This window comes from Electrona antarctica (assembly GCF_951216825.1).
Source record: "Electrona antarctica genome assembly, chromosome: 7".
Taxonomy (NCBI): Eukaryota; Metazoa; Chordata; class Actinopteri; order Myctophiformes; family Myctophidae; genus Electrona; species Electrona antarctica.
The window spans coordinates 17,022,968-17,095,056 of record NC_136812.1 but is presented as its reverse complement, the minus strand read 5'-3'; the positions used below and the strand labels follow the sequence as shown (position 1 = coordinate 17,095,056).

Below are 72,089 nucleotides of genomic sequence, written 5' to 3'. Positions count from 1 at the left end.
CATTGGTTAATTTTTTTAACCAACACACAGATGTAAACGGTGTTCAATAGCACTAATTTATGGGAAAAAAATCAAAAACATAAAAAAATATAAAGTTAGGTAGTTCCAACTACTTCACCCAAGCAAATAGAGCAACAAATTGGGTGTAGTGCTAGGGTGTCATATGGAGAATATACTGTAGGTCTACTGTAACCAAAAGAAAAAAGGGAAGAAAAAGAAAAACATAACCATAATGGTAACAGTTTTTACGCAAAACTGCATTTCCTCATTTCGTCAAGTTGAGGTTAGAGCAGAGAGAAAATATCTGCCCTCAGATAACCAGACACTACTTTTCCGGTACATGCTTTCAAACTCTGCATTTCAAACCTTGACAGAACAAGACACAGAAGGACAGGGAAGGCACAAAGAAACACAGACAGAGTTGAGAAATTGAGAAAAGGGGAAACAGGGCTGTTTCTTTGGTGGTATCCAGTAAAGACAGCTTGACTGATACAGAGGGACAGGGTGAGTGGACGGTGGTGTACTAGACTTGTTTGATGGAGCCAGGTGCTACAAGCAGAACGGATGCATCGACTGGCCCACCGGCACTGCCTGTCAAACAGCGCAGGTAAGATCACACTCGGTACAGAAGAATGTGTTTTTTAGTGGTGTAAACCACTCCTACGACTGGCTTTGTTAGTTTGTCTGTCTGTCTGTTCGTACCAAAAAATGAGCATGGTTGCTATGGTCACCCAGTTCACACGGGTGTGATTTCATTACGTCAGACATTACGTCAGACCACAGCTGATCAGTCTATATAAGACCTTACACCACTCAGTTCACACGGGTGTGATTTGTATTTAGTGTGTGTGTGTGTGTGTGTGTGTGTGTGTGTGTGTGTGTGTGTGTGTGTGTGTGTATGTGTGTGTGTGTGTGTAAAGCTAATGTATGTAAATAGTACTCTTATTACACTATTTAGATTACTTTGTTTAATATTAATAACATAATTTCAATGGACAAACTTACATGATAAAAAAACACAGGCCCTGCTTTGTTTACAGTTAAAATAAAGCACATGATCACTGTACTATGAGAACTTGTTTTTCAGTTGTCACAATGGATGTTTATCGCCCTTCATACTTCAATGGGTATTTCTTTTACAATACAGTAGTGCCCATTTGAAAGATAAACGGAAAGTCTATACTTGAGATGGTTATGCATTGATGAATCCTAGTGTATGTGGCCGTGCCGTGGTGAATATGACTATTTGTCTACACAGGAGTCAACACTCCAGGAGCTCCCGAAGCTCAAGTTTAGACCTGGGGTGTGATGGTGGTGTGTTGAGCCCTCTTGGTCCCCATCACCAAAACAATACGTGCAGTGGGGACTGCCATTCAGCCCAGTGCCCCATACACCAGCGCTATGGTAAGTTACACTTGTTTTCAACACTGGGGTGATCGAACAAAATGAAGTAAACTAAACCATATTCTGGCCATGGCTTACACATGCAACCTACGTAATGCTTGGTAACCTAGTTCTAAAAAGTAGGCCTACAAAACATAAACTGATATTTAATGTTAAGTGTTATGTAACTGTCATTGGTTGTCCATTCAATAGATTCCCATTTCTCATGAGAACTGAAAGTGAGGAAGTAACACCTGCTGAAACCAACTGTTTACTACCTCAGCCGACACAAATTGTGTTTCACAGTGGCTATGCTATTTAATGTGACAAGAGGAGTTTGTTCCAATGCCGTGATCATGTGGAAGTGTGAATGTAGATGCATTCTCTCTTCCTTATTCTAAACATTTTGTTCCCAACACCTTAGACATATTGTCAATATGATATTGTATATTGTTTATGTTCAGTGTTTTGTGAGTTAATGGTGTGAATCTATATTATCCAGACCCTCCTCACAGCCACCAGGAGAGATATTTCTCTGATGACACCCCACCGCCTGTCCCTAGGAAGAGGATGGCTCGGAGGCTTTCCCTCCCCTGTGGCAGCATAACCCCACCATCTCCTCGGCTTCCTATGTCTCCCCTGTCTCCCGTATTCTATGGTCACCCTCACAGCTTTGACAATCCCGTCTACATGCTTGCAGCCCTCCCTGGCCCTCATGTCCATGACAAGAGAGACCAATTAAAACCAGTCATAAACAGTCTGGTACCGGTACCGTTACTGTCCCTCTCCCAACTGTCCTTTGACACACCTGATGAACATTTTCCATACCTCTTCAGCGGTTTTGGTGATCCAGGGGTGGTCGCTCAGGGAATTCAGCATCGCCACCTACTCTTTCTTAGGAGTATGGTACAGAGATTGGAGGCAGGGATTCTCTTGCGGGGAGAGGCAAATGATATGGATGATGGCACATATCAACCCCAGGACTTCCTACTGTGTCAAGGTTACAAGCCCAAGCAGATAGGAGATTCACTTTACTATAGCCTGTGTAGCCCCAAGTTTCCAAAGAGGGTGCTTAGTGGAAGAGTAAGCTCATCTTCATATTATTATCCATTATTTTTCTACAGTATTGTACACAGTCAAATACAAACAGTCAAATCACACACATAGAAGCCAACCAGTGTGCAACATACAGTACATTGATTTAACTATGTGTGTACACTTTTGATTCAGTTTTTTTAATTTTGCATGTGTAGTTAATCTAGTTATGTGGTGGGGGTAAACTACTGTATGTAGGCCACCTGCCATCAAGTCTGTGTGCAGTGCACAGCCCTGGCCTGAATATAGCATAATATAGTGTGCATTCATAATGTAGGATAATGTATTCTGTTGTCATATAAAGCCTGCAGCTACTAGCAAGCAGAAGCAGCTGCTCATGTACTGATGCACACATAGGCAACAGAATCTGACAAGAGACTATCTTAAATTAACATCTCTTAGAAGCTCTCAGATTACCTCAAACCACCCAAACCAACTTCCCCCAAACTGCCATCAGGTGTTGCAATGACACTGCAACAGCAAGGCAGAAAACAATCTGATTAACTGATATACTGTCGATTACAATTTTGTTTTGGAAATCATTGAATGTGGCAGAGTAACAATGTTTACTGGATCATAAATGTATTATTTTTGTTTCATGAAGCACCAATTTAATCTCTCTTTCCAGGTGCACCGATGGACTAAATTGGATCTCATGGCACACAGCAGTCTGCTGTCACATGTCAATCTCCAGGAGGTCATTGTTCAATTCCCACCTGATGATAGTACCCTGAAGAACAAATCGAACACAATACAAAATCATGATCCAGTGGCGACCCTCCCTTCTCAGTCAGACTGCATTGATGCAAATCCACCATCTGGGGGCAGCATTAAGTGTAGCAAAAACCACCAGTGTGATTTGTCCACAGTTATGTCTTCACTCCAGCAGGGATACTCAGTGAGCATTGAAAGAGACTTGCCACAAGTCACCCTGGAAGACTTTATTCTGGAGAGCTGGATGCTGCAAAGATCCGAACCTTTGCTCTATGAAAGACAGCTGTGTCTTTTGTTGTTACAGCTCGTGATGGCACTGCAGCATCTGTGCAGCCATGCAGTCACTTATATTGAGCTCAGGCCCCAAGATATTTTTCTGGTGTGGCCAAAAAGAGAGATCAGGGAACAAACTGAACAAACTGAAGAAAAGGGCGCGAACGTAGAAAATTCAGAGTTCGGAATCAGCATGACTCAAGCAGAAAAGAGAGTACAAGAAGAAACAGAATGGGAGAAAAGAAAATGGGAAAAACAAAGCGTTCAGATGTGGTGGAGAACATGGGGTTGCCCTCGTGTAGTCTTTGACCATAAGCCTTCTGATCATTTTATATCTCACCTGCCATCTTCCATAAACACCCAGATCGGAGCCTTGCTTCAGCACTGTCTACAGCCCCAAGACAGCTTTACTTCTCTCACACAGGGCTCAGCTGTAACCTTTCCCAACTCTCCGTATAAAGCAGGATTGCTTGATCTAGTCTCTCGGCTCAAGGATGAGACCAGCGAGCTCCATATAGCAGATACTGTAGTTATCCTTCAGGCCCTTCTCTGGGGCCCCCGCACCGAGCTCTTCAAGTTAAACAGCTCCACAATCACCACTGTGCAAAACTGGCTGTTGATTAAACGGGCCTTACTGGTGATGAAACTGGCAGAGGGGGGTCTGGTACAGGATCAGCCACCTCCGCATTGGGAGGACAGCCTCTGCCTGCAATACCTAGCATTTTCTGACTCTGAAACACTGATGAAGGCAATTGGATGGATGGGGTTCAATCTCAAGATGGAATGAGACTATTCCCACTCTAAGTAGGCTACTCCTATTATTATCCATTGTAAATACTCCATTATGCTCGTTTGTGATGCCTCTAGCCCTGTCAGCACTGCCCAAACCGAATAAAAAAAACAAATAAGCCTACCTTAAGATTTCCTTATGTTTTGTACTTTTTCAGTAAGCCATCCAATACATCATTTGTCCACATCTCCAATAACACACTGCTAAACTTTCTTTTTTTTAAGGTGAGCACTTTTATTTAGCACAGTTACAACATGCAGATTTCTGTCAAGTGAATCAAAGCAACAAATCAAACTCCATGCACACATCAAAAAAGAAAAAGAAAAAAAATCAATGAACATGAAATCAACTGAAAATGATGATAGAAACACATCTAATTACATGAATAAGATGAATGTAAATTTCTTTGAATCATAAATATTACATCATAGAGATGATCATTGGGGTTTAAGGGAAGGGTGAATAGGAAATCAGCACTACGCATGGAAAGGAATACATTGGTGAGGATGCATTTGCCCAGATTTTATATGGGTGCTTACATAACATACCTGGCCTATAAAATCTGACACCAGTGCAAATATTGAAACACATAAAATGGTATGCAAAATTAAGCACAAGTAAAAGCAACAATGCTTGTGTAATTGCTCAGGGTAATTTAATCATCATCAGAGGAGTCTCGCTCGATGCTGTAAGCCATGAAGAAAGCATCGGGGCGGGTAGGGACAAGGGGATGTCCCGGTCTCACAATCTCAAAGCCCAGGAAACTGAACGTACGCAGTAGGGATGCTGAGGATGGAAAATATATGGATACATAAATATTAACTGCCTACACATACACCTTCATCTGTGTTCAATTTGATTCATGCTGACCTATGTAGCTGTCTTATTACCTTCCAACACCGCTTTAGGATCATCCTTTATTGCCAGTTTGACACCCCTACACTAGTGCATTGTGGCAGATGTTCCAGGAGGCACCCTGCCACCGTGTACAGCTGTCAAACTATGGTTCAGTTCGATATTTGCATGCTAATTGAATCATAAAGGATAAATCACATTTAATTGTGAAAAAATTACATTTGGCACTTTTAATGTTGAAAACATAGGTTGCTACATAAATGTATTTTTACTTTGTTGACACTGCCATCTATAATTCACAGCGGATTGAAAAGAAATAGCAGGGCAGGCCTATTCTTTCATGTTGCAATAATAGCAATAGCAAATTTCAGTGAAAGCTGACAATAAAGTTGTATCGTATAACGCAGAGATCAGAACCCAGCTCGACCACAGAGATTAAAATTAAGGAAATGAAAAAGCCTCATGAAGCTTGCCATCTTCAGGGAGAGGCCTGCACGAAGCAAAGGTGCAGTCTACAGCCCAAGTAGGTAACATTCAGACAATAATTAAACATTTAAATGCGATGTTGACAGCCCTACCACTGAGGAGAGCGATTTGAGTTGCATGCTGAAAAAACATAGACCAGGAGAGGGACAGAGCTGGGTTGTTTTGAAACAATAGATCTGGTATTGTGAGGGCTTAAATGCAGGACTAGGCTACTTTAGGAAAAGAAAATCATATTCTGATATTAACAGGAATGTTCTACTGAAAACATTCTCTTCTCGATTCAAAGCAGCTTGGTTCTGTATGCGTGACATCATGTACTGGATCATTGCATTACATCAAAAAGTGTTGATAACGAGGTCAAAACTGATTTTGTGTCGTAATGGTTTTGATTGAAGAACAAAACAAAAGAGCAAACCTCACCTCTATCGTCACGGTTCTTGTGGAAACAGATGAACACATGATCCACTTGCAGCTGCTCTTCGGCAAACTCCAATAGGAGAGCAAAACTGAAGACAAAGAAATAATAGAAGACCAGTAAACATTAACACAGGGCAGATTTACAAATTATCCACATACCTCGATGTTTGTTAGCCTGGGTTCCAGCCTGATTGGTTGCGTTCCACAGATCTGAAAATGTCACTGCGCTACTCAGTCTGGAAAGTCTCCTATTCTCCACAGGTAGGCAGGACATATGAAGGCTGAAATGGAGCCGAGGCTTCTGATTGGTCTGTGTTGCAGGTTGAGGAAAAACACCAGTTTGACGTATCAATGCGCACTGCGCAGCTACTGCCCTTGTCCTTCACTAAACTCACCCCACACAGCCGTCATTTTTGTACTACTGAATCATTTACTTTTTACAGTAGGTTTTTACTCTCAAGTCTTGAACGGCGCTATTTTTGTCAACAGTGAGAAGCATGGAAAGAGTGCCGCTGGCTGTTGTTGTATCAGCAACAACGTGGCTACGTAACAGGTGACGTTATGAAATGCGAGTCAAGCAGCCTCTGTCCGGCCTGGGCCATGGCTCAGTAGTCCAGGCACCTTGGCTGGTAATCCAGTCTGGCAGTGTGCCGCGGGTTCGACTCCTGATCCCAACGGCCTTTACTGCATGTCTTCCCCCCCCCCCCCCATCTCTCTCCCCAGTTCCTGTCAGCCTACTGTCTGTCCCTCCATAAAATATATAAAATAAAAAAGGCGAAAGCCACAAAAGATTTAAAAAAAAAAAACTCTCTGTCCAGACTGAGTAACGAAGTGACATTTTCAGATCCGCGGAACGCAGCGAATTAGGCTGGAACCCAGGCTAGATGTTAGTCCTGGGACAAATCAGAGGTTCAAGAAATACATGCTCGTTTACAAAACGGACAAAAGAAAAGTAGTTAGTTATCACTACCAACCAACCTGTCTTTGCTGCCCTCAGGCAAAGCCCCGGGAGGGATTTCAACATAAAGGTTCCCACCCTTCAGAGCTGCCCTCCAGACACAATGCTTGCCCTCCAATCGACGAGGCTCAAAGAGCAGGAAACGCACTCGGCCGTTGGGAGGCGGAGGCTCTTCTAGAACCAGTAAATGAGCATCCTACAGGACGGGAGAGTAAACAAACAGAAAAGTGTCATTTCAGTTTCAGACATTGCAAATATTATACCTGATCAAAGAAAGCATGCTAAGCATAGACTCTTCAGCACTGGTGGTCAGTTTGCAAGAAATTAAGAATAGATTAGAATATTTGAATGGCTGAACTTACAGAGTAGAATAGCTTAGCTGAAAGATTGCGATCCCGTTGATCATTCCCTCGCCCACCTGGGATCTTCAGGGGTGGGAGAGGGGCATCAGGAGCACCACAGAGGCCCCGAACCCGGGTTACTGCAGCGAAGAGAGGACCTCATGGGACTTGAGGTACTGGAGGGTGAAACAAACACACACACAAATGGAGCCATTGTTACAGAATGATTCAACTCAAACCTAGAGCACTGGAAAGGGTAAATTACAACCTTTCACGTCACACTTAAGAAGATGTTGATTGACTTGCATCTGAAATTAGTAAAATATTGGCCAATGCTGAGTGAGAATATTCTCTAAAGCCAAACAAACTCAAGGTTGAAGTCCAATAATCGGATTTGCTCATAAAACTACACAACACCTTGATTAATGATCAAAAGGAATGCTTGGCTTGGGCACAATGAGTAACTGTAATAGACGAGGCTGGGTGCTTTTTTGTTACACAACAAGAGAACACTAAGCGACGATGGCTATTGGCTTGTCAGCACTCTCACTAGAAAAGAAAAAAAGATGACCTTCATAATTCAGCACACCGTTTACACTTTTGACATAACCTATTCATCCCTCTGGAGTAGGTAACAAGAATGTGTATATCCAGTGTATAACCACAGACACAAACACCAGCTTACATTACACAATTCACCAAGCCTGCCCAGCCATTTTGATTCAGAGGCCACTGTGTGTTCTAATTTGCCTGGCTTTCGTGTGTTACTGCACAAGAACAGGCCTATTCTCAGAGCTCCTATTGGGAACAAATCCCATTAAAACACAGCACCGGAACACACTCTCACAGATGCAGACTTAGGCAAATCCACTGCTGTGCTATATGTGGAGCAAACATGTCAATGTCAACCTTATAGTATCTGTCCCCGGTCCCATGCGATGGTTGTTTATCGTTGTTTATTTTCATATATAAGTCAAATTAAGCTCCAATCAAGCCCTGAATGCGCGAGCGAGCGTGCACGGGAGGATTTCGTCCGGTTTTAGGTGGACGACATCGGCAGTTAGCAAAACATTATATTAGGGAATAAAACAATTACATCAATCCTGTCAACGGGAGGTCTGGATTAATTAATTCACTACGTCAAAACCGTCAACGGTAGTTCAAGGGTTAAGGGTAGCTGCCACGCTTAAAAGAAATCCTGCTCTTCCTCTTCCCATTTCACCTGCAAGGCATTCCAACTAACAGCTTTCAATACACTTCTCTATGCTGATCATAGCGTTCTTCAAATCCCCCATACGCACAGTAGGCAGTGATGCACATTCATGAGTGAGAGTGATCTTGGCTGAGACAGCTGCTCTTGTCACATGGGGCATGAGTCTAAAGCTCCTGCTTGCATAACAGCAGATTTCCCATGTGATTTTCCATAACATATAATGTGAAAATGATAAAAACACAACGGATATCAAAGACTAGGCTATATGCTAAGCCAAATGGAACATTAGTGGAGTGCTTGGGGTGGACTATGGGTCATATTATCCTATTCTGGTCTCTATGTAGTTGACAAGTTCAGTTCAGTACAAATACAGACAGTAATTGTATATAACCAGTTTTATGGAGGTGAAAAGGAGTGCTTTGGCTTAGTTGAGATTCAACAAACAACTGCAGCAGCCAATGATCCATAACATTAGCCCATTTTACACACACCATGTATGGGCTGCCAGTGCCAGCCTGTCTTTACAGATACAATACCATCTCACATCTGTCAATTAATTTATAACAACAAGCAAAGTGGGCACCTGGCTGAGAGACGTCTGTCTACCAAATAGGAAGACCTCAGGTGCCCACTCTTTGTTTATTTTAATACAAAGCTTCATTCAGCGTGTTCACTTCACGACCAATAAATATCAAAAGCAACAACTCACTGAAAAAGATCCTGTCGATTACACAAACAGGAACCTGTTCAAAATGGCTGTGCTGCAATAGAATTTTTCACACCACTACCTCTTTTGCAATCAGAATGGAAATTTCCAAAAACATATGTGCATGGTTGTGAAACTACACAATCTCGATCAATACAGTATTGTCTACAGACATAACCATGTCAAATGATTACAACAACGACAGACAAGGGCACGAAGGGGTTTGTCATTCGACCTACATTTCCTAGGCTGAAACGTTGCCGTTCTCATTAGAGGCTGAACAGCACGTACACAGTGGGACCTGGGCCAACAAGCTAACTGCCTGGTCATAATTTAACCAAGTAAAGTCCACTGGCTTACAAATGGACTCAGAATAGTTAATATAACACTAAGTCAGATCATGGATCAGCACAATCCGTAGATTATTTTTGTCATCCCACAGATCTCAGCGCTTCATTACCAATGTTACAAACCCAGTATGCAACTTTATCTATTTCACAACAAGGGTACAATGGAACTTGGCGCCCGAGTTAGCTGGCGCAATAAAATAAATCAAAACCATCAAGAGAACTATATTGAGCTTATAAATAGTGTACCCCTAGACCAGTCTAGCTTACCAAAATAAATGACAACCCCTACGTTTTTCTTGTAAATATAATTTTACTGCTCCTAGTCGTGATGATTTCTTGTATAGTATGTCTTTATAATTCATGATTTATTTCTCTTTTTGCATTATTGTATAAGTGTACATCTGTACTTTCTGCAAACTGTATCAACCAATAAGGCAGTTTAAGATCTCAGCAAAAATAATGTCAATAGTTTTGATGCTATGTTTTTCGGCTAATCCATCCATAGAGTTATAATAATCCATCATACATCTACGAAATCCAAGGTTTATGGCATACATAAGATCAGGATACGCCACTGATGTCACCGTTAATGCGGACAAGCTGCAATGGAGACCTTGAACTGCAAAACAAGCGCCACATGACTGACAGGACAGTACATGACGTAATTGGCTATCCTCGGAATCTTTGTCCTATATATTAGGTACATTGAAAAACAAGGGCTTAAAGGGCCTTGCTTTCAAGTGCCCACACAGAGCACAACGTAGATGGCTGACACTGCTGGCAGCACCATGATCCAACATGATCACAGAACCACAACGTCTAGATGGCTGCCTGGCAGCACCATGATCCAACATCACAGAACCACAACGTCTAGATGGCTGCCATGGCATGATCACATAACTAGGTTATGGCGTTGGGGCTAATTTACAGTTATTCATTCTTACGACCAAAAACTAAAATACGGAAAAAGGAAGAAAAAATAATCAACGCGACCATTTTCATTTGAAAATATGTACCGTATTTTTTATTTTATTTGTCGTGCAACGACGTACACAATTAAATCTATTCTGTAGTCGTAGTCGGTCCACCTTGGCTAGCGAGATTTGTGTTGTGCTAACGCTGTTAGCCTTAGCTATAATGTGGCTACGCTACATCCTTCACAACAGCAGTTGACTCAAGAAGAGAAGCGCTGCCGTCTAATTGCTGGACACTTAAAGCTCAATGGGGGAAATATAAAACATGATTTATTATGTCAATGAATTAGGATGGTCAAAAGATGTAATCTCTTGCTTTATAGCAAACGTAGTCATAAAAGCACTCGGGATTGTGTACAGGTAAATGCTATTATGTAAGCCAGACACTGTAAACAATGTAATATGGAAATTCTTGTACCAATCCAGGAAATATTCCGCATCGCGTATTTAGAGCTAACAAAAACAACTAGGCCGCTGCTTCGAAGAGATCGTCGCTTACGGCAATTTTACATGACGACGTACCTCTCACTTGCGGGGTTATTACTGGTTTGGTCAATTACTGGCATCTTGGATATTAAGTGTCTCTCTTTTTCTCTTACAAAACAATGGCTATTCAATATTGTTTGAAGGTTGGATTTAACCATCCGGCCAACGTCCACGCCCGCAGACCTTCTCTTGCCTCTCCGTCAAGTTTATGGCTCTGTGGAGCAGAGCGCAGACTAATGCTTTGACAGAGGGGCGTGTCCTAATTGCAGTGACGTGCATATGACGAACATGGTGGTGTCGTCATCGACCAATCAATTAATCAATTTACTATCGTCGCTATTATATCCATAAGTAGCCTACTACTCACATTTTGCAGTATCAATACTGCAATGTAGAAATATACTCTGTTCACTTACTTACACAACTTCGAGACCTGGGCCCTCATCAAACCCTGTACACTCAAGGCACTGCCCTCGCTGCCACCCATAGGGTGCATTCACACAGGCAGATGAAACGATGCAAAGACATGTTGCGAGTTGATTGGAGCAGCTACATGCATCGTTGTGCCTTTGCAACGTCATGTCGCTGTCTTTCATTGACAATGAATGGTTATGGTAGACTGCATCGTTTAATCTGCCCCATGTGAACGCAACATTAGATCTCCATATATGGAGCTGACCTGTTATGACATTCCATATGTTGATCTGACCTCATCAAACCCTGTACACTCAAGACACGCTCCATATATGGCCAGTAATGGCCAGTACAGAATTCATTCCATATGTTGATCTGACCCCCCATGCCAATTAAAGTGCCAGCCCAGCAGTCTGCCATCACCCAGGCGGATGCGCGTACGCGACCTCGCCCTTTGGGCGTATTACTGGTGCTGAATGTGAATGTCGTAAGACGCCAGAAGCTAGGGCGAGGTCACGTGCACGCATCCGCCTGGGTGACAGCAGACTGCTGGGCGAGTGCTGGCGCTTTGGAATGGGGGGTCAGATCAACATATCCGCGTGGGTGACAGCAGACTACTGGGCGAGCGCTGGCGCTTTGGCATGGGGGGTCAGATCGACATATAGAAGGAATTCTGTACTGGCCATATATGGAGGGTTTGATGAGGTCAGATCAACATGGAATGTCAGAACAGGTCAGCTCCATATATAGAGATCTAAGGGTGGCAGTGGGGGCAGTGTCTTGAGTGTACAGGGTTTAATGAGGGCCCAGGTAGGGCCGGGCATTCATTTTCAGGCCTGTTGAGAACTCTAGTTTTTGCCGGCTGCCGGGCGGGGCTGCACTAATAACTTTGGGGCAGGCCCGTCTAGAGTTTAAATGGACAGGTCAGTCAAAAGGGAGACATCAAAGAGGAAGGATGGATGGGGAAGGATCAACATATAGAATGTAAGAACAGGTCAGCTCCATACTGTATATCTAAGGGTTTGACGTCAGATGTAGAGTTGCTGGCCAATATTGATGACATCAGGGATCTCCATATATGGGCTTAATATTGATGACATCAGGGATCTCACTTTCCTTCCTACATTACTACTGTATATGCATTGTCACGGACCACATTCAATACCTTCACAGACCACCAGTGGTCCACGGACCACCTGTTGAAAACCCTTGTGTTAGTGCAGTGGTTCTCAACCTTTTCATATTTGAACTGAGGTGGGGACCCCCCCCCAAATAATCCTATTTGAATTGAGGACCCCCCACCCCAACAAGCACTTGGAATAGTAGGAGTTGAGGCATTCAATTTAGTTTGACTCGGTTCCACAGATAACAGATATTTTGAAAATAGCAGATCTACAAGCTCACAACGCTTGTAGATCGTCTATTTTCAAAATGTTTGCCTCTTTATTATTTGACAATTTGGCCAGTGGTTGACCATCTTTTATACTATTGTTTGTTTGTAAAACACAGGTTGAGAACCACTGTATTAAAAAGTGATATGAGTCGTTTTCTTTCTTGTTCCTTTCCCCATCTGTCCCTGTCAGTCAAGAAGCAAGGGGATATGAAGCAGTGTGTGTCTGTGTGTGAGACTCCCCCGTTCCCCAGACCGCTAGCACAGCCACAGCGGAACCCACCCTCAGCTCTACCGGAAAACACAACTGTGGACAGGACATTCAGTGCAGAAGAGAAATACAGAGATAAGAGTCTTGACTTCACACAGAGGAGTATGTATACTGTACTACTTTAGAATTTATTGTGAGAGCATTGATGTGTTTTCTAGCTCTGGAGGGGGGGGGGTGCAGATTCCTATTTTAAGCTACGTTATATTGGTCTATGAGTGTCTGACACACATTTTGACTGCACAACACTGGCATGTTGTGCAGTACTTGTTTACAGACTTCAAAGCAAAGCAAGCAACTGTGTTCATAAATGAAATAACGTAAAATAGGCTTTGTCTTAGTGTACAGTATGACCTGATTTTGGATTCTTCTTTAAATGTAGGGCTACATCCTAACCTATAGGAGTTAAAAAAGGAAAGTCTAGGCCTACACAACCTTCTGAAAGCAACACAAGTAAGTTTGTATATCCTGCATTGAATATTTGATTCAATTTGATTTATTTAGCACAATATAAAAACAATACAAAATAAAACAACACAAAATATCAAAGAAAAGTGCCAGGAGGAGGCAAAACCCCCAAAGGGCTTATACGAGGCATCTATGTATAACACAAACATTTAGATTCAATGTAATTACAATGTTGTGTCATTCGCCATGCAGCTAAGGATTCTCTGTCCCATTCTCAGTGTCTTATGAGCGGATTTTGTCCATTGAAAGTTTGAGTGAAGTCCCAAACCCATGGAAGGCGCTTACATTGAACCGTTGCATAGTACTGGCCATGGTCATAGTGCTTGTGAGCTCTGGAGTCAATGACTTTAACAGTGAGTATTGAAACCATCAACCGGACAGAGAAAACAGCTTTATTTATAACAAGCCTCCCTTCACTCATTTTCAATTTGTTTGTCAGCTGCCCTGGATTCTTTTGTAGACGAGACAGAAGTGGGTGTAAGGTCCTTCTTTGGAAGTATACAAGATGGTTCTACAGCACAGGTATCCGTTTTAATTTAATTTAATTTAAGTTTTGGCCTGGGCCGTGACTCAGCGGTCCAGGCACCTTGGCTGGTAATCCAATCTGGCAGTTCATTTCCTGTCTATCCCTCCATAAGAAAATATAAAATAAATGGTGAAAGCCACAAAAAAAATAAAAAAAAATACTAATAATAATTTAGTTTTAGTCATATTTGAGTTATTCCAGACTTTTACTTCTAATAACAGAGTACATTGCAGTATTGATACTTATGTAAAAAAAAAAAGTGAGTAATTCCAGCACCACTGCAAATGTTTTTGTAAACCTAGCCTGTGTGTTTTGTTCTTATCTGCCAACAGGGCTCAGCCTCAGTGTGGGATAGTGTTCTGAGTTGGTGGGGAACCGAAGAAGTTGGAGCCATAAGAAGAAGAAAAAGACCTATTGGAGGAGCTAAAGGAATCATGAGACCCAAAAGCAAAGCTTGATTGATTCTTTTTAATAGTGCTTGTAAGACAAAAGTGAACATTCAGCAGATGGAATTAATCATTCATAACCGACATCAATAACAACAGTGATCGTGTACAGTACAAACAATTGACTTTCCATTGTGCTTTTGTGTCTAATAGTATCAACACATGAAATCATAGATTTGAGAAATGATGTGTAGAGAATGAAGAATGTCTGTTTATTTTTACTTCACTGATCCTAAAGGAAATGTCTAATACAGAAGAATGAGAAGATAGAAGTAATATAGGCTCATATTTAAACACGCTGACATTGTATCAAAAATATATATTTCTCTGAATGAATAGTTTGTATCCCAATACATACACAAATGCAATCAAAGTATATCTGGTTTCACATATGTCTAGATGTACAGTATATGTATTAGAGCACAATTCTTTTATGGCAATTTCCAAAGAAGAGTTAGGACAAACCTCTTAACACATGGGATAATAGTACAATGACAATTAGCACAGAAGTCATAGCATAAAAATGGGGGAATTATTTCTAAAAGCTCAATATTGTGCTTAGCACATGAATTGTTTAGCATTGTTTACGTATTTGCAAGAAAAATAAATCAGCCTCTCTGAGTTAAAACGTGCATTTCTATCACCAGTGCCTGTGTTTCATGCCATCATCATACAGTAGAGACTTGTCTGCCACTAAACATGTTATAAATTAAAACATTTCAATTAACCACATAGGCAAACATTTGGCATAAATAGGCAAATATTCTGCAAAAGTCTATAGCTTCACTACAAGCTGTTAAGCTCACACCTACAAGCACCCTGTGAGATTGTCTATTTTCCTTTGATGTATGTGTAAGTTGTTAAGTGGTTAAAATGTATTTGTTGCTGAGAAGCACACGGCAAGGTGAAGAACAAAAAAGGACAATAATCAAAAATATAACCCCAGTACTTGAGTGAAATATAGCTAGTCCTCCAAATATAACTCGATTATAACTGAAAGCTGCAACAAAGAGGAAAAAATGGCACTCTTCTGGTGAAAAAAGTTAAAAAGCCTTTATTGATGTGGCTAGTTCAAAATAGAATTAGTTAAAAATGGGGATAACCCATGTGTAGGGGCCCGCATGGCCTTCTTCAGGGTATATGAAAGTTGTTCAGTCAATTTTGTACTAAAATACTTTTTTTTTCTCTCCGAATATAGTCGATCTACAAGCTCACAAGGACAACTTGTGAGCTTGTAGATCTGCTATTATCACATAATGTACTTTTTCCCTTCATAGAAAAGTCAAAAGCACAGTATGTTTTCTTTTGAATGTTAGTGGAATGTAAGGCATAAGCCTATCCAAAAAATACAAACACTCAAGTAAAGCACAGATACTCAAAAAGAAAAAAAAAGTACAGTAGCTACTCAAGTAGCCTACATGCTTTTTGTTAATGTCCACCACTACCCATTAGCGACATCCACACTCCTTCGCCACCATGTGAGGCTGAATGCGGATTTCAGAAACCCCCCCCTGGCGCGGGTCCAGGTCAAGAACAGAGAGTTCCTCGTACGCCACAGGGACACAGCACAGCGAGCGCCCCACATCTATTCCAGCGCCGATCTGGGAGTTGAGGAGGGCAGCGTGGTTGTTGGTGTTCGGCAGGGGGATGGCACAGACTCCGTGGCAGTTCTTTATGTCGTAGTTGTAAGGGGCAAGGACAAACTTCTCGAGGATCACGGTCAGGCTGTGCAGCCTGCACAGGTTGGATCTCCCCAGGTCACCTTGGCTCGACCTTGCGGCCCGCAGCCCTCTCTCTGCCTCACATAAGCGGACGGCTGTCTGCACGGCCTTCAGCAGAAGAAAAGCACGGTACTGGCTCTCTCCTGGAAGAGTTATCACAGTTAATTGTTAATTACAATCATGAATGGTTTTATTTCAGATCCCCCATTCTTCCTGTGGTCAAACAGTACAATTAAAGATTACAGTGCAAATTTAAGCAACAAGTGACTAATGCTCTCAAACAATTCTAGGGGAGTAAAAAGTACAATATTTGCCTCTGAAAGTTTTGAAAAATAGAAATACTCAAGTACGGTAAAAGTAAGCCGAAATTGTACAGTAAAGGTCCACTTCACCCATTTTGTTTTAATTGTACACAGCCCTCCTCTGAGACGCAGAGCTAGTAGACAGAAATATACCATCTTATAATGAGCATGAGGACCAATTCATTGAAAATGGATGAAGTCGTAGTAGGAGTAGTTCACCCAACAAATGACTTATTTTCTTTTGTTTTTGTCACATTCCAAAGCCAATAGTTCAATGACTCATTAGACATTTCGGCCATCAAATGATTCGCTTAGTAATGCGACAAAAACCAACTCCATGGATTCAAGGCTTCATGGGGTGTGTATAGAACTAGTGACAGAAACCCTGTAGCTCACCTGTTGCTGGTCCTTCTGCAGGAAAGCCACTCAGTGCCTTGAGCGTGTGCAGTTTCTGCATGACAACGGGACCCACGTCCTCCTCCTTCATCACCTGTGGCAGACAGTAAAGTACACACCAGGGAAGCATCTGTGTCATTTTAGCTGCTATTAAAAAGAAATAGAAGATATACAATACAAACTCATAGCACGACACAGCACTATGAGCTTATAGAACTGCTATTTTTTTTTAAATCGTGAAAATGTGTTCAAGTCTTTGAATACCCTGGTATATATATTTTTTTCCTTCTTTTTGTTTTTAAGCGATTTTTCTTAACTAAATTCTTTGCTTCTGGGGGGTCCCTGGAAGTTTAACCACTTTCATAGATAAACATGGGTTTTTCAGGACACTGTTTGATTTAGATTTACAATAAGGAGAATCCCGTACTTTACTTCAGTCTTTGTATTTTTGGATACACTGCACTACATTTCAGAAGACAAATATTGTATACTTATGACTGACTCCATTACATTTCTAGGAAGGGAAAAGGTACATTATGAATTAACCAGTTAAGCCCTATTTTAAAATAGGAAAAATGAGCACAAATTTGACTGAGTAACTTTCAGTGTTCGTCACCTGAGTTATTTGGTCCATGGCCTCTTTGAGTCGCTGCCTGAGCACCTCGACCAAGGCAGCAGACAGGGCCAGCTCCACGCGCTGCACCGTCGTGAGGTCAGAGCCCAGGGTGAAGGAGAACAGCATGGGGGCCGAGGAGTTGAGAAGCCCTGCGAGGAGTGTCACAATTGCATAATCGTCTAAATTGCAATCATTTGTGATAATCGCCATTATCTTTGTAGAATCATCATAATCGTTTTAATACTTTGTTGTAAAATGTTCATATACATTAACATTTTCCAAAAATAGCCAAACTACAAGGTCACAGATCGGCTATTGTTATTAATTTTTTAATTTAGAAAGTACAACATTATGTATTTCCCCTGTGCAAGTTTGGTTTACAAAGCCAAGGCAGACAAGTACCGTATGTAATCTTTACACATAGCCTATGTTCCTACAGTATGTTCAATAACCAAAATACAATCAAATTGTTAATCGCAATTCTTTGCACACAAATGAATGGTCAAGTGAAAACATGCCATGATGGCGACAGGCCCTACCTGTGAGGAGGGTCTCGCTGGAGGATAGCCCCAGTCTGAGGGGGGGCAGGGACTGTAAGGTGTCCAGCTTCACGGTGCTGACGTGTAGGGGGGTTCTAGCAGGCAGGGCGTCTGCCAGGAACCTATGCAGCTCACATAGGAAGGAGAACGTGTCTGACGTGGCAGGGGTGGACCCTGGAAGGTGGGAAAACCTGCAATAGACAATTAGAAAGCTTTAACCACTTGAACCAACATCCATATTCTGGCGAGGACCATTAGTCAAAGATAGCCGATCTACAAGCTCATACGTTGTGACAAGTTGTGAGCTTGTAGGATGGCTACTTTTGGTGTATAGAGAAAAAAAGCGGTACAGAGCCAACTCGGGTTCAGTGTAGAGGGTTTAAGTTAGCTGGCATGGGCAGACTTAATGTCACTGTGTGACTATTCCAGACTATTAGTCTGGAACTTTGGTTTGGTTTGTGGAAGATTCATTTCCAAGGGGTGTATACAAACAGATTCAAACGTCACAGCAAAAAATGTCCCACTTTGAATAGTGCAGGGCTCTGATTTGTCACCCACCAACTCTGCATGGGGTGAGCAAAGTGTAATTCAAACCGAGATGTGCCAGACCAATCTGACCAGGGAAATGTATTTTTAGCTGTGGCAAATTCGTCTTTCCAGTGGATATAAGTCTAATTTATAGGCTACTTTGCGCACAGAAAATAGCAGATCTACACGCTTACAACACATCAGACTGAGATACATTGTGAGCCTGTATGTCAGCTATTTTTGGTACACAACACTGGCACACAACTAAGTATTACTCAGGCATTACAACTTTTTGAGAATTGTATGTATTTAGGTATTTCAAGGGAATATGAGACTGAACTCAACCTGATGTCAGTTCCGATGACCGATGAGAAAAGCAGAAGTGGAGTCACAATGAAGTAATTTTCTGATCCTCCACTGGTAATGATCTCTTGCAGTTTCTGCCCTGAAAAGAGTGAACAAACACTTGGCACAAAATCCTTACAGGCTATTTGAACAAAAGATCTACAGAAATGGACACATACTTGCATCAGGAGATTGTGCATCAACAGTTATCCTCCATTTCTGAGGACCGGCACTCTCTGATGGCTTTCCTGTCAAAATGATGTAATGCGTTCCCTCTGAAAGGCACACGGTCTGCAAAACAAAACACATGCCTGTATGAAGGCCTAGTGCTGTGTGGGTTTGACTTTATGCTATGAATCTCTATTTAAGAGCTTGAGTCATGGTGTATTTCCCATTCAGAGTAGAACTGTTGTAACCTACACATTTGATTTTATTAATACAAAATCCACATAGTTGCTGGCTACCGTACCTGTGTAGGAGGGTCCAGCGACTCACTGCTGAAAGTGATTTCCAGGTCTGACGGGTCTGTGGGGGTGTGCTCCAAAATATCCAACAACAATATTGGCTTAAGCCTGAGCAGGGGCGACGGTGGGATGTTAAGGGTCAACACCAATCCTGCTTCTTCCTCTCTGTCTGCCAACGGCTCTGATGGAGTAGAAGACAAGACACAAACATGTCAAACAAAACATGTCTAGCATTTGAGGTTCATTACTGCAGTGTTTCTCAAAGTGGGGTCCCGGGACCGCCAGGGGTCCTTGAGGGCCGGGGTTCCGGGGGATCCCCAGCTAAATGATTGGTAGTTAGGATTAGGAACCATATGGACCGTTATAGGTCCGTAAATCTCTGTGGCCTTAACACATGCCAAACTCAGGGTCTTTGAAATGAAAGAGGTTGAGGAACACTATTATACAGATCTGTACAGCATTACTGTACAGATGAAATAAAACATGTACTAGATCTGAACAGAAATAGGTAACACTGATACATGTACCTTTGGTTGGGTGCAGAACATTCAATGCGTTTTGCTCTTTTGTCTTTGCTTCATTAGCGAGTTCTGATAAGATTGCCACCACCATTGAACCATCAGAAGCTGAGCAGAGTCCAAACCGGGGCAGAGAATGGTTCCCCAGCTCACTCTCTTGCACCGCCGCAAAGAGAGACTCCAGCGCCTCATAAGGTCCCCATGACCTTCCAAAACATGGCGTGTTGTCAGGGAGTTGAGGAGACACTAAGGAGGATGAGGAGGAGATATCTGCAGTCATTCCCAAACCGTCTCGAATCTCTGGAAATAATCACATAAGACTTTCTCTTAATTATCTCATGATCATGATTGCATTTTGAAAAAATAATACAAATGAAGTGAATATAATTAGAAGCAATATTCTGTGCACATATTAAGCCTGAAATTTGAATATAATCAGCTATCATATACTAAGTCTTGAACCAATCAACAAAACAAATAAATACAAACTGCACAAAAATAGAAATGCTATTTTAAGTCTGACCTGTCGTTGGCTGTTCTTGGACGAGCGTCAGTTCATGGTTGCTGTCCCTGTCTGCAGCCCACTGGGGCACACCCCCCACACTCCTATACAGCAACGATGCCCCCAAGTAGAAAACACACACAAGCAGCATTCTAACTGTTGTCTGTATTTCTGTTCAGTCTGCCTGTCTGGTTAGTTGTATTGGGTCAAGCAAGAGAGGATGGGATTTATAAAGACTCTCGCTGCTTAATTCTCACATCAGGAATAGGCTTGCCAAAATAGCAGTGAAATGTCGTGTCCTTGAAGTGCCAGAGCATGGCGCTACTGTGGAACAAGCAATAATTATGCTCTCTGGTGTGTAACTGTCTGCTAGACTGAGATAGGGAAAAGGACACAATACCTGTTTGTTAGTTTGGACACCCACCTTGCCTCTTTATCAGGCTCAGACGAATTATGGTGATAAAAGGCGTCCACTAAAGGGAGGATTCTTGGAGATGAGTTTCATGAGCCTCTCATTGTTGTCTGTAAAATGATGCAATTCTGGAAGATGACAGATTTGTTTTTGGGTTCTCATAAACCTCCCACTGTCTCCTGTAAAACTAAGCCATTATTCTCCGTGTTGAAGGCCAGGCTTCAGACGTGTCAACGTCTACTGTTAACAAGTAGCCTATTTCCAGTTTAACCACATGAACACTGGCATCCTTGTTCTGGGGGGCAAGCAGCTCTACAAGCTGCTTGCAGATTGACTATTTTCGAGGAAGATATTTACTTGTAGAGAGGGGGGGGGGGGGGGGCAGACCCCTGTAGACCCCCCATAGAGCCCTGTAAGACCCTGGTCAAGTAGCCTCCATAGAGTTTAAGTGGTCAAACTCAAACTGTGTGGAACAGTGGATGGACAGATTATGGACAAGGCCAAAGTGGCCAGTTCCCAGGGCAGGGGCCCTTGTCTGGGCTAAAAGGCTGATCAATTTACTCAAATGTATACACTGTAGGTTAACGACCAGATAGAGATCAGCATAGAGCATAGAGAATACAAGTCTCCTCATAGCCGTCTGAAGTATTTTTAAGGTTTTTTTACATGCAAAAATGTACTGTACATAATATATTGTAGGTTATATAGGTAAATCCTGTATGATGAAATGTCTACAGGTGCTTCCTTGACCCACACATGCCTTACGACTCGAGTATGGGTGTTTGCATGCCCAGAGAGTAAAGGTGTCCATGTGTGTATGCATTGCATACCATTGATCATCACATCAATCAAGGTAATCAAGGAGATCATCAGATCACATAAAAACAGTTGTACTACTTATAGAAATAAAACATAAAGTAGACCGCCTAGACAGCAAGTTGCAACGATACCCCCAAGTCACACACACAAGCATTTCTCCTGTTGTCTGGAAAGTATGTGGTTCATCATGTGCTACATGTAAAAATATACACACGGATCCTCCAAAATTCACTTTCAGGGTAACTGCAGCTATCAGCAAACTTAATACATTTTAATTAAGACCTTGTTTTTAAGACCCTTTCAAGACCTTGATGGAAACGGAATGGGGGAAATAAATGTCTTAAGGAGATATAATATTATAATTTAAAATGACTCATTGAATTTATTTATACTGTAGGTCAGTGGTTCCCAATTCTTTGTGGTCAAGAGATTAGACGTTTGTCCAGGGACACAAAATGGAATTTCAGCATGGAATTTCTTAGATTTATTTCTTTGTTTTTTCAAATGTTTTGATTAAAATAATAATAATCTTTTGAGCTCCAGACCCCCAGGAACCCGTCCAGGGGGCCCGGTCGGTTCCGGCGAGCCGCCCCGCGTCCGAAACGGTAGAGAAAGGACAGTTACCATGTGGGGGTCCCCGGGGGTGGGTGGGGGGGGCTCCAGACCCCCAGGAACATGCCCAGGGGGCCGGGCCGGTTCCAGCGTGCCGCCCAGCATCCGAAACGGTTGAGAAATGACAGAGTTAAACAACCATGCTGTTTTCGTGCTCATACATACCCAGCCAGCCAGCCAGCCAGCCAGCCAGCTACCCACACACATAAGTCCGTAAGGGAGTGGTTTGCACCACTCAAAAATGTGTACCAATAAAGACTTTGATTTGGCCAGGATGTCTGGCACCTAGGCTACTAGGGCTAATGCCTGACATAGGTTCAAATCCCACCCCCAACAAGTTGCGACAACCTTTGCTGTGGCATCAGGATTTTTTTTTTAAAGTGTAGTTTTTAAAGGCCTTATTAAAACTTATTAATACTTTTTAATGACCTGCAGACACCATGAATATGACAATTCCACTATATCAACAGCATCCTACATTCCTTTTTATAAACTTTTATACCACAGACGCCTGAAATGCCTCTCAGCCATGGTTTAATTAAATTGGGAAATCTCACAGCTGCAGTCTTGTTTTGCAGACAACCAAGGTCTCTCTTACTCAATGGCAGTGGGTGCCAAGAGATAACGTCAAGGTCCTTCCTTCCACAGAATCACAGATCCCTAGAATTACAAGAATGGCTGTCAGTTTTCTAATCAACAAGTTTAAATGACATCCTGATGATAGTCTTGATACATCATGACAGTGTCTTTTGTAGTATTATGTGAATTCTGTTAATGAGCAAATATAGGAGCCTATATTCACAAGATGTGTCAACTATGTTTGGACTAGTCTTGGAGTGGACATTATTGTGGCTGCTAGCCTTGTCTGACTCTAGTAATAATCAGAGAGCACATCAGAGACATTTTTGGTTTAGAGCACAACGATGCTCCAATATGGACAAAATGTGTTTGGATTGGAATTGCATCCACATTTTTCTCAGGTCAACATTCATAATGTCCAGACAGAAAAGACGGATCACAAATGTTATATGAAACTGTTTTTTAATTAAATAAAAAGCAGAACAAAACCCATCTCAATTCATTTATCACTAGAACATCTTAAGATAAAAGCACCAACACCAAACAGCAAGAATTTTTCCATGAAAATCCAGGGCCTTTTGTAAAGTAGGTTTGCTGTTATTGCACCTCAAACCTGCCCAGGCTTTAACGATCAGAGATCACTTTACTGTACATAGATCACATTAGTCTTTCCATTGAGTCACCCCCACTGAAGGGATCACACCAAAGGACATAGAACTTCCTTTTCATTGGGACCAAGCCTGGATGCTGAATGTTGTAACCACTCCACAGATTCTCCAGCAGGCTGACATACAGTATAAAGCTTTATAAAGCAAGATTTAGATGCCTGGAGAGGCCGCATGTACTGTATATGACAGTGAGAAATGGTGGAAGGAGACATAGATACATCACTAAGGCAATTAGTCAACTCAAAAAGCATAAAAGGAACAATTTTGAGGCTAGCTTAAAAAAGATTGCGTGGCTGACCTGGTCCTGAGCTGTAGGTAAGCAAGGGAAAAAATGACTTTTACCATGCCACTTGATGATAGATACGTTTGTGACATGCAGTAGTTAAAAATATTGTTAAATCATTTTAAGTGATGTTAAGAAGTTCCTGAGTAAGACCTTTGGCAGGATTAATTTCAGAGTAAACCACCTTGACTGCAAAACTCACACCTCACGAACCATGAGGGTGAATTTTGCAGCAAATGCAATTAAGGGCTTTTCATACAATTCATGCTTTATGCCAAAGAGTTTGAATATCGGTACCTCATCACTCTGACTAACTCCAAGTGGCTTCAATGAAACAATCAAGTTATAACATTTAACACTGGTATCAATATTCAGTTGCCAAACCCCGATTCTCAGATACATAAGATCATGCTGCCTCTCCAGTTATAGGAAGTTGTATCGATTTGCCATCAGAAAACCACGAGCCAGCTTGTGTTTTAGATTATGAAACCATGCCTCTCTATAGCAGATGAGAGGAAGCATTATTTTATCAATACATGTAGCTGCATTTATCCTTGTTTTAAGTGAAGGAGAGCACTGTACTGTCTGACTAGTAGTAGTAAAACTTTATCGGAATCTTAAGTGTCCATTTAAAGCATACTGTAATATATAACAACTGCAATTGTATCAAACAGCAAGAGTAAGAAAATCAAAACGGTGTTAACAATAACAATTACAAAAGACCCCTCAGTGCTGGTAACAAAAAGGACTATTGCCTCTCTGGTTAATTTCTAAAATGACAAAATTGTTCTTTCTTCACTTAAAGAGAAAACAAAGCTGTAGATGAAGAACACATAGTGTTTGCAGAGCTATTCGAGTGTACACGACAGCAATGTGACTATAAAGCTTTAATTAGTCTCATGTGAGACACAGTCATACGAAACAAACGCAGACAAAACAAGCTTAAGTGGAATCTGGCTACTTATGTTCTGTAATGACAAACTCAAGTGACAACGGGATACAAGCTTAGCCGATGTGATCGACCCCAATCAATGCTCACTACACTACACAGTACATTTCCGAGTGTTAATTTAGTGTGTAAACTTCAATTAACACTCAGTAGTTTACCATGTAGTATTCAAACTAAACTACTGGTTAAACATGATCAAAACATTTGCTGTTATGTTTATACAATATGCTCATACAAGGTGGAGCGATTCGATAGAACATATCCAATGAAAGGCAGTGTATACGACATGTTGAATTGTGTTACTGCATGCACCGAAGACAAATTAGTCTGTAAAACAAAACTCCTGTTATGTTGGGGAGGGGGAAGCACCATTTATTTCTGCTGTTATGTTGGGGAGGGGGAAGCACCATTTCTTTCTGCTGTTTGAGGTGGTAGAGAAATCTAAACACCAAAAACATCTGATGTTTTTTTTCCTTGTTGTAAATGCATACAGTATATGTTCTGAGTTCATTTCACTGTGAAGTGTGTTTTCACAGGTATATAGGCTTATTTGTATGGATACTAGACCAAACAATCTCCCTGCCCCCTTCTCCACGGCTTCAAGCCCCTTCTCCACGGCTTCAAGCCCCTTCTCCACGGCTTCAAGCCCCTTCTCCACGGCTTCAAGCCCATCCTGTCTAACAGGTTGGGTGCAAGGGTCACACAAATGTGAGCACCAAAACATGACCCCTGCAGTCCCAAAAAGAAGAAAATAACACAATCTAGATGTTTCAAATTCACATATACTGTAAGTGAAGCGCGCATATATATATATATATATATATATATATACACACACACACACAGACACACACACACACACACACCACACACACAAATATATATATATATATATACACACACACACACACACACACACACACACACACAGACCCTTTTCTTATTTTAAAAACATAAGTCATACAATGGAGGAAAACAAACAAAAACAAATATGTACAATAACAGTGTGTCGTGTTCTTAAAAACAGATCCTGCATTAGTAGCATGGTTTTCAGAGCTGAAGGTTTAAACAACTGATAGAGAAATGCACACATCCGAGAGGAGAGCATTGCACCGACTGCGCCAGTTGTTGCAGGACGCGGCTCTGTTCGAACTGTGTCTACAGTTGTACACAAACTGGCAAGAGTATCTTAAATATGAGTAATTGCCAGAAAACAAAATGGCATTAAAACTTGTCCCTGTGTACAAGCAGCACCATATATTCCATTTGGGTTTCATCATGATTATTCTTTTTTTGTAATCAATATAGAATAAATAAGATCAGGCACAGTTCTGAGTCAGACGGATTGTAGCACCATTGTTTTTCAGACTGTGAGTCAAGTACACACTATTGCATTCTACACTGTCAACACATTTAAGGATTAAAAAATAAAATAAAGGAAAGAATTACCAAAGACAAAAAGGAGACCGCTTAAATATAATAATCTAAAATTATACACAATTATACACTCAGACAATTCACAGTACAAACATTGTATACAAAAATGAACAAAATTACAAAATAAAAAAGCAAACTATAAAAAGGTATGACAACAGTCCAGTAGTTTGCTGTGGTTCTTGAGATTTTTGTATTCCCAGTGTGATATGTGTGTATGTGTGTGTGTATGTGCACGTGTTCAAGTGTGAGCATGTGTTGCACAGCTGCTGCATATAATATTTAGTCCAATATTTTAATTAACTTAATTTTCCAAATGAATGAAAAAAAACAACCAAAAACAAATTAGTTCAGCTTAAGAATGGTTTAAACTTTCTGCAAGTTTAAGAATGTTAGGAAACTCTGCTGCAGTCCCATGTCGTAGTGAGAACTATGACTCAGTTGACAGGCAGCCAATCGTCTACACCTGTAGTCTGCTCAACAAAAGCTTTGTTATGGAGCCTCCTAGACAACCATACTCACAGGCAGCACAGCCCTGCTATCGTTCACTATCACACTCGGATATGGAGCCTCCTAGACAACCATACTCACAGGAGGCAGCACAGCCCTGCTATCGTTCACTATCACACTCGGATAGCAATATCTATTTACTGTGGGTGCTGTTTGTTCATGCAACATAGAACATTATCTTATCTAATGCATTTCATTGGGGCTTTCTATTGGGTTATCTGAAAGGACACACATTCTGCTTGCCACTTGCCCTAAATATCCTAACACCGGGGCTCCACCGGGCGCGTCAGCGTCGCGTCTCCGTCACCGTTAGGGAATGTTCCCTTTTTAATCAATGAAGGGTGGCTCCACTGCCCGCGTTGCGTGACATTAACGCGTGCATTAAAATTGAACCGGTGCGTTTTTTGACACACGCGACGGAGACGCAACGCGTCCGGTGGAGCCCTGGTGTTAGCTGTCACAGCAGGGCATGCAGCTCTGCTCATAAATTCACCATATTATATTTTTTATTGAAAATAAATTAACAGCTACTCTCTGAGAGGAAAACGTGAAAAGACAAATTGTATTCAAGTTCATGAAAACAATTCATTTAGCTTTGCTTAGAGGGCAATGATATTTAATTTGGCCTTCAGTTGAATTAGTAATTTAAGTGTTTAAACAGCGGTCAATAAACCAGCCAGGATCTGTCATCCTGTCATGTTTAGCTACATATCTAACTCTGTCCAACAACATACTATCCAGTGCGAAGTTACGCTGCGACTTTACGTTCCTGATCTTGTTTGGTATACAAATGCATCTTTTAATCTCACTGAATGATGACAAACAAGTGGGAACATGAGCATGCAGAGAGCCATGGCTGCATGGCATCCAAACAGAGTTCAGTGGACTGATCTTTGCGCATGTGCAGGTATGTATGGGCATGTGTGATGATGACATCTTAAATAAACAGCACTTGGTACACCCGTGCAGCTCAAATAGGTGGCCTGTCTGTGCTTATACATTACATTACAGCACACATTTATATTCTTTTTTTTAAGCACTAGATGCTATAATGGCCACTGGTATGTTCAGTGACTCTTATAGCTTTATGCCTTCACATAATCACACGTAAGCACGACCAACACCTATGAATTCTGCTCAGGGGTACCATAGTGGTATGGTGTGTGTGTGTGTGTGTGTGTGTGTGTTACAGAGTAATCCCAGTACAGAAACCAGTCTTGGACACGGTTGGGTTGTGCAGACGTTTTGAAGCACCAGTCAGTGAGTAGAGCGACTTGGTCCACACCTGGCCATTTGCATAGGTTATATTACATTGAGGTAGATCTCATCAGTTACCTGTGAACAGATGGCAGAGGGGAAAAAAACAACATCAGCACCACAGGAGTCAGAAAAAGAGATCGAGTCATTCGAGTGGGATTTAGCATTTCTTTCTGATAGGATAGTCAAGTCTAAAAGAAGAAGAAAAAAGCCAAATCTGAAATATTTTATGAACACATGTCTGAGCCTGTGTGTGTGTGTGTGTGTGTGTCATACAGTGAGACAGAGTAATGGAGGGAGAAAGATTAAGGGTGATAGAATATAAATTTTCAGTGAAATCTGAATAAAATGTTATTAAATATACTGTATTTACATTGGGAATGGATGTTTAATAACACTCTCACTTGTCTTATCCCAGCTATTATACATTACATGTTTGACTCGGTTCCACAGATAAATATTGTGAAAATAGCAGATCTTCAAGCTGACAGCTATTTTCACACTATTTTCTCAATCTGACCTGATAAACGTTGCATCTATAAAAGGTTTTGAAAGTGAAGACAGTGTGGCGGCACTCCCCCGTTCTTCTACTATTGGTGAGAAACTTAAAATGTTGTCCGAATGTTGATGTACCTAAATGAAATTAAATAAATACATTTCACATACATTGCAATTCATGGTTTGTTTTTGTTCTTTATCTGTACTTTAGAAACATAGATTGGGTCCTGAGGAGACAGTGACACTAGATATTCTCTTTCGGGTTCTGAACTGAAAAAGGTTGGGAACCCCAAAACTCTTGGACTAGACTATATGGTTCGAAATAGCTTAAAATAAAACCTCAGTAAAGCAGTGCTGGAACGAACACACACACACACACACACACACACACACACACACTGTGATGCACTGCCACAGTCCAAGTATTCACATACCTTGTTCAAACAGGAACAGCAGCTTTGGAAGCACAGGGGGAAAAACAGGTATCCTGTCTCTCTCACTCCCTACCCGTCTCTTTTATACTCTCTCTCCTCCCATCCCCCTTCTCCATCAGCTCCCCACCACCCTCCCCACCGACCCCACCCCCCTCCATGAGTCCTATCTTGGTCGGGGGCCAGGGAGCTGGGTGGTGGTGCAAGCATGCAAGCCCTGAGTCCTCCACAGGCTCGCCCCGCCGCTTCCGGAGCTACTTGCCGGCGGCAGCGGGGGAGGGCGGGGCAGGCGAGGGGAGTAGTGCACTGCGATGGGACGAGAGGAGGAGCTGGACAAAGAGGAGGAAGAGGACGAGGACGACAGTGAGGCAGTAGCAATGGCAGCAGACAACGAAGCAGAGGAGACAGACGAAGAGGAGGAGGAGGAGATGGAAAGAGCACGGGAGGACTGCACCCTCTGGTGGTGGAGGGAGGCATGGGACAGACGAGAGGAGACGAGGGAGTCTGGACGCAAGGAGGGTAAAGGCGAGGCCTCGGAGTGTATGGCGGGCTGCGCTAAGGAGGAGGGGTTGCTGTGTAAAGGAGGCGGGGTGGGCAGGGAGAGCGTGGGAGGAGAAGGGCTGTGCAGGACCGTCAGGGTACGGCCGTGCTGGGCCTGGGACAGGGAGAGCGCGAGGAGGGGGGATGAGGAAGATACGGAGACCAAGCGCATGGTGGCTGACTGGGAGGTGGCGTGCTGCTGGGTTGGGGAGGAAGTGGAGGGAGAGGAGGAGAGGCTGAGCAGCGTGCCGAGACCTCCGGAGGCGGGCAGCCCAACCCCAAACTGATGAGTGGACACTGAGGGAACCATGTGGTGAAATATACCTGAAAAAAATCACACAGCAGAGATGGAAGCATGTGGGGGTGGATAGAGGGGTGTAGAGAGAGAGAGAGAGAAAGAGAGAGAGTGAGAGAGCGAGAAGAAAGACGGAGTAAGAGGGAAGGGGAGAAAGACAGAGGCAGGAACTGAGCCAGGTTGTGCATAGCGCCAAGCCAAGTCTCAAGACAAGCACACCGAAAGCAGGCAAAGCCATTTCACTGTGATGCTAGCAAGGTCTGTTAGAGCTTTACATATAGACCAAGGCATTTCTTAAGCCGTTTTTGGACTGGACTATTAATTTTGCATTCTGGACCAGGACATCACAGTGAAATGTCTCTGTGACATATATAACCTCCAACTGATACACCCACAGAAAATGATCAATTCAAGTGCCTCCTGCATAAAATAGTATTAGAATACTGCATGTTTTTTTGTAAATCAATTAGGCAATTATAATGAACAAGACAACTACTGCACTCTCTGCAATTTCTGGATTCTTTCCCATATTTGTGGCAAGCATTAATTCTATGTGACATTTTCCAGGGGTGTTTCCAACTTTAGTTCTCAGGCAGCCAGTCAAGGTCCAAGCAAAGCAGCGAGAGGTCAAGGTCAGTCAGTCAAGCCAAGACATCGGTCAGGTAGACAAGCAGCATTGGACTTCCACTTACCCGAGTTGAACGAATAGCAAGCCAGTTCCCAACGCCTCACTCACTAACTCTCTAACTACTGAAACCTCCTGTAACTCTACCGTTAACATTTGAGAGACAACCATCAATTCACCATCAAGTGACTCTTACCTCCAGCTGCTCCCCCTGCCAGTCCAGCACTGGAGAAGCTCCCCAGGGCAGAGTGTCCGTTGACCATCCGTGAGGCCCCGCTCACCGACGGTGTACCCGCCTGGGCCCCAAACAGGGACTGTAAGACTGAGGCCCCTCCAAGAGGAAACTGAGCCCCCAGGTACTGTCCTACAGTGGCCCCTGTGGCCGAGGACACAGCCACAGGACTACCCCCAACCTTCCCACTTAGGATGCCCCCTCCGCTGCTGACAGCGGCGGAGATGAAGAGGTTCTGGCTGGACAAGCTCTCCCGACTGCCTTTCTGTTTCTGTAGAGGCTGCCGCTGGTCTGGCCCGCTGGTTCCCAGGCCCACCCCGCCTGCCCGTACCCCCATCTCCTGGCTGAGGAAGGGGTTGGTGGTGGTGACATAGACTGTGTTGTCTGCTTCGGTGCCTCTCTTGGCCGGCTGATGCTGCTGCTGCTTGTGGTCAGAGTCTGACCCGGACCCCCCCATGCCGAATGGAGAGCCCCCCTGTCTCGGGTCGGAGTTGGGCTGCTTTGGGTGGTCAGAGATGGGTGAAAAGGTTGACTTCCACTTGCTGTTCGACGATAAAGAGGACGAAGAGGAGGTCTCGCTGCCGGTGCTGTTGCCGCTGCTGGTACCTGATTTACGGCCTGGTAACAGGAGGTGGGGACAAAGGGAGAGCGAGGGTTATGAGAGAATGTTGTCACATACTGTAGCAGACACTGCGATCGAATTGTACAATATTAATCAATTCATTTTAAATAAATGGCCAGGCATCACTTCAGTTTCTCACCATCTCCTATTCTCCCAGGACCATCTCTGCTCTCCAAGGATATAGTGGCAATTTTTCTTTCAATTCTAAGGGAAAACCCACGATTATTAACAATAAACAATCGTACAACTAATAAACTGAAATAAAAATATGGCAGAACCACAGGGCGAAATACGAATAGTCAAACATCCTATCTGGGACGTGCATGTATTTACCGTGAGCTGGAGCTGTCCGCAGGATACCCCGAGTCGTCATCGTCTGAGCTAGGGGCAGAGGAGTAACGGCCACCGCCATTGAGCTCCAGGGGGCGCTCTCTCTTCAGGACCGGAGGCTGATCCATGTCAGGCCCAAAGGGGCTGCGGCTGGACTGCTCCGGGGAGGAGATGGCCGAGATCTCCAGAGGCTGGTTGATGTTGTTCACCTGGCAGGATGAAGAACACACCACCTTATGTCTTACCTCAGGCACTTACCGCACTGGATAGATATACAAGTAAGACGCGCGAACGCGGGAAGCGAACGCAGCTTGTAAATTGCAATAACAACAATTAGAATAAATGAAGTACTTTTTTAAGTTCACATTTTTGTTTTAAGATTTTTTTTAAGATTTTCTTTTAAGTTAAGTTTTTTTAAGTTAAGTTTTTTTTAAGTTTTCTTTAAGTTTTTTTTTAAGTTAAGGTTTTTTTAAGTTAAGTTTTTTTTTAAGTTAAGGTGTGTGTGTGTGTGTTTTTGTGTGTGATACAGCTACGCCCTCTGGTGGCGGGCGGGTGGTGTTACAGCGTGACACACACAGACAGACAGATCTGCTGGGTCTCATAGTAAATGCTCACTGCGTTCGCAACAATACTCTGTGACTAAATATGTAGATACGTTTGGAATTTTGGAAAGATTTTGATAATCTTATGGAAATAACGATGGAGCTTTAACAAAAACAAATTTCATCCACAGTTTTATACCTGTAAAACTGTGATGTTCTAAAAAGGACAAAAATAACAGATCTACAAGCTCAAAACGCAGAGCAAAGCGGCATGTTGTATGGAACTGCTTTTGTGTGACATTGGCTAATTTTCCAGAATCAGAAGGCAAAGCTCTCTGTCTACCGAGCAATCTTCGTTCCTACTCTCACCTATGGTCAGACGCATGAAGTGTGGGTCATGACCGAAAGAATAAGGTCGCGAATACAAGTGGCCGAAATGAGTTTTCTTCGTCGGCAACTCCCTTAGAGATAGGGTGAGAAACTCAGTCACACAAGAGAGACTCGGAGTAGAGTCGCTGCTTCTTCGCATGGAAAGGAGCCAGCTTAGGTGGTTCGGGCATCTGGTTAGGATGCCTCTCGGGAGTCTCCCCAGGGAGGTTCTCGAGGCACATCCCACTGGGAGGAGACCCCGGGGCAGACCAAGGTGCAGTTGGAGGAATCACATCGACTCACTGGCCTTGGAACGCCTCGGGATCCCCAAGGAAGAAGTTACTAATGATGCTCTGGAGAGGGAAGTCTGGAGCTCTCTGGTGGAGCTGTTGGCCCCGCGACCCGACTACGGATAAGCCGCGGTTGAAGATGGATGGATGGCTAATTTTCCATCCAGGTAGCCAATAGCATTATCCGGTTAATTAGCGGTAGTTGATTATTATTATTCTTTTAACCCAAAATGTAATATGCACATATACATAATTAACGTTGGTAGACATTTGTGTATGCTCATTTTAAAAGACAAACAAAAAAAAACATTCAACAATAACAATTGTTCTATGCACCAATAATAAATGTGGGTCTACAGTTTTATGGGGTCCACTGACTCCAAAAAAATAATAAATAAATACGACGCTGTCCAGATCTGAGCAACCTACCTATAGTCACTGGCCGCTTAGGCGCTAAGCCTTTTTATTAAGGAAGATCAACATGTCAACATGTTCTGTTGTCAATCTAGTGCGCAGTGTTGTCAATTCCAGGCAAAGGTTTTTCCTTGGCCTCTAGGGAGTTGGCATACAAAGTTATCCACAGATCCGTGCAGTTAGAGGTAAAAACACTTTTCTGCCAGTTATAGCGCCACCATGAGGCTGAGTTGAAAATGTTCATGTGGCATTTCTTCCTCGGCCTAGTGGGAATGTGCGTGCACAATTTCACGGAAATCACACGATGTGTTCATGATTTGCAGCATTTTGTTTGAAACTGAACACTCCTGCATGCTTTGGAAGCTAATCTTAGCCAATCAGGATGGAGTCTGAGAAGTCTGAAAGACCCGTTTCATTGAATGGCTCTAGAGAGACTGTGTACCAATTAGCGTGATGTTTGGACAAAATCTGTAGGTGTACTGTCCAAAAACTTGTTTTGCACAAAGCGGCCTCCTGGTGGCGCTATAACAGGCCGTTCTGGAAATTTTGGGGCAGAGGTTCATCGTTGGCATCCAGGGAGTGTGTGTGCAAAATTTGGCATCGACCGGGTTAACGGTGCCGGAGATTAGCTGATCACAGCCGGACTGCCGGACGGACACACGGACGGACGGACGGAGTGCAAAACTACTCTCTCCCCATGCCTTCGGCCTGGTGGAGACAAAAATGCGGAACATGCATTTATCATTATGCTAATTATTGTTTATGAGCGGCTAAGCGGCTATCCGGTTGACATCCCTTGTTGTAACATGAGCCAGTTAACCATTAAAATGAGTAAAAATAATGTATCTATTGCAGGTGCAAAATGCTATCAATGAGCAACTTACCATGGAGTTGATGTTGAGTGGTGACCCTGAGGAGTGGCCGTTGGAGCTCAGCCCAGAGAAAGATCTCCTTTTGGGGGATCCAGTGGTCGTGAGGTTCCCTGCCGACCCACGCTTCCTCCTCCCTCGCTTACGTCCCTCCTGGGAGCCGAGGTTGTGAGAGGAGTGCTGCGCTGCGGCCACGTGCGTGGGAGTGTGCTGCGAGACGGGCGAATGATGGTGGTGGTGGGGGGGGTGGCTTGCATGGTTGCTATGGTGTCCCTGTTTAGCACTGCCGGTGTGATGGTGGAGCCTCGATGCTCCGGCCGTACCGCCCGACGACGAGGAAGATGAGGACGACGACGAGGAAGAGGAGAAGAAGATGCGCCGCCGGGACTCGCTGTCCTGTGGCTCAGCATCCGATTCGCATCCTTGCCGATCCTGCCCATCTTCTGGAAGAATCCTTGGGGGTCCGTCCGCGTACTGGAGCACGCCTCCGGTGCCGAGTGGCGGGCTGTGGATGGGCCCTCCCCGGCCCATTGGTCCCGTTAGAGGGCCGTTGGTGTGGGGGGAAGGGGAGGAAGAAGCGCCATCGTGGTCATCGAGGTGGGAGCCTCCATTCATCAGTCCAGAGTAGCCTAGAGGCAAAAAGGTACTAGCTATTACGCAAGGCTTATTACGTTTATTTGCATAGCACATTTCAACAAGACAATTCAATGTGCTTTCCATGAAACATTAAAACATTAAGACACAGAGAAAAATAAATATAAAACAAAAATAAGGGTAAAATGACATAATGCTACTTGAGCTGTGGCAAATCTCTTGAGCATATCCTTGTATGTGAGGTTGTTCTGGGGAAATGCTTACCATTGGTCTGACCTGTCTGAGACACAGGACTTGGTGTATTCCTCTGTAATAACAATAAACAAAACATTGTCTAATTCATTAACTAATTCATTGTCAAAATACATTTAATTGTGAAAATAGCAGATCTACAATCGGTGCGTTCACCAGTTTGGTTCCCCCCTCTTTTGGGTCTTGAGCTAAAATGTCTGCAAACCCCTGTGTTAGAATACAAACTTCGGGACGGGACATTTAGACACACCACTGAGGTGATGTATACGCACCAGTCTCTCAGCGCGGCTGGGCAGCACCACGCTGGCCAGAGGGATGCTGACCGGTAGTTTACTGGGGTGGACAGTGCTCAGGGGTATGCTGATGGGTAGGCTGGTAATGGTGTTGTCACCCTGGGCAGATGGACTCTTCTCCTTAAAACCCTGTGCAACCAGAGATGGAATAATGAATGATGATCAATCGATATTTTGTAGCGCTTATCCAAACAAAGTGCTTTATAGAGTAAAATGATGGTGTCAAAAGGGCATAGAGGGAGAAATAATGTGTTGTCATTTATTATAATTCATGTAAAATAAAGTGTGTAGATGTACAAGAGTGCACAGGTGAATGTGGAGACAATCAATATGTACCCGGTCAGAACTCCTAAGAGTGTTGTGGAGATCGGAGGAGTTTGGAGAGGGGCAGTTCTGTTTGGCTCCTAGGGGAGAGGACACACATCCCACATCCCCCCTAACACACACACACACACACACACACACACACACACACACACACACACACACACACACACACACACACACACACACACACACACACACACACACACACACACACACACACACACACACACACACACACACACACACACACACACACACACACACACACACACACACACACGATCTGCATGTCAGTTTTGTTCATTTAAAATATTTAATTATAAGTCTAGGTTAGGGCGTTCTATCAGTGTTCCAATTGACTTGACATTTTGTACTTTCCTGCTTCGTTATGCAAAATAAACCTAGACTGAATTTAACCATAAGCCTCAGCATCCGCGCCCTGCGGAAAACCTTTGCCGAAAATAGCTGATCTACAAGCTCCTAACGTGTTGGCAGCTATTTACAGTGAACTTAAGATATTTATTGTGGAGCAAAAACAGAACTGACTTGGGTCAAGGGTACAGGGTTTAAGTGGTTAAATGAAGACATGACCTGTAGCATCCTGCCTGACCCATAGCGCCAACTGACCTGTACGTGGTGAGGCCCAGACCTCTGAAGGGAACACAGCTAGCAGGGTCCTGGTTAAGGTGCCGCCGCAAAGCGATCTTGGCTGGCGAGAACCGGGTATAGTCGGGGAGGGCGTGGGCGAAGCCGAGCTGCCTCTGCCGGGCATCAGGGGCGGAAGCCACAATCTCGTGGTCTGGGGAGATGGGCAGGTACCGTGGGCCGCCGGCCCGGTCAAAACATGCTAAACCGGTGCCGTGGACAGACATGTCGGGGCTGAGACCGTTGAGCGACGGTGCAGAGGGCAGGCCGAGCTTGGAGGGGTCAGAGTCTATGGAAGGGCGTGGCTCCAGGTTCTTCCTGTAGGGGGAGCCATCACATGGGCTATATGACTTGAGCTGAAGCAGCTCCTGCTGCCTCTGACTCTTCTCCAGCTCAACAATGCTGATCTATGGAATGGAAACCAGGGGGCATTGTTACACAACAGAACCAGCATCCCTGAAACATGTTGTTTGTAAATGGTTTACATTAGAATTGATCTAAACTTGACCTTGTCTGATGTATTACCATGTCTTTTGTTCCTGCTTACTGTAAGTCGCTCTGAATTAAGAGAGTCTGCTAAATGCCTAAATTGTCTTTAGATCAGTGGTTAATTTTCTGCAAGTTCTTCTTACTGTGAGGATGTCAGACAACCAGCTCAAAAAGCACAGCACTGGTTAAGATGGTTTGGCTTGATTGCTATAAATGGCTGTATACATGTTATAGCCAGATACAAAGAATACAGCAAAGACAGATGGAAATTCTTAATAAAGGACATGCAATGGAGTATGGTTGTACCATGTACCTGTAGCTCCAGGCAGTGTCTCTGTTTCTCAGAGATCTGTCTACGCAGGGCCTGTTTCTCCTTCAGTAAACTATCCAGACACAGAGAGCCCCAGTCTAGCTTCAGTTCCTCACATCTAGATTTCAACTGAAGCACACACACACACACACACGTTATATAATTGGCCTCATAGCGTGTATATCTACAATCACTGGAAATATCTAATCACTGCACCTTTATCACATTCAGGGGATTTATCTATAGAAAGGACTGGCTTTATTGACTGCACTGTTCATGGATATGATACCACTGCTGTAGTGCCCCATGTATGTGCAATTTAGTTTTTTGTGTGTGACTATTGTCATGACAGACTCCTGAACAGATTGGATTAATGGTGTGCCTGAGGGCGCCTGGGGGCCCTGGTGTGACTATTTGCACGGCCGACCCCTAAACAGTGTTTGTGGCATGTTTGGTTAGGATTGAAGAAACCGTGTGCTTGTGGCCACCTAATGTGGCCCCTGTGTGTTTTACTGTCATGGCACACACTGAAGAGTGTGTGTCATGTTTGGTGAGGGTTGGAGCAACGCTGTGCCTGTGATATCCAGGGGACCTTGGGGGCCCACGTGACCCCTGGTGTGGCTATTCTGATGGCAGACCCCTGACCAGTGTTTGGTGTGGATCAAGTTTGCATGTTACGTTTGTGACTTCCTCCAACCCACTGTGTTCAAATACATCATCATGTAAGAATGTCACTAACCATGTGAATCTGACTGCAGTGATTCTGACCACAGCAGAACGACAAGTGCATTTTGTAGCATTACAGGCGGTCAGGAGAAACATCCGTGGCTCTTTGTTTATTTTGTACACAAAATGCAATGAAACTCCATCGTAATAATTCATCCATGAGTTACAGAGCAGAAGTCGGACTAGGATTTGCCATTATCTCTCCCCCCATTTCCCCATTTAATAAAGGCAGCAAAAAAAATGATATATATATATATCTCTTTGAAATCAAAACTCTTAGTTTTAGTGAACTTAAGATATGCATGACTTGTGACAATCTCCGCTCTGCTGGCACATTTGACACAGGAATGAAACACCTTCGTATCATTGGGATAAATGTAAAGAAATTCTCAAATCAAAGCTAAACAGGCTGTTTGAAATCTTAATCTTCCATAGCCCCGGAGAGCTGTCATTGGAATATATTATTGAATCCTGAATCAATGACGTTTTCCGTCTTTTGTCAGAAATAAAGGGGACAATTGCTGGCCTAGTGCGACTTGTTACAGAGCAGCATGCTTACATGTTAAATGACAAGCATGACTACGTTGAGACCCACAGTGCAGCTGTGTGGTCATTCAGCATTATGGCAGTGTTTTGGCATGGTATGGTATAGGTTTTACCTCCTAGGAAACTAGTAGTTTCCTAAAAGTAATATTTGTTACATGTTTCAAAAGCAGGATGGTAAAAGCAGAGACACCCACAGAAATATGCATGTTGCCAAAAACAGTACTTTTGATTGCTTGTTGCAAATAAATCTAGGTCTCTCAAGTTTTGACATTTTCATTTATTAGCAGCTTAGTTTTATTAGTCATGACAGCTTCCAGCATAATGTAACGTTACGTATGATTATTACGAACACCAACAATATGCTTTGCTTTAATAGACACCAGCCTATTTTGGGATTGGGAGGGGTGTCCGGGTAGAGACTGGGGTTCAATTCCTCCACGGTGCCTCCGGCTTGGCCGGGCGTTCCAACGAACACAATTGGCCGTGTTTGCGGGTGGGATGCCAGGGTGGGGCGGACACTGCATTAGCAACTCCTACAGGTTGGTCAGGGTAGGTTCAGCGGGGAGTGGAACTGGGAAGAATAGCGTGTTCCTCTGCATGTGTTACGTCCTTCCGGCAGAAAAGTGACTGCCGTCGACATCATGTAGGAGGAGACAGGTGTCTCCCCCAGGGGGTGTAGACAACCAAGGGACTACACAGGGGAATTGGGAATTCGTATAATGACTGGATTGGGAGAAAAATGGAAAAATATAATGAACAAAAGAACTACCAAAACTCCATTATAACATGGGTACATGTAGGCCTATATTCAAATAAAAATGCTAATAATAATAAAGATTGAGAGAACAATCTGCAGCACTTTGATTGTATATTTTGCTGCCGTTGACAGCGATGAGGTATTATGGTGTTCACTAGACCACAGTGGACAGTCAGACACTGGAGCTAATTTCCCTGAAGATTGCCTTAAATTCCACACAATATTACATTCATCACAAGACATGAGTAATCATTTAAGTTGTTCAATCTGTGTGCTCTTTTAGGCTCAATAATAAAATTAGAACAGACTATCGAGGTAAAGGCACATTTGGGCAACGTGTTCTCTCACTGTGTATACATAGACTACAGCTTGGCAACCTGCCTTCGACTCGCACTCACTGAGGCCATATTTTGGGCTGGACGTTTATACTCGTGCCTGCCCACATACATACATACATACACACAGAGATAGACAGGAATGCCTACAAACATCACATCCGGTTTAGTGTGGGGAAAATTTGAATGATCTGCCTCATAATAATAAAAAAAAACTTTATTTGTATAGCACCTTTGGGTGAGTTATATAGCATACATCGTACATGATCATTTGGATCACTTTCAGAGCCATTTTATGGACGATAGTGACATTGACAGGTAAAAAGAAACCTGTCAGAAGGACATCTGGAGATATACGAGATGTTTATGAATGGCTAACGTTAGCTGCAGGCTAACGTTATCTTGCCTCCTTAAAACCTCTTAAGTGGTTTATAATCAGTGAGATTATCCATAAACCTTTTGCATGTGTCAAGATTCAGCACAAGCACAGGCTGTTGGTCAAGGACTGGAAGGCTCCATCCGCACCTGCACCGTCCCTCTGGGATGCCTCGATGGGTCTATTGGCCGCTTACGAGCGACTGTCATAAAGGCTGCTTAACGACTATGACTTCAAATGGGGCTTTTACCATATGCACGTATCAGGACTCTGATTAGTTTCTGGCTCTGAGTGAGCTCTGAACGGGCTGCAACTTTGGAAAAATACACTGAAGGAATATGTCTGGAATTGGGGCTGGGGTGGACTGCAGGATATTTCTGTGCAACTCTGTTATATTGTTTTGTTTTGTTATGGGTTTGTTTTGTTATGCATTTCTTTGGTTGTGTTTTGTCTATGTCTATGTCAATGTCTTATATACAAAAGAAAATTAATAAAGTACAAAAAAAAAAAGAAAAAAAAAAGATTCAGCACAAGCACCACAGATCTGAGATCTGTTTTCCTCTCTCCATCTCCTGCTCTGTCTCCCTCATGTTTTTTTTTTTTTTTTTTTTACATATGTCCAGTGTTTAATCGCCTGGTAGAGATATTTAATCCCCCGGTACAAGATATGATCAATTTAACTTACCATAATATAAAAAAACTACAGCCATTAAGTCATGTTTACAATTTAGGCATTTAGCAGACGCTCTTACTCCAGAGCGACTTGTAAGCAAGAACAACTGGTTTATATAGAACAAGTAGTGAATTCCAAGTACAGTTTTGAGACCGGCAGGTATCGACGCCATTATCATTTGGCATGCAGGATTTACACACTGCTTTAGCTCTGTATTCATTGCCACGTTTAGGCTATAGGCTTTGTCTTGGTGTGTGTAAATCCCTGCATGATAATAGCACACTTCCAAACTGTAATGACGTTGATAAACTCCTGTATGCTGCATTTGGAATTCACTAAAACGTGTTCTATAAAAATCATTGATGAATTAATGGATTTCGTTTTTTTTTATATTGTGATAAGTTTAATTGTATGTATAGAAAATGTAATAGTGTCCCTTACCAGGCGATTAATGGGGTCTAGGGGGTTCCAGGTGGTCCCAAGCTAAAAGTAGTTAATATAGCATCACAATCATTTTAACTACTTTATCCAGTCGTCACCTTCCCAAAACCCACCTTCCCACCTTCCCTACGTCATTTTGTGAGGAAAATTATATTTTTACTTAAATGAGCTATTCATGACACTGAACGCCTCTGGTAAAATCGCATATATATCCTTGTTGAAAAGGATCATGCATGAGAAAGACACATCGGCGCAGTGTGTGCTCAGTTAACAGTCCACATTTTGGAAGGGTTCCCTAGTGCTTGCAACACACACTGCAGAGGTGCACAAAATGGCGATAAGGAGCCGAGAAGCACAGAGCTGTAATAGCAGGGTGTGGAACCATAATCACAGAGTTAAGAGGGTTGTGAGGTCTCACCAACAGCAGGCTGTGGTCTCGCAGCTCAGCCATGTCTCTCTCCAGTTGTTTGGTCTGCTCTTTGAGCTGACGGTTGTGGGCAGAGATCTCCGTCTGTGCCTGTAGCAGGTCCTCCATGGTCAGGGCCTTCACTCCCAGCTGACCGCCACACGGAAAACAAACACAAAACACTTATGAATGATTTAGGTTTTTTCTTTGCCTTTGTTAGTAGAGTTTTGTCAGGGCTACTTTGGTTCAAATTAAATGCATGCCAGTGGTGGGCATAGATTCATTTTTTTTTTTTTTTTAATCGCGATTAATCTCACTGCAATCCTGTAGTTAATCGCGATTAATCGCGATTAAAATGCCTCATTTGAAGTCTGCCAAAGTCATTCAAAATATGTGTGCGCTACAATATCCAGAAGTAAGTCCTTGAGAATGAGTTTCTCAGGCCAGGTGGCCCATTAGACCATGAAGGTGCCCTAATTATGGATATTAACAATACAACTAGCCTATTAATACCTTATATTTCATATTGTGAGTTTGTGGAACTGTTCACAGTGTTGCCAAGTCTAGTCATTATAGGCTACTTTGGACTTGTTTATCTGTAAAGTTTCTTTAAAATATTGGTGGTCTCTGAGATGAATATGTTTGAGAACCACTGCTCTAAAACAACATTGGACAATGATGTTTGACAGTCAGCACTATAGTTGCTAATTCTAAACTTATTTTCTGACTTTTTAGGATTTTCTGACTTGTTAACATTTTCATTGACCTGGTTGCTTGTTTCTCTCTCAGTCACGAAATGTGGCAACCGTCAAAAGCTAGTCCAGGGCTGCATTCGAATTGCTAGGGTTGTTCCCTACTCCCTACTCCCCATACGGGGACCCAGACTCAGTGGACTCAAATAGTGATGAATTCGGACAATACTCCCTGTATGGGGAGCACCGACTCTGACGTCAATAGACCCCAAACACAAAAAAATATGGAGAAGCCGCCTTTAGCTACTATGCCCCTGTGCTGTGGAACAGCCTGCCAAGGGATCTACGGTTCTCTGAATCTGTGGACATTTTTAAACGAAATCTTAAAACACACCTTTTTATCATTGCTTTTAACTAGATCATTGCATGTCCCTTTCCCCGTTTTAGTCGCTCATTTTTGTTTTTATTATTACTATGTACTTGATGCTCTCTTGTGTTTTGCCTTTTCTTGTTTTATTTTTGCTCTGTAAAGCACTGTAAAGCACTTTGAACTGCACCCGTTGTATGAAATGTGCTATATAAATAAAGATTGATTGATTGATTGATTGATCGGTAGAGGGCGCTATAGGTCCGCGGGTTCTGTACTTTTTATTTGCATTGTAATCCCCATAGGGTTTTTTCAGATCGCCTCATAAAGAACTGTATGAAAAATAAACATATCATCCCGCCGTTTCACTCATTTGGATATGAAGAATCAACTGACACCAGTCAAAACGCTGCTGCTGAAATTATGATAAAAAGGTTATTCTTTTAAAATAACATAGGCCTATGATTATTATCAATACATTAATATTATATCCATTATCCAGCAATATGAAAACAGTGCACCACCTTGACAATATGAAAATATCAGCAGCATGATTATGAACCCCGCTAATCCTGGGGGGGGTACGGCAAAAATAGCCGATCTATAAGCAACGCGACGTTCGTGTTGTGAGCTTGTAGATCGGGTACTTTTGGTAAAGAATTACCAAAAGTAGCCGATCTACAAGCTCTGCTCACAATACGGACGTTAACAGAAACAGCAGTCCAATAAATTGCTGCCTACATAATGAAGTTTTAATGTATTTAGCGCAATTCAATGAAATAATGTTAGATAACATATATGTTTTAATGGCAGGAATTAATTAGTATTAATAAAACATATGTTCGGAGACACAATTAATATGTCTCACATGCATGTACAAAATATATATTTGACTTTAGCACATAAATGACAACCTCACCAACCTTAATCCAAAAACTAATAAAAAAGTCTGCGGTTGTAAAAGTAGTGTCGGCAGCAGGGCGCGAAACCGTGAACCCATGAACAATGGTTTGAAAGGCGGCGTAACAGCCCAATAGACTAACGAGGAAGCTGATAAAATAGGGTTCTGATGCAGCATAGGAGTCAAATAGGCCAGCAGGGCAGCTGTCAGAAGGGTTCAGATTAGTAATACTATTGCAAATGAATTGTTTTATTATAAATAAATAAAATAAAACAATTGCAAATAAATGCACAGATCATTTGTCTCGAGATATGTAGCTTCGAGATCCGCCAGGGAAGAAAAGAGAGGGGAAACGAAAGTTTTAAAAGTACATTTGTGTTGATTTCTTTCGCTGGTTCAACTTCTGCCTCTTCTGAGTTGGAGCGCAATGTGCGCATGCATGCAGAAGCAGCGCACGTGCGCGCAAACGCGTGCATGTGCGCTCAAGGGCGAGCTTGCGCAATGCATTATGGGGCATATTTGCTTCGCTGTGTTTTTGTAGTGACCATCGGATGGTCCCTACAATTCCCGGTGCATTGTGGGATACTTCAGTCCACTACATTAGGGTGCAAAAATGCTCACTACATATTCGGACACTATAACAAAATGGCGGAACCCCAAAGTAGTGCACTATATGGGGCATAGGGAATGAATTCGAACGCAGCCCTAGAGTTTGTTTTGGTTGTGATGCATGGATGATGGCATCTGATGCTACCACACAGACCACACAGACTACCGCGGAGGCGCGGACCCCCACGCAGACCATCGCGGACCCCCATGCAGACCACCGCGGGGGTCCGCGCCGACCTCTGCGGGGGTCCGCGCATAAGAGTCTCGTGTTAACGCAGCACGTTACCGCCGATAACGGCCCAGCATTAGTTAATACATACATTTTATTTCAATACTCAAGTATTTATTATGTTTGGTGGGATGGCAGGACGAGCAGCAAAGAAAATCAACCCGCCCAGGAATCAGCTGCTCATAGGTAAGCTTGACTATGATATCCTGACAGAACTAACACTATGCTCCATGATTGTGACTGTTGATAGGTAGGTACATCTTTACAGTTGTGATATGAAGGGGACAGTAAAAGTCATGGTGCTCACCTCGTCCAGTTTGGTCTGGAAGAGACCTTTGATCTTGTCCTTGTGATTCTGACACACCGAGTGGAGCTGCTCAGCCTGACCCGATAGCTCCCTGTGTTTCAGCTGGAGAGGTCCAGGAAAACAGGAATAGAGGACACGGGAAGGAGAGTGAAGTTGGGGTGGGATGAACAATTTGAGATACATGAAAATACACTCAAGCCAAAGCTGTCAAATAATGTTTTGCCTGCACCTTTATGATTTTATGTCAACTTCAACTATGTGGAAACGTGTGGGTGGCAAAGTGTGGGTGTGGACTGTGAATTCCCCTAGTGTGGATGATGACACACACACACTTTGCACACAAGGACTGTGTGGCCAGACATAGCCCCAGCACCTCCATCACGTTGGCCAATGACACAGTGGTGGTGGGCAGTGAAAATAAACATTTGGAAAGTACGCGTGTTATATACAACAGCATACAACACCTATCTGCAAGAGCTGTCAGACCTGTTGCTGTGGTGCTGCCAGGGCAACAGTATCTTCTTGAACATCAGTACAAAACAAGGAGATGGTTGAGGATTTTTGAATGCAACGGCGACCCCCTTTTGATCAACGGGACACCATTGGAGTTGGAGAGGGTGAAGAAGAGTTATAAGTACCTCGGCCTGCACATCACTGAGGACACAGACAATCCTCTCCCCTGCCCTCCCTGCAGGACATATACTCAAAGGGATGCTTGAGTAGAGCGTAGAGTTATAATATATCTAGACCTAGTCCAACCTATTCATTTCAATCAAAGTTGCTCACCAGCACCCGGAAGTACCTCTACTTTCTGGATTGGCTCCAACGTTGGACCCAACCAAGTAGGCGTACTACTAGTGTTTCAGATGATAGAAGCATGCGGAGTAGCATCCCAACTGTGGAAGTTTGCCTGTGCTGCCCAAAAGTCACCATGGAAGCTTTCTGAGCTCTGAGCAATGACCTAACCATCAGGTCAACTGTCTTTAAGCTGTAAATACCCGCTCACCAACACAGCACAAAAGGTATTTTTGGATCAGCTCTTTGCACAATCAGTGCCTAGCTCAGGATCATTCTAGTTTCTTTTCATTTCATTTCTACCCCATAAAAATGATGGCTATTTGCACTGTAGAGTGCAAATACTGTATATACTTTGGTTGCTACCCTATTCAGCTTGCCAACACAACTACATATGCCGTTGTGTTACGTTTGTGATGTTTAGCCTCCATTGTGACCAATTCATTATCGATGGTGCAACAAAGATTGAATTGGTCTGACAAAATCCCTGCACACTGTGCAACAGACCAAGCAACGAAATATCAATGATGCCTTGTGGTGAGAATGCGCTGAAAATGGGAGTGATCTCTTCCAGGATGACAATGCCCCATGTACAGGTCAGTGGCTCCCTTGTATGCATTCAACAGCACAGCTGTGCTGTGAGCCATGCTATGCATTCACCAATGCATTCTTACTCCCAAAAAGTCTGCTTTCAGTTCAGACATGAAGTTACGAACGTAACACAACCTCATTGAAATCCTATTTCATTGTCAATGAAAGGTTCAATTTGGGGCGCCCGCTGGCCTAGTGGTCCAGGCGCATGCCACATATAGGCTCTGGCCTGACAGCGCGTTAGTGTTCAAGTCCCGTTCATGACGACCTTTGCTGCATGTCTCTCCCCTTCTCTCTCTCTCTCCCTTTTTCCTGTCCATCTACACTGTAACTATCAATAAAGGCACAAATCTTTTAAAAAATCACACCCGTGTGAACTGAGTGGTGTAAGGTCTTATATAGACTGATCAGCTGTGGTCTGACGTAATGTCTGAACTGGGTGACCATAGCAACCATGCTCATTTTTTGGTACGAACAGACAGACAGACAAACTAACAAAGCCAGTTGTAGGAGTGGTTTACACCACTCAAAAACATGAAAAGGTTCAATTCACTGGTGAAGACCGCTGTCAGATGGTTGAAGAGAGTTGAACTAAAAAAACATTGCTAGGATGCAACTGGGAGGTATCCCAGTGGGGCGCCAACCCAAACTGCTTACCCGGGTGCCGTCTACATTCTGGCTGCCAACCATCTCTCGGGTGGTCACCAGACTATTCCCGGTTTACTTGTCACATAGTCTATTCCTATGAGTCACTATAAATAGAAAAACTAAGAACAAAAAACATCGCTAGGATGCAACTGGGATGTATCCTCAGTGATGTATCCCAAGTTATTAACGTGGAGAGTGGTGGCGCTACCATCGTAAAAGGACTGGATAACTGACTTAAGTATACAGAGGAACAAAGACACACACAGGCACCTCAGTTGCGTTCACACAATGACTTTGCTCACCGTGATCATGAATTGCCGTCACCTGTGTACAACGGTCAGTGTGAGAGCACATTCATTGTGCTTGCATCACTGATTTATCTGTCAGGGCCTTTATTTTGAGGGCATAATGTTTTGCACATGGGTTTAAATATTTGCACCTGCAGCTACAACTTAATTCTAGGGGAGACACATGAGGTACTATGAAAATTATTAAATCATATGCTATTCCAATATGGCTACTCTACCTCCTCCTGAGCCACTGCCACCACACTGCAGGGAAGGTGCAACTCTAAATTCAACATGCTAGTCTATGATCTTCTACATCAGTCTGTATGTTTTTCCACACTTATTTAGGTTTACCAACACTTAATTATGTAATATTACTACTTCCTTATATTATACCTTATATTAGCTGGCCATTACATGTTAGCACAGTCCAACAGAGTCTACAACATCATCTCACTGCACATACATGTAAAAGCATGTGACAAATAACTTTGAATCTTGAATATAATACATCTGATTTACCTTCTCCTGCTCAAGGAGCTGTTGGAGGCTGGTGCGGTACTGAGGAGTCTTCATGTAGGTCATGAATTGGAGGTACTGAACCTTGATGTTATCTGTGGCCAGAACATACAAGGAGACAGAGATGGGAAACACAGAGGGAAGAGAGTCAGGAGAGAAAAGATTTTCTTTTCTTTTTTTCTACCACAGCAGTTCTTCCATTCTGCCACTTCATGACAGCTCATCCAGATAGAATGACCCTAGAAGAACCCTAACCCAAAAGTATGGATCATGGATGGATGGTCCAACTTACCCAGCAGTTGTTGCAGGCCAGGGGGTGTAGCGCTCAGCAGTATCTGACCAGAAGAATAGAGCGGGACCTTGGGAGGCACTTGGTAGAAGGGACTCTGAGGTGACCGGTATGCATCTATTTTTAGGAAACAAACATATTCCTATTTGGGTCAAATACACAAACAGCTGAATGAGGCCATGAATGAAAACGACAACAAATAAGCAACATGTCTGTTTCTGTAGCCTGAGAAGGAACAGCGTTGTGTATGCGTGTATATTTTAGTTTGCCTCTGACCCTGAGGGGGCGCTGCAGACAGCGTCTTGGCATGCAGCAGCTCCAAAGCACTCTGGTTCTTCTTGTTCTTTCTCTCGGTGGCGGCCACGACAGCCTTCTTCGGCCGACCACGCTTCTTGTTATTAAGCTTGCGGCCCTTGGACAGGAGCCTGGCCCTCCGAGGTTTAGGAGAGGCCTTCACCACTGGCACCAAGCTGGGACGCTCCACCTCAACACAGGACTCCTGCTGCTGCTAAGACATTCACACACGCACACAGAAACCAAGAGTCAATTGAAGTACACACGAGTAAACACGACTGCAGCCTCACTCCCAATCTTCCGCCGTAGTCTGAAAACCCACCTCTTCAGACTCCACCATGGCCCGTAGCACTTACCCTAGCCTAGCCCCTTAGATAGCACATTATGTAGACTTGGATAGTATTTTAAACAGACTTATAGCTCGTTACGTAGACAGCTCTAAAATTGCATTTTATGTAGTCATAGCACTTTATAGTACACATGTATAATATATAATATAGTATAGTATGTATAGTTTACATAGATACCCCACTGTTACGTTCTTAGTTTACGCATGATTCATGATAACTACTTTTTATATATATATGTGATGTATGCCATGCTTTTTGTTATTGCTTAATGTAAGTCGCTCTGGATTTAGAGCGTCTGCTAAATGCCTAAATTGTAAATTGAGCAGCAGATCTTGATGAACGTCCCACTGTCATGGTAAAGGGTAGGAGTGTGTGGTTTTTATTGGTTGGTTAAATAACAAGTGACACTGATAAGTGGTGCTCCTCTCCTTAATGTTGAACGATGTCCTACGTACTAATTCAGATAGTAAGTAGCATAGGAAAATCCAATCAGTGCTCATCCCTTCAATCGGTTATATGTGATACTGTACGATCAAATATCGGCACAATCATAATGCAGCGCACCTTGGTTTGCTCCTTCGGCTTGGTGGGGGTGGTGCTGTTGCTTTTATTGTCCTTCCGTCTAGCTGCCTCCTGCTCTTCCTGAAACAGCATACGGCTCATGAGATATATATATATATATATATATATATATATATATATATATATATATATATATATATATATATATATATATATATATATATATATATATATATATATATATATATAATGGATCAAAGTCATGTCATAACAGAATAAGGACAGCAGTTCATTCAATTTTATTCATTTATTTTTCAGTGAGAAAAACATGGCTTACCCTGAGTTTAGGATTTCTGAGAGTAGAAAAATAGTTTTCAAGCTGAAAAAGGACACAGAACAAGACATGTTACAACATTTTGCTCTGATAGCAAATGTGTGATAACAGAGCAATGCCGAGCTTCCTTTTATATTTCCAATGTTTAGTGAGTCATTATTACAGTGAGTGGTAGTTAGTTACCAACACCGAATAAGGAATAATTTGATGATTATAATACTTGAAGTAACAGTAATATTGATCTAGATTTGTTTTTTTTTGCTCTGTGCATTTTGGATTCATTGAATATTTATGGATGGATGGATATTTGGGCCGATTTGATATAAATATCAAATAAATACAGCACATTATGGTTATACTGGCGTTTTTACATGAAGGCCTATCGGCAGCAATATGGTCATATTGCAGTGTCAAGATTATTTACTGTAACATCACTACGCTTATATTTACTATTTCACTTATACTAATGGTTGGGTAGGGCTATTCAGTAGCCGCACCTATATGGAATAGTTTTTGTTCATCCTCGACTTGCCTTCTCTCAGGCATTTAATAACATAACTGCAGGAGTATTATATTCTGATAAACCTTTTGCATCAGTGCATGTCAGAAACTGTCCTAGATCTGTGCCTGGTGGAATCCAGAGCTAAGCCATCTTGTTACGTAAGTAGTTCCAGACGGACAGCCCCTCTGAGCTGCCTGGTCTATCCATGGCATAAGCCAATGTGAAGGGGTTTAAATCTACACTGTAAAATACAGCACAGTCTGTTTTGTAAGGCTGTCCCCGAACCTTCAGGGGTTTGAACAATCGCTCGTCATGGTTGGCACTCGAATCTTAATTAATGGGCTTGAATCTTTTTTTTTTTACTCGAAAATATATCTAGGCGAGAATGCGATATGCATAATACGAGTACTATGTTCATGTTGCATTTACAATAATTTGAAAGTCCTGCATGACATGACTAACCTGACTCCGCCAGATGGGGCAGCAGAGAGTACACTGGGTTCCCCCCTCCTGCTCCCATCTGGGAACTCGGCCACAAAACGGCCTGGCCAATCAGCAGCAGCTATCCCGCCTCTAGCTGCTGCCGATTGGCCAGGCCGTTTTGTGGCCGGGCATCAAGTCTGCCTGAGAGTTCCCAGATGGGAGCAGGAGGGGGGAACCCAGTGTACTCTCTGCTGCCCCATCTGGCGGAGTCAGGTTATGACATGACAGCAGGAGATCGAGAAAAAAAAATACATTTACCCAAACAGTTGCTGAGATTGAGCAGGCGGGCACGAGAGAGGGGTAGTACATTTGTGTGTGGAGTTGCTCACAGTCACAGATAGATGGGAAGCGACTGGACATTATAGGCAGGCCTATTATGCTATATATATTATATTATAAATATTGTGTCACGGAGGCAGCACAGCGCACATGAAGGGTAGAGAGAGAGAGGGAGAGAGAGGGAGAGAGAGAGAGAGAGAGAGAGAGAGGGGGGTGCGCTGGTAGTTTTTTGTACTCAACTCATCCTTTTATTTTGTTCTGTTCCACGTTATTGCTGAGAGTGGCGCACAGCCGCACACAGGGAAAAGCAAAAAGGTGGTTAGAACAGAGGATAAACTGCTCCGTGGACGGTAAAACTCTCACTTAAGTTCTCACAGAGTTGATTAGGCTGCTAATGAATGACAGGTGCGGCCACGTGCCGTGCCTGCGGAGTGTGCTCATGAATATGCTTTGGGAACATGCCTGTGCATTGGCCAGACTCCAGCGCAGTAGGGAACGTTCTCCTCAGACATTCATATCTTCCTAAAGTGTATATAAGCTCTGTATCTCTCTGTATCTCTGTTTAATTGCGGGAGGATGCGGGATTCGCGGGGCCCGCTGATTTTATCTTGACCGCCCGCGCACGGCTGACCGCCCGTTGCAGCCCTCTATCGGAGGTTCGGAGCTCGTAGGTTATTTTTTTATTAAATTAGAAACGAATGGTTCGGCCGTCCGCTCGAAAATCCCTGCTGAAGGGTACAGCCTTACTGCTTTGTAGAACATTCTCTTTGATTTCACATTTGTCTGACACCAACAAAATAATAATAATGCAAAAGAAACACCACTTCAAGTGGAGCATCAAAGTCTTCAACGGAAGTCAAGAGAACTAAGAACAGACAGCTGAAAACAATGGAAGAGGAAGACTCACTATGGTGCGGTCTATGGTATGCAGGTAGTAGGAGACTGGCTTTCCTGTCCAGGACACAGAGCCCCTCAGTGGAGACAGCTCCACCACACGCATTATTGTGCCGATGTCTAAAAGACAGAGAGAAAGAGAAAGCAAGGTATTGTTTTACAATGTAAACCGATTTGAGGATTTGTTGAGAAAATAATTTGTTTAGAAAACACTCCCAGGATACATACCGCTCAAGTTTCGAATATTTATTCTAAAATTCTGCGGTGCAAATGGTTTCGAGGACACAATCTTTCCACCTAAAAAAGAAACGGGAAAAGGTTGTCAAATTTTAACATTGTATACTGGATATGAAGATATGTATTTACTTGGCACTCTACCTGATGCAAACAATGATCAATAACAAGCTCCTATAAATACAATAATCAATAGACCCATTAATCATCCTGTCATATTTGGTTTGCAACTGGGGGTGGGCAGCAAGAGAGGTTACTTGAGTTGGTCACAAGGCTGCTACGGTCAAAGATCAAGTGCCCCATGTTGACACAGCTGGCATTAGCTATCATCAGCCACTCTCTCCTTTTAATCTCTAATAAGAACAGCTGCAAAAATACGCCTTTTAAATAAGTCCAGGTGTCACTCCCAACACCAGCAATACAATACATGTGGGTGTCTCCCACACAGAGCAAATGGTCTGGCTGGTGTTAAAAAGGCTATTAGTTACTACCAGTTAATAATCTTGTCTTCCACACTTTGATCAGTGTGTCACTAAGTGGAGTTAAATGGCCCACAAATTGGGGTTTCTTCAGTGTAAATTAGGAGATGGACGTGTAGAGTCCAATTTACCGTCTCTGCAAACAACATTAACAGGATCCAGTGCAAGTCACAGAAAGCTAAGCTAATCAACAGGATAGCACTCTGGGGGAGATCAGTAATGGATTCCAGTCGTTGCCAAAGACTCAAGAGCAATGTGTTGGTTGGTGTCAAGTTACCAACCTTCCTTCATGTTAGCAAAACGCTCCTTCAGCTGGTGATCCACCTCTGGACCGAAGGCAAAGTTATTTACAAAAATAACACTGCAGGACAGAGAAGGGAGAAGAGGGGGGGGGAATTAGGTTGGATTGGGGACATTTAAACAGAATTATGTGGGTAAAATGTCTTGCTCTGTGAAAAGTAGGGACAAGTTTTAGCTTTCCGAGATCATTCTTTTTTTAAGATATTTGTATTTAGACAAACATGCCATACATGTCAAAATAAAATACAAAGACAGGATCTTAAAGGCAGGGTAAGTGATTTTCTTTTGTTAAAATAAGTGTAAAAAAAGCTCTATATTGTGATAGTACTCATTACTATAGACTAGTGTTTATTCAGTAACAGGAGTCTCCATGTCTCTCCGGCTTTTTATTAAACAGAAAAAGCATTTTCAGGTCGGGATACCAATTTTATCCAATCAGGACAGAGAACGCAGTCAGGATACAGATTAAACAAGTGGAATTGGAAGTGATGACACAAATAAACGAACAGACAAAATTGGAACTGGAACACTATAAAAAGAAAGCTCACGAATGGCTACTCTCTCCTGATAGCTGAAATTTTGTCACCTACCTGAAATTGTATCTGTTTATTAAAGAGCTGGAGAGACAGGAAGACCCCGGTTACGGAACAAACACTATAGAGCGTTGCAGTCCCGCCCCCTACCATGGACCAGGAAATGAATCCCAATGCATTTTCCTCATAGACATTTCATAAAGTATTTATTTAAAGACGGTTACGCCGCGGACAAAGCCAAATCGAGTCGTGACAACTCATGACAACACAAACAATATTTTGGACCAAACAAATAATTACAAAGAAGAAAAACAACAAAAAGTGTTGTAACCTGCCGTTTTTTTCTTCTTTCTAATTATTTGTTCGGCCCAAATAATTGTGTTTGTTGTCATGATTTGTCACGACTCGAGTTGGCTTTGTCCGCGGCGTAAACGTCTTTAAATAAATACTTTCTGAAATGTCTATGAGGAAAATGAACGGAGAATCATTTCCTGGTCCATGGTAGTGGGCGGGACTGCGACGCTCTATAGCAAATGATTACGATCAGAATATAGTGATTTAACCTTTTGTTAAGCAAAGACTATCACTTACCCTTCCTCTAAATAACCTCAGATCACTGATCAAACTTTGTATGGCATAGTAGACATTTTTAGAAGGAAGAAATAATAATAAGTATGACAAAAGATAATGCTTGTAACTGTGTCTTTCAGTGTGTATTTGGGACTTGCTGTGCTACTCCACCTTGTGTTGGCTATCCGTTCTTTCCATTCTTCTGACAAAAAGTCACCCCGTTCCAGCTGAAACAATATTAGGAGCAAGTGAGCTACACTGGTTCACAAACACCTGCGTGCTGAGAGAGTACAGCTACTATATTGAACACATGATGTGTGTCCCTATTCTGAGGGCGAACGTTCACCGGAAATAGCCAATCTACAAGCTCGTAATGTGTCGCAAAGAGATTTAGTGTAGAGAGAAATGCTAGAAAACCTAGTATAGAGCTCTGTGGGACCGTCCATGGTGCCTCCGGCTTGGCCGGGCAATCTCTGTTGCTGCACTAGCCTATTCAGCAGGGAGCAGAACTGAAGGAATAGCATCTTCCGCCGTTATACCAGCCCGGTGAATCTTTTCATTGTCAGCTGAAATTAAGTAGCTGGGACCATATATATGGAAGGAATTGACAGTGACTAAATTCTTGGGAACAAAAAAATAAAAATAAAAATAAAGGAAATTCAAAAGCAAATCATATTTCAATTTGTGTAGCAATGTCTTTATTTTAGCCCACATCTCTAGAGGGGCTCATGAATGGTCATTAATCAAGAATGAAAATGGTTGCTCTGGGGGCCTGTAGTCAGCAATATGTTCTTACTTTCCATTTGAAAGTCTTCTAAAGAAGCAGTTTAAATTAAGTCCATGTATAATATTTATCCACATGAATGCTAGTATCCCTATTCAGGGGAGAAATAGCAGATCTACAAGCTTGCAGATTGGTGAATTGTGGTGTTGAAGGAAAAAAGGAGCAGACCTATAAGACAGCAACAGGGGACTTCGGTCAACTAAGAGTTTGGATAATTTAATGTCCTGCAGAATTAGAAGCGCTACTAAAGCAGGGAACACTGTTAGATCAAACTTACCGTGTACTCTCCGTGCTTCTTCCCATACCATCTCATCCACTTCTTAAACTCTTTATCCATGGACTGAAAGAGAGACAATACTCAACATCAGTCCTTTACGAAGAAGGAGAATTTTAGAGTTCACTGAACACAATCTCAAGTGCTTTTGTGTTCACTTCATCAGGGATGTTTATTTACCTCTGCATAGGTAGCTGGAATGTCTGCTTTCTCCACACCATAGTAGTGTCTACAGTTGGTTGCTGCAGCAACCTGCAGCACTACCTGCCCCACTCCTATGAGTAAGAAAAAAACGATTTGTAGGACAAACCTCCTTGGGACAAGACACAGAGACAGACGGCAGGCGGGCTGACAGACAGACGTCAACGCACTGAATTCAAGACTTCAAGACACTGAATTCATTCAAGTTATTCACTTCCTGAGTCTGGGCATTGAAGGCCAGTACTCATTTACAAGTAATGGTTCCACATTTCAAAAAGCACTGTGCTGCTCACTTATAGCGGACGATCAAAAAACTAACCACTGCCAAGGTCCACAAAGGTGTCGTCATCTTTCATCTCCATCTCGTCAATGATCTGAGCCACCAAGTCGAAGGAGGTCTCTCCGTACACTTCCGGGGAGAAGGGTTCATAGTTGTTGAGTTTTTCAGGGTCAGTCACCGAGTGGTTGTACACCTGCTGCAGGATGTGCCTCAGCAGTCCATTGGATGGACGTTTGTTTAGCTTCATTGGCTGCGTGGTCCCCTTCCACTGGAACATGGACAGACACACACATTTGGACATATGCAGATTTTACCTCTTCCAACAGTACGGTAAATCTGTTCACACTTAGACACACACACACACACACACACTTAGGAGTGTCACAGAAATGGACTCACCAGTTGGTGGATACTGTCAATGGCTCTGTTGTATTTGTCGCAAAGTCTCTGCATACTCTCAAAACTGTGAGAACACACCAAAGTAGGAACATTATTTAACTGTGGCAATGTATTTTAACAGTACATCTATCAATACTAATTGCAAAGTGACTACGAAATACCAAAAAACCAAATGTATAGAGTTCAACACATACCACACTGGTATTCATAGCTCAATAAGTATCTCATGTGAACCTTTGTATTCCTTTGCATGCTTTTACTTTGAGCTCAAACATCCACAGTTGCAGTAGAAAATAGAAATTCCCACTGCTGAAGGTACAGTACTTGCACTTATGACCCTTGTCTCACCATTTGGTGTCATAGTCAATGAGTACGTAGTTTTCCATGGCCAGCTTGAGGTCTGGGATCTCCTCACACACCCACCTACAACAAAAAAGCTGTTAAAAAAAACATCCAGATGCATACGCTCGCACCACACACACCCCCCTCCACACACACACCCCCACACCCACACACACTAGAGTGTACAGTAAATTCATGGATTAGAGAAGGAAAGCCACATACCGGATGGTCTCGATGATTTCATGAGCAGCGTCATGGTGTTTATCCTAGAAAGAGAGAGCGACAAACAAACTTTATTTTAATTAGCCAAAATGGGCACCTCAGCTTTGTCATGTCCTTTATGTGTACAATCCAATTTGACGTTTAGAACTAGAACTACATCATTGGCAAAGAACATCATTGATTGTGAATAATTTCTTGCAACTCACATTGGCACAGGCTTTGCCCATGTGTTTTAATAAATGTAGAATTATGTGTAATTTACATACAAATGTGAGGGACTTCATTTATTTTTTTAATTAATTTAGTTTATTTTAAAGGAGCATTCAGTGATTTGGAAAAAACCCTGGTAACAAGATGTGCACATGTGTGTCCCCACTCTACAGTGGGGGGACACGCAACAGGCCAACAGCACACACACCGAGGCCCGCCCCCCGCTCGATCATGATTGGTGGAAGGCCCCTCTCTATCCTGATTGGATGATGGCTGGGCCACCTAGCCAAAAACGAAACCTACGGCTTTTTGACCCCCAGAGGTTAACTGGGGACAGGGACTGCAGGGAGGAACTACTTATATGGTCAGCACACTCTATAGTAGGGAGGATTATCACAACAAAACAAAAAAACATAAGGAGTTCCTCCCTGTCCCCAGTGAGCCCCTGGGGTCAAAAAACCCTAGTTTCGGTTTGGGCGTTGGGTGGCAAAGCCTTCATCCAATCAGTATGAGAGGGGCCTTCCACCAATCATGATCGAGTGGGGCAGGCCTTGGTGCACGTGCTGTTGGTCTGTTGTACTTCCCCCACTGTAGAGCGTGTGCATGTGCACATCTTGTTACCGGGGCGTACCGTTTTTTTTCTCCAAATCACCAAAATCACTGAATGCTCCTTTAAAGCAAAATGTATCTCTCTCACACTTGTGCCAGTGATCACCCTCCTTTGTGCCAATTTTGGCACAAAATTGGCACCTCACCAGTGCCAAAGGTTGCCTAGCCTAGCCCTGCTGTAGAGCAAAGTCTTAAACAACATCTAACATACTGTATGCAGCAAACAGAAAACAACACTCTATGAAGTGTTGTATCATTCTTTTTCACATTCTCCGGGTAGCACAAAGAGGCCTGACAATGTTTCTAGAAAAAAAGACAACAGGCCAGGTCAACATTCTAGACAGGCTGTATAATAAGATCAGATGAGGTCAGTAATGCCCAGCAGTCACCATTAAATTAATGTGTTCAGAACGGCAAGCTGACAAGGCTTGTGTAACACAGGCAACAACAAAAACAGCACTGAGCATTATGTTTGATTCAACTTCTCACTGCTAAACACACAACCCTTCAGTCACTATCAATGACATGTTTAATGCCGTGTTTAGGCTATCCAGGAATGACAAGAGACTCTGGATTAGGCATTCTCAATGGGCTCATTATGTAAAACTGCCACGGGCTATTTCCAAAGAGCTGTCATTATCTGCAATAATAACAATTAGTATAGACCAGGGGTGCCCACACTTTTTTGACTTGAGAGCTACTTTCCAAATGACAAGATCTACAGTACCTACCGAAAAAAGAATATTATACCATTGCTGAAAATAGTTTAAATATAGTTTAATAGCGGCACTGGTGTTTCATATAAGTCAAATGCACTTGGAACAGAGAAATGGAATAGGTACTTAGGTAGGTAGTTTTTTGTATTTAATCTGTAATGCTACTGTGTTTGTGCACAGCAACACTCTTGAAAAAAATATATTGCTTTGTGGGTTTGAGCTTTGAGCTTTTTGATCAATTAATCAATGAATCTAGTAAGTGGCAGATGCCAAAAATATATTTTTTAATACTTTTTTTACATACAACAATTCAACTAGAGGGGGGATCCTTGGAACACAGCCAGGCTGGGTGGACAACCCAGGGCTGTGTCAGTCACAGGTTGCAGCGGGAAGGATGCTGACCGAAGACAGATGATGCAACATTTCAGATTTGTGGCACTCCCAGTCCCTATGTGAAAAGTGCTTTTGGATGTAGGTCTACATACTATCTGCTCTACAGAGGACTGTCAACATGTGATTCAAAATTGGGAATCATTGGATGTGTTGCGTTCATGATGTGGCTGAGTAATTAAACAAAACATTGAAACTGATGAAATATTGCTCATGTCAATGAATGATCGATTTCACGATGCATTCAAGAACGGTGCCCTATAGTTGTGTGACATTGTGTGACAAGAGTTAGGTCATTTAAATCAAATCATGGACACAGACATCGATTGTCTAATAAAGCTGTGGAATTCAGTTGAATCCATGTATCCACACTTGTCAACACAATGATGCAACCCGACTCCGCAATGGACTAGTAATCTAACTCATTCACTGCTATAATAAATGAGTACAGGCTTTATTTTAGAAATACTATTGGTCCGACTGTCATTAGACCGACCTCAAATCCTAACCTAACCCTAAGTAACCACAAGCAAGGGAGCAGCACATATCCAACCGTTGTTTCCGAATGTCGGTCCGTTGGTGTGTCTAATCTGCGTGTGCATCCCAGGATAAATACCTACATTTACCACCCAGTGCCAGGTATTTTTTCATATTTCCTCACCTTGTAAGTAGTCAGAGATTTAACTCCAGTACGATCGCAGTAGATAATCACTCACAGAGCTGTGCAATATGCGTTCACACAACAGTGTTTTCAGTGTTTACGCTAAATGGCGCATTGCTAACCTGTGGGTCTCCATTTCACTCAGTGATCACAAAAAAAAAACAGCCACACCAATAAAAGTCGTTCCTCTCCATTTTTGGCCAGCATGATATTTTCAATGGACCCTACTAGGGAACGGATGGTCGCACTGCCAATTTATTTATATTTTTTCCCGGAAGCACAGAGAAAACCTCAGTGTTTATCAACGATCAGGGGATTGTAGGAGGAGTAGTACTAGTAGCAAAACCAGTTTTTTGTTTTGAAGACAATGCTAAATGTTAGTTAAGCGTAAATGGGCTCTGGGGCGGATGCTCGCAAGTGAGGGCAAGCTTCCGCATTGGTGCCAAGGAACGTAATATTAAAAAGGAAGGGACGCGAGTCATGTGACTGGACGCCGCTATGACACTCCATATAACTATGGGCTCCAATGAATTCACCCTTTGTCAGCCTTCTGATTGGTCCCCGACTGAAACCAGCAGGCTCTTTCTGCCTTGTGCCTGGTTCCACCTTGTTTATGTTGAATTTGCTAGAACATTTTTGCAAAAAACAAACATGATATGCCCAGTCACCATGCTGCACCTATGATGTTCCTTTTTACTGACACCAAGATTAAAATAACAATTGAGTGCACAGAATATCAATACGAAGCAACTGAGAAACGCCTTATTTCAATGGTAGTGGATGGAGAGAAAGGATTTTTGTCCAACCACAAAACGTCAACCAATGGGTGCGAAGAGGGGCACAACCACGGGCGGGACTTGACAAATGGTGAATTGCAGCTGCGAATGAGGCATCTACCTTTCTATGTCTATGGTTGTGTCATTATCTTGAAGTGGTCTTTTATAGCGCCACCATGAAGCCAATTAAACAAAATGTGAGGTGAAGGGTTCTTTCTTGACTTACTGGGAGTGTGCATATCAAGTTTCATGCAAGTTGGTCCAGCGTTGTGACCAAGATTACCTATACACAGACACAACGTACAGGGGCAAAAATTTATTCTCTTCCTAGTCGTCTGCCCTTGCCTGGCAGAGATAATAATATGACATTCTGTCACTGAAACTGCTTACTACAAAGCTATCTGTGCTACAAAGGACCTAGAACAGCTAGACAGTTCCATAGATCCCTCAGTTTCTCTTTATCCGTCAGGCTAATTTTCATTTACATGCGAGACAGCTATCTATCTATAGTTGGTCATGGTAGCTGGAGATGCTAAACTGTGGCCACTCCCTGGAAGAAACAGCAGGGCTCTGGTCACACCCAGAGCAGAGCCTGTTGCCCGAGATGACCCACTGACCCACTTTCTGTCTCCTACTTCAGCACACTGCCAAGGACAGCCTCTCTCAATGGGGGAAAGAAAAGCAGGAGATAAGATAGGGATATGGGTATTGGGTAGAAGGGTTTTGGAAGCGGAGGGAGAAATTGAAACGGAGATGTTTGAAGCCCTGCACCACACTGACTGAGCTAAGAGATCACTCACATCTTCCCGCTCAATATCGCGCGCCACTACAGTACGCTCCACCATGGCACGGAAGGCACGCACGTGTCATGCGCATAACGCAAAGCCTCCTCTTCATATCTCACACATTTTCTTCAGTTTTGTTATGCCTCAGAACAACATATTATACATTATAAAAAACAATAACCTCAAATGCTGTAGAGCAAGGAGTCGGCCAGGTAATACCTTGTGAACAAGCCAATGTAGTTTGACTCTTGGCAAAGTGAGTGAGTTACTACTGTACTGTGAAGGGTTAATGCTGTACAGGTAGGTGTGTGTACTGTACAGTAGCTAGTTGGTGGCTGTTTTTCTGAGTAGAGGGTGCGGTACGGTCTACCGGTGTGCGTGGGAGTGTGTGTGCATGAGAATGTTTCAGTTCATGGTGAGACTACGGGATGTTGAGGGGGCGGGGAGATTCGTTCGTGCCTCTCACACAAAGACACCACACAGCAACACCGAAGACGTGCTGATGCTAAAAATAAACACAGTCTGAGTGTGCGAGTGTGAGAGAGAGAGACGGAAACAGAAAGAGTAGGAGACTCTCTCCACTCCCCTGAACTGCGGGCAGGACTGATGTGTTTATGCCGTCATCTCCGTGGCGTGACAGACGAGGGAGTGTAGGAGAATGACTTAATACACCTCTCTACTACGAGTGTAGGAGAATGACTTAATAGTATACACCTCTCTACTACGCAATCCTCCACACATCAGCCCACAAGAACATAATGACTAACCCCACCCCCCTGCACTGCACATGGAGACAGGGCAGGTTAACTAACTTGCATCATAAGTTGCATCATCAGACAGTGTAGAAAAACAACACATTCCTCGAAAGTCATGATACGTTTCTTTTGCACTGCTTTTGCTATCAAAAGGGATGTAATGGTATGACAGTTCACACTAGTACAGTATCTTTTTTAGCAAAAGACCGATGCACACCTCAGAAGGCTGGTGACAGATGCGTAGGGCAATAGATCATATATTAAAAAGGGTATCTTTGAAAAACAAAGAAAAGGTACCGCACACTGTCAGACTCTTGCCAAAATTTTGCTCTTAATTAGGACTGTCCTGATGAAGGTCTAATCGACCGAAACGTCGACCTAATAAAGAGCAACATTTTGGCAAGAGTCTGACAGTGTGCGGGACCTTCTTTGTTTTTCAAAGAAACGGTCCTGCACTGTTAACAGTACAGTATCTGAAATACCGCAGCATATACTATTTGACAGTATTCACCCCCCCCCCCCCTTTAAATTGAATGTGAAAAGGTAGAAAGATATTGCTTTATTGAACTGGCATGTGTGTGCATACCTGTGTGTGTCTGTATTTAACTTGAGGCTGGGCATTTTGGGGCAATATATTACATTTGATGTCATAATATGAGACTAGATATTGTCTGGGACGGGTAGGACAATCGTATTATTGATATATGGCATACGTCTTGTTTTTCATCGTTTTAATCACTTTATTAAGCCTTATTCTATACTATCAAACGTGGCATATCTTTAACGTATACCTTTAATATCCCTACATCAGAGTCTAAGATGCTGTTGAGACAAGAGAACAACTGTTCGATAAATGTACTGCCCAGCTGTTTGCTAGTTGAGATTTGGGGCAAGTTGCCGATCAAAAGGCAGTGAGGTGTTGAGATGTGCTGTGCCTGTGCATGCACACATTGCACACAGTGCCACAGACATTATGTAGAAATGCCTTGACGTCATGCCCATCCGTTTTACAATGACAGATAAGACATTAGGGATGGGTGTTTTCCAATTGTTTTGTAAAGATGGGTGTGTTTCCGCCACAGTTATCCGTGATTAATTAACCATAGCACAGTGTCATATTTAGCACTCGCCTTTTGACCGCAAGGTCATGACTCATGAGTTCGAACCCGGGCACCGACAACTCAGCATATGAGGAGCACAGCTTGATGTCGTGCAGTAGGTACTGGGAGCTGATGGTAGATGGTTGCGCTCCACCTCAGCAATCCATCTCCCAGAGGTCTAGCACATTGAAACGGGGATAGACTCCTGCACCCTGGCTGATATAGACAATAAGCCTCTCTGACTTACTTACAATTCAGTTCAATCTAGTCTGAGAAATGCAGATGATCACTTTGGTAAAGACAATCATGCATGCTACACTGCTCAATATTATAAATAAACTGATTTTTTTTTTTACAGTACAGTACAGTACAGTACAGTACAGTACAGTACAATACAGTACAATACAGTACAGTACAGTACAGTACCGCCGTAGTCTGAAAACCCACCTCTTCAGACTCCACCATGGCCCGTAGCACTTGCCCTAGCCTAGCCCCTTAGATAGCACATTATGTAGACTTAGATAGTATTTTAAACAGACTTATAGCTTGTTACGTAGACAGCTCTAGAATTGCACTTTATGTAGTCATAGCACTTTATAGTACACATGTATAATATATTATATAGTATAGTATGTATAGTTAACATAGATACTCCACTGTTACGTTCTTAGTTTACGCATGATTCATGATAACTACTTTTTATATATGTGATGTATGCCATGCTTTTGTTATTGCTTAATGTAAATCGCTCTGGATTAAGAGAGTCTGCTAAATGCCTAAATTGTAAATTGTACAGTACAGTACTACTCACTTCAGATGGGTCTGATTTTCATTTTCATTTAAAGGTGTAGTGAAATGAACCATATATGTGGTCATCATATGGGCATAACTAACAATGGATGGCAAAGACAATTGGCAAATTCTCATTTGTGTTTTTATATCAAAAGTCCATAAAAATATTTGTTTAATTACTTCCTGAAAACGAAAGTGTGCTGCGTGATGACGCGTCGAGGGCGAGGCCCACATCAATAAAAGCCAATAAAATGAAGCTCACCAGTTTGATTCCCATTGCTTTTCATTGTCCTCAAACACAGCTGGTTTTGATTAAAGAACTACTCCGTTTTTAATCTCATTCAAGATGACATCCAGACAGTGTATTACTAGTCTTAAACTTAATCATCACGGTATAATATGTATATAGGTTGTGTATAGGTTAGAAATAATCCCCTGGCTTTGCCCCACGTCTCTGCCAGTCTGCCACTTTGTTTACAAACGACACTGCACGTGAGAGAAAGTCACAGACTAAAAGCCATAGCCTGGAGGGATGCGACGCTCTGCTTGGTTCAGAAACTTCAGAGCCAGCGTTTCAAGCTGAAACTTCTAAATAAAATGCCCCCCCCATTTCCGTTTCACTACACCTTTAAGAATTTCATGCAAACTATTCTAAACGGTGAACCCTCTTTCATCACAAATAAACAGGTTGTATAAGGCAGGGGGGGTATCTTTGACTAGCTGTTGCTGTTAATAGACAATATACTACATATAATACATTCATTAAAAACACCGTCCAGACGACTATACTAAACCGGTCCTCCTGTGCATACTGCATACAATGCTAACAATTGTGTTCACACCGTTGCTTAACACTGACACTTCAATAGACATGATTGATACTAATGTTTTACTACAGTGTGTAAATATGAATGACAGACCAGAGTCACACACCATACTTAAATCAAGCGGTCTTTAAAGGCATAGCATGGAGTCGTAGATAGTGCCCCACACCCAGAACCAGATGAACAAAGAACAGCACAGCAGAAGAGCTAGTCTTCATATGGAAGCATTTACAGATGATTTAGATTTGCAGCTGCGCAGAAGTGTGGTGTGTGTGTGTGTGTGTGTATTCTTTGTTTTAATGGTTCTTGGTCCTGGACATTGACTTGAAGTAGGACTCGGAGCAGGCATACAATCTGCACACAAACAATCATGGTGTTGTGTTCTCCACATACAGACAACAGTGTGTTTACTCAGTGGGTGCGATAAGAAATCTGCCCACTCCGTAGGACTGGAAAATACTAGAATGTACATGGTGGGATCTGTAGCAGTGGTTTGCAGTTCAACAAAAAAAAACACAGATATGACAGCAAGAATGCAACATAGTAGAAAAACCACCACCATATTATTTGTTAAACGCACAGCAACAGAGAGATTTTAACCACTTAACCCTATATACTTAGTTGACCGGGATCCCCCGGGGCACTATACTTGGTCCGCTTATATATTAATTTTCATTTTCCCTCTACACCAAATCTACTTGCTGAAAATAGCTGATCTACAAGCTCACAACATGCAATCACAATGCAGGTCACAATGGGCAGGGAGCTTGTAGATTTTGCTGAATGTTGTTCGCCCACAGATTCAGAATATAATAGGGACACTAGAGTTCATGTGGTAGCTGGCTGCGTCTCACATCCTCTGTGACTTCAATCCCTGCAGAGCCAGCCATATGGACAGGAGATGAGAGAGAAGCGCGAGGAGGAGCGTTTGCCTGGGCAGCCTTTCCCTTTGAACCCCGGAGGAGCAAGCACTCCACATGAACAGGTTCCATATTGCAGAGCTCTGAATGCATGCATGCCTTTCCCAAAATAAGGTCTGTCAGCTGGTTCTAATTCAGCACAAGTCTAGTCCCTGTATAGCTATAGGATGTAGGCCAGTGGTATATTAAATTCCAAACATGGCTCTCCCTACAGTCCAAACATTAGGAAGTGGTTCTGGTCTCTAGATTGCGTGACGGGTAATGGGCTTCTCTTCCTGAAGGGAGGGGCCTCAGAATGCAAGTATTCTTATCTGTCGCCAGCCTACTAGTGTAAAGGGAGGGTCACTCAGTCAGTCAGTCAGCCAAGGACAAGCAGAGAGGCTGATTGCATCAACTGCGGTAATGCTGCTGACTGTGAGTGAGAAAACGGTTTCGTTTTCCATTGGGAGCAAACAGCAGTCTAGTGCTAGAGTAGGCACAGAGTTATGTTATGACTGAGGCAACAGACGGAAGACCCCACTTAAAGAAAAACTGAATTTTCTCACCACTAGCTGGCAGCTGTGTCTTGCCCACAATCACAGAAAAATACGAGTCTACGCTGAAACTCACTAAATAGTAAATACCACCAAAGGAACCACAGAGCCTTTTTGTTACTTTCAGATGATATTACTACAAAGAATCACCCGCTGGCATGCGTTGACAGCATGTAACAAACTGTCTATCCCCTCTGGTATGGTATGCCATATATAATGAGGAGAGAGCAATCTGCCTCAGAATATACAGTACATGATTGCAATAGCATTAGGCATTTCAATCCCACATCAAAGCAGGGGTTCGCTGGATGCATACAGTTCCGTCTACCCACACACAACTGGCCTGCTGTGATCAGAAAGATACTAGGGAATGGGGATGAAAAAGGAAGCATTCATGGAATGCTCTATTGCAAAGACTCAACAGTTTTCATTCAGTGAAGCTGACATGCATGCAATGAACCAACTTCAAGGGCCACTTCCCTTTTTAAACGTTCTCAACCAGTGTTAAAATACTCATTGTGTTTAATCTTCCCGTAGTAGCTTAGCTAGCTGGTCTTTTACTCTTTTCCAAACATATTTTTGGGTACCATGTGATGGTTCAGACTTAAATGACATGGTTATATGTTTATTTGTGCAAAACATTGCATGCAACGACTCTAATACATTTTTTACATTCATAATATATCACCAGAACAAAATGTCTCACGGTCTCCAAATCACATTTAGACATTGGCCAGCAGCAACTACCGCAACTAAGCAGAATCTTGTTGCGAAAATGAGTCAAACAAAAAACACCATGGCGTGTGTCACTCACAGGACATCCCCGAGCTCCTCTTCCAGTAGTGACATTCGGTATAATGTCATCGTTAATACATTCGGTGATATTTCATCATTGTACAGAGCCTTCAGACTGCATGACAGTGAGCATCTGTGCACGAGTGTGTGCAGACTGTAAACAATAGCTACAAAGTCCAGACAACCACACACAGGCAACAACAACAGCTAAAGGTATGTGGCGATTCTGGTGAAGCTTTAAATGTCCGGTCAGTCATCGTGACCAATAGACATCTTGCAGACCCACACTGTCTGTGTCACCACATCCCGACCCGTATGACCTGCCCGACGACCATGCAGACGTGCTGCTGCCATGGGTCTTTAGGCTAGCTACTGTTAGCAGCAATGAGCTAACACAAAAGGTAAAACACAGCCCAAACTCTGAAGTCGTTCACGCTCTTAACTTGCTGTGCAAATACTTACGTATACTGGCAGCGGCCACGGGTAGCCTGCGGGTTCGGCTCCAACCGGCGATTTTAGCTTGAGCTCAAGCTTTTCTCCCATTCTACTACACTTTGCTGGAGGCTCGCTGTGGTGATAGCTAGCTCCGCTAGCTAAGTCTCCGTTAGCCAACTGGTAGGTTAGCGACCGACCGAGCTGCTACCTTGACATTTTGTAAGAAAGAGGGGAAAAAACCTTTGAAACGTCCAAAAAAAAACAGACCGACGTCGATACTCGTCATCCGGTAAATATGTACACTATATAGTCAAGTATATATGTCTGACTCAATTTTATATACGGATAAAAATGCCCGATCATGTCGACTGGTAATAACAACTCGGCCATATCACCGCCATCTTGCCCGGCGTGAATAAATATGACAAGGGTGGCCACTAGCAAAGAGTAGAGTCTAGAGCCCATAGGCCCAAAGGACGTTTTCGTCGCACTGTAATTGGCTAACTGGTTGTCTAGCAACCGCAGACGGTAAAACTTTGCTGCCTGAGCCTTATGTTATTCTATTGCAATTTGCACCACCAACCTTCCTGTTTCAACTTTCCACAGTCCACACACCATAGCTGCTAGATAATATTCGCTTAAAAATAAATGAAAATATAAACATTAAAAGCAGACCAACCCTCCATCCTTCCCGGCTATGGGGTGTGATCACTGCGCGCACCACATTGGTGCAGACCTTAGGTGCAGACAGCCTGCTAGAATTGGGTTAACTAACTGGTCATAATTACATAATGACCCATATAATTTCGTTAAAATATTGACAAAATTATGGTCTTTTTTATTTTTTCCCCAGAGTGACGGCACATAAATACACACACACACACACACACACACACACACACACACACACACACACACACACACACACACACACACACACACACACACACACACACACACACACACACACACACAGTAATATAATCAATTTTGTCTGCTTCTGCAACTTTCCTGTACACAGGATCTCCTCACTGGTCAACAAAAACACCTTGAAGACCCTAACAGGATCCCTTGTACAAGGTTTCTTCGAATATGCAAGCACCTCTTGCCCTTGGTACCACAGCACCTCAAAGGCCCTTAAAACTTAAGGCTCCAGACTGCTGCTCCGACAGTACAGCATCTTGCAATGGGTCTGGTCTACAATATTTGCTACACCACCAAGATACCCAATACTTCCTTAATGTCAACGAAGTCCACTCTCACAACACCAGAGGGAATTCAGCAAACCACGTGCAACCCAGATTCGGCTAAAACAAGGGATTAAATTCACTCCACTTCTATGCCACAAAAATGTGGAACGCCCTACCAACAGCCATTAAGACATGTGAATCCCTTGACTCCTTTAAAACCACTCTCAAAGGGCACCTACGGACCGTTGTAATTCGAAACTGGTCCCTATAATTAAAGTCTGAGTCCCCCCCCCCCCACACACCCCATTTTACCCCTGTAATTGTTTTTCCTTTTATTTTTTTTACTTTGTTTATATAATGATTTCCTGTCTTTATAGAAGTGTATTTTTGTATGTCTCTAAATGTTCTGATGAATTGAAAATGGTGGAACCTGTTGTAAACAAGTGTAATGCTTTATCATGGTGTCGTCCACAGTAACAGTTTTTGTCTTGAGTTGTGCTTTCATTTGAAATGTACCCATTTTGCATACTGTGAATAACATTTTTCAATCAATCAATCTACGGTATGCAACCATAATTGGCTTGTGTTGGGGGAGCGCCGGGGAGTCATTGCACACGCAAATTCGTGATAGACCAACCCCATATTTGCATACTGGGCCCTGATTGGTCCCTCTCTACTTCAGAGAGTGATATCCAATCACAAGTCAGCGGTGCCAGATAATTTTTGAGCGGTGCGCAGTCTGCACACTGCTCCAATGAGTGACAGAGTGTGTCTCTATGTATGTCTGTTAAAGGCCTATTCATCGTCCAGTTTTCTGTGAAGCTCAGTTCACGGGTGTGATTTTTCCCCCCCCCATTAATTTCATTCACAGCAATACAGTAAAAGAAAAAGCTAAAACATCAAAATCATAGGTGCAAGTCAAGACCATTGATAGCTTTATAAACAAGTAAAATACATTTATTTTTTTAATTTATTTTTATTTTCAATCCTAAAAACATCCAGGAGCCAATGTAGTAAGGCTAAAACTGGAATAGTTTAAGTAATATGTTCTCTCATCTAGTTTTAGTTAAAATTCTGGGTGCCGTTGTAGTTTGTCAATTGTTTTCTTTGGCAGGCCAGACAAAAGTAGTAGTAGAGAAAACAAAGGCGTGGATGAATGTTTTTGCATCGTAATACATAATACAACTTTAATTCACGCAATGTTTCTAAAATGAAAGAAGGCAGTCTTGGTAACATGATTAATGTGTGTATCAGAATCGATAATAAACCCCAGGTTCTTTATATAATATGCCTATATATATTATATATATAATGTGAATGAAAACAATTCATCTCTTTGAACTTGAATGTGTACAGTTGCTGTACATCAACCCATGAGACCAGCTGCATAGTCTTGTGTTATAGATGCCAACAGGCAGAAAATGAAGGCCCGGCCCTACCTGGGCCCTCATTAAACTCTGTACACTCAAGACACTGCCCCGCGGCCACCCTTGGATCTCCATATATGGAGTTGACCTGTTGTGACATTCCATATGTTGATCTGACCTCATCAAAACCTGTACACTCAAGACACGCTCCATATATGGCTAGTGCACGCAACCTCTGCCTTTACGCTTCTCACCCTGAGGCGTCTTACTGGTACTTTCTTTGTATAGCCTACTTATGTTAGTCAGACTAATCAATTATGTCAATTATTAAATCTATTAAGTTTGTTTATTCATTGACATATATATATATTTTAAACCTCCATTCTCGATTATTCAATGAATCGATAAAGTAATGAATCGAATAATCACAGGAAATAGTTGTAGATTCTAGATTTAGTTTCAGAATCAATCCCAAATGAAAGACATGCCATGTAATGGAAATACAGAGGGGAGGGGAGCCTTCTATCTTTGCTGTGATAGTAAACATGTCCAGAGTAGCCAGTGTGTAGTATATGCTGCTGTATGTTTAGGGGAGAGCCAGGAGGAGAGAGGGAGGAGATGGCATGTTGCCACAGTGAACTCACTGACACCCCCAAGCTCTCTGGTAGTCGAGCTGAGGCCAACATCGGGACTGCAGCCAACAGGAGGATAGCAAGGCTGTAAAACTAGGCCAGGCCAACTGGAACACGGTTATGTGGATTCTGGGATCTTTCACGGTGTGTCAGATTGCTGCAGGCTTGTCCTCACTGTCGCCTTGCTGCACTTGTGCTATGCCAAGGCCCTTTTTTGGATGCACAGCCCTTTGGATGCACATTTCAGTACAGAGTACAGACCACATGCAAGCTTCAGCAAACAAACAATGCACATTCCTGTGAGACAATGGAAGGCCAGACAACTAAATTAGCAATATGGTATAGCTACATACTGCAGTAGTTATGATCGCAGATCGCATCATGCACAGCACATACCCAAAACAATGCAAAGCAGAAGACCCAACGGTGCACTAGGATATTTCTGTTCAAGTCGATAGCACTAAGGCAATGCTGCCATCTACAGGAGACCAACCTTACTGCATGCCATCATGACACAATATATAATATATAACATGTAACATGTAAATGGACAAGAGTAAGACAATCAAACCTACAAAAAAAATGGGCATTTAGACCATTTATAGAGTTTGAAGCGCCCATGAATTAAGTCCACATTGTTTCCAAAATATGCCTCTGCTCTCAGTGTCCTTTAAATTGCCTTGTGAAAGACTTATATTTAGAAGCAGTGCAGGATATCTACACTGAATTTAAGACGGCCTATGCTAAACAGTTGGCAGTAAATGTCTTATACTCTTGTTTTGGTAGATTGTGCTTGGCAGCTTCCATACACAACACATGTTGAATTCTTCCACAAAATAATAATGTACTATATAGAAGATCAATATTTACAAGCATGAAAGGAGACCACAGTCAAACATCACACTTCAACATGAATGCAATAAAATAATTAAGAACAACTGGTTCAGAATTTCACAAAGGAGGATTTTAAAGAAGTTTATTGAAATAAAGATCAATTTCAGTCCCAGTCCCTTATGGTTTCAAAAAGCGTGCTTTGGGTTTTAGCGCCAACATCACGGATGACTCTTCTCCAAAGCAGTCTTTGCTTATACAGCAGCATGTTTATAATCAGAGAGAAAACCTATACAACAGGTCATTTGGCACAATCAACTCATTCCTGTTCCTGTGCTGGCATATCAATGCTTTCCAACAATTTGCTCCATATGCAGGCGAAATGTTGACCACCTTTACTGATGATTTGATTCAAAATGGATATTTTACCACAGCAGAGCTGTAATACAGTAATTGTATCATAATGTCTTATAGAAAACAACTTTACAATGAGAACAGTGAAAACTAGCTCATTTTTTTAAAGGGTTGCAGCAGGCTACCAGGCAATGCTGAAAGTTGATTCAGGTTGCAAAACATTCACATTCTCTCCCACCCCTCCCCTCCCCTCCCGCCCTGACATCATGTTTCCAGATCCACCAGTCTAGAGACCCAGTAGTATTCAGCATGGTGTTGTTGGAACTCTGAGCATTGGCCATGTGTAGTGTTTGCATTTTTAAAGTTGATGACAAAGCTGAAAACTAGCCAAATGTATGCTCCTTTATATGATGCCGATGGCATCAGGGGTGAAATGGCCAATCTACAAACACAAGTGTCACATCCGCGACACACTGTGCGCTTGGTGATCGGCCATTTCTAGCACAGGACAGTCATACCAGGAGGCATAAATCAGGTTTTAAGATGACATTTAAACATCTTGGCCCAGTCAAGCAGATCCCTATTTTGAGTGAGAGACCTCTCACGTCGGTCCGAGTAATCGATCACTCTCAGAACAAAGTTTGAACGATCTGAATGAAGTCCGAATGAAGCTTCATGTGGGATTGATCATTTAAAAATAAAATATATTTTAAATTCAAAATGGAAGTAGAGAATACAGTGAAAACAGGTTATGTTTCTTTGCGCCTTAACAGAGCATTTTGTTTCATCCAACTTGGTATGCACTTTGGTATACATGCTGGCCAGAGCTATGTTTTAATGGATAAAACTTCAGTTGGACTATAGGCCTTTGCTTGGATTTGTATGTCCTTGGGCAGTTGTTTCAAGTAAAGATACAAATACTGGTCATTATAACACATTCATAAGCATGCACTCTGATGGACAAAGAGAAAAGTTTCATTTGGACAAAAAACCCAGGTAACAGCAAGATTAGCAGGAAAAGTGCTGATTTTTCATATTCACATAAAAAAGGCCAATGTAAGAAATGCATTTGTCGACTAAACCAAACTCAACTCTGTTATTTTTCAAAGGAAATTCCGTGACAGCCATGTTATTTTACCCCCCCACCCTCACCCCCCCACACACACACTTTTAAAATCTTCGGACAGGTTTTAAAACTTGAATGCATTTCCAGAAAGCTTCTCAGAGAGAGCGGTGCTGATCCAAGACCAATGGATTTGTTCATCCTTATGAAACATCTGGTATCATCTTTCTACAGATATAAAGGCAAAAATCATCACGGATAAGCTTTCCTTCGCTGAGAGGCCTTTAAAAAAGGGAGCCCTGCAGTAGGACCACCAGGCAGGCACAGACTGTTGGTAGAGTCATCCGCTCCAGACTGGAGAATGATTGAGGGCAGCTTCACCCTAACAGTCGTCTTAATGACCATCAAGTAGGTGATGAGCAGATAAAACACAAATTATTTAATTTGTTTTTTCCTGGTTGTTTGTTTTGTTATATACACTGTAAACAAAATAAAAAACATGAGTAAGGTTACAATGATAACTTTGGGCGCCAGATGTGTGGTTTAACCCAGACATTTTTTTGCACATTCTTAAGTGGAGAAGAGGAGGCTTTTGGATGATGTCTGC

General features: G+C 42.7%; 4 protein-coding genes and 1 long non-coding RNA gene across 7 annotated transcripts; 2 read left to right on the top strand and 3 right to left on the bottom strand.

Annotated features, from left to right (window-relative positions):
• Nucleotides 1–564: 564 nt before the first annotated feature.
• LOC306926144 (inactive tyrosine-protein kinase PEAK1) lies at nt 565–4,252 on the top strand (the record flags this gene model as incomplete). The annotated part of the gene is made up of 3 exons (XM_079505404.1): nt 565–607; nt 1,886–2,466; nt 3,107–4,252. 3 exons carry the CDS (start codon nt 565–567, stop codon nt 4,250–4,252), a joined length of 1,770 nt encoding a protein of 589 aa, XP_079361530.1.
• Nucleotides 4,253–4,464: 212 nt separating this feature from the next.
• Nucleotides 4,465–11,265, bottom strand: oaz1a (ornithine decarboxylase antizyme 1a). Its single transcript, XM_079505193.1, is given in 6 exon segments — nt 4,465–5,041; nt 6,017–6,102; nt 6,992–7,167; nt 7,334–7,420; nt 7,422–7,488; nt 11,078–11,265. Coding segments are annotated over 6 exon segments (669 nt in total). The 5' UTR covers nt 11,200–11,265; the 3' UTR covers nt 4,465–4,910.
• Nucleotides 11,266–13,079: 1,814 nt separating this feature from the next.
• On the top strand, nt 13,080–15,054 carry LOC306926457. Its single transcript, XR_013790385.1, has 5 exons — nt 13,080–13,218; nt 13,496–13,566; nt 13,800–13,934; nt 14,021–14,103; nt 14,440–15,054. It is a non-coding gene; the product is annotated as an uncharacterized lncRNA (long non-coding RNA).
• A 186-nt stretch (nt 15,055–15,240) lies between these two features.
• On the bottom strand, nt 15,241–20,663 carry amh (anti-Mullerian hormone). The gene is made up of 9 exons (XM_079505762.1): nt 20,506–20,663; nt 19,992–20,282; nt 19,470–19,645; nt 19,180–19,291; nt 19,001–19,100; nt 18,128–18,318; nt 17,589–17,737; nt 16,973–17,066; nt 15,241–16,417 (listed from the first exon to the last, which is right to left on the bottom strand). The coding sequence occupies exons 1-9, from the start codon at nt 20,633–20,635 to the stop codon at nt 16,002–16,004; spliced, it is 1,659 nt and encodes a 552-aa protein (XP_079361888.1). The 5' UTR covers nt 20,636–20,663; the 3' UTR covers nt 15,241–16,001.
• Nucleotides 20,664–27,896: 7,233 nt separating this feature from the next.
• dot1l (DOT1-like histone H3K79 methyltransferase) lies at nt 27,897–66,460 on the bottom strand (the record flags this gene model as incomplete). Of its 3 annotated transcripts, none has more annotated exons than XM_079504964.1 (28): nt 66,073–66,460; nt 55,745–55,788; nt 55,529–55,603; nt 55,181–55,244; nt 54,821–55,049; nt 54,481–54,575; nt 54,304–54,366; nt 53,414–53,469; nt 52,121–52,200; nt 51,355–51,423; nt 51,140–51,246; nt 48,972–49,013; nt 48,677–48,754; nt 47,745–47,976; nt 47,472–47,585; nt 47,183–47,274; nt 44,340–44,441; nt 41,247–41,384; nt 36,978–37,103; nt 36,158–36,582; nt 35,540–35,639; nt 35,183–35,332; nt 34,923–34,965; nt 34,080–34,693; nt 31,584–31,789; nt 31,390–31,454; nt 30,593–31,246; nt 27,897–28,085 (listed from the first exon to the last, which is right to left on the bottom strand). In XM_079504964.1, exons 1-28 carry the CDS (start codon nt 66,151–66,153, stop codon nt 28,078–28,080), a joined length of 4,152 nt encoding a protein of 1,383 aa, XP_079361090.1. In that variant the 5' UTR covers nt 66,154–66,460. The 3 variants fall into 3 exon arrangements, with proteins under 3 accessions (XP_079361090.1, XP_079361088.1, XP_079361089.1); XM_079504962.1 differs by lacking the exon at nt 27,897–28,085 and adding an exon at nt 29,103–29,800; XM_079504963.1 differs by lacking the exon at nt 27,897–28,085 and adding an exon at nt 29,103–29,800 and having other exon boundaries at nt 47,745–47,973.
• Between the last annotated feature and the right edge of the window lie 5,629 nt (nt 66,461–72,089).

What these genes read in the sequence shown, in the direction of transcription:
- amh (XM_079505762.1), bottom strand. Translation starts at nt 20,635, where the DNA reads ATGCTGCTTGTGTGTGTTTTCTACTTGGGGGCATCGTTGCTGTATAGG. An exon ending in TGCACAATCTCCTGATGCAA is followed by an intron (nt 19,101 to 19,179) that starts GTATGTGTCCAT and finishes CACTCTTTTCAG; the next exon opens with GGCAGAAACTGCAAGAGATC. An exon ending in GTCATCGGAACTGACATCAG is followed by an intron (nt 18,319 to 19,000) that starts GTTGAGTTCAGT and finishes TGTCTATTGCAG; the next exon opens with GTTTTCCCACCTTCCAGGGT.